The sequence below is a fragment of the Pinus tabuliformis genome, chromosome 4_2, assembly GCF_031772625.1.
Source record: "Pinus tabuliformis cultivar Carrire ecotype Pingquan chromosome 4_2, CPIR1, whole genome shotgun sequence".
NCBI classification, from domain to species: Eukaryota; Viridiplantae; Streptophyta; class Pinopsida; order Pinales; family Pinaceae; genus Pinus; species Pinus tabuliformis.
In genome coordinates, this window is record NC_142304.1 from 542,280,345 (window position 1) to 542,352,433 (window position 72,089).

Below are 72,089 nucleotides of genomic sequence, written 5' to 3' on the forward strand. Positions count from 1 at the left end.
GGTAGCGTTAACCCCAAAAATGGATGGTACGGAGGACTAATGGTGATATGACCGGTGAATGGAATAACCCAACCCGACTTAATCATGGTGATGGAGTGAAAGTGTCATGTTCAAGAGCGACCTGCTACCAGTGAAGTTATTCAAGTTTTCTTCGCTTTTTCCCCAGTCATTGCTGACCAATACCTCTTTATTTTTGTCAAGCTTGAGGAGGATAACATATGCTTGTTCTATAATTTTCCCTTCCGGCAAACCTGTCACTATCTTTTAACGAGCCTAGGAACAGTGAAACTCATTCTTGTCTGCATGGACAAGTTTGTCGCTATTGTTTTAATGAGTTTAACGACAAAGATAACTCAATACTTTTCAATTTTAGAGAGACTAAAAAGAGATAGAAAGGAAACTCAAGTAGTCCTTTTTCATAATCTAATCCCTTAAGTCTGAGAAAGTATAAAATAATACAAAAGGGATGACTTTTCGATAGTTTTAACGAGCCGAACAAGACAAACGCTCGATTGTTTTGTGTAATGATCCCTCAGGTCTAAAAAGATTAAAATATAGCAGAGGGATGGCACTTCCAATGACTTTAACGAGCTAGAGAGGCCAATTGCTCGACAATCTTTTCATATTTTACGAGTCAGATGAAAAGAGCTTAAAGGAGACTCATTTTTGAAGAACGAGTGATGTTTTTGGATAGCAACTGGTTCCAGGTAAGGTTTGGAACTTTTTCAATCACGGCAATGTAAAGAAGGTGGCTAATATAATCACTCGTCGCAGTTGTTCCTAAAAAGGGTAAACAATCAAATGGAGGCATATGATCGGCTAAAAGAGAGTGGAGGTGATGGTAAGAACATGACCAAGGTTTAAAAGCTAATAGCTAGGCAGTTGAAAAGACTATTTACCGAAGGTGGGTTCATTTTTAATGAGCTCGAACTCTGGGGAAACATATGCTCATTGCTAGGTTTATTTTTTAACAAGCTTGAACTTCGGGTAAACCAGCTCGTGCCAGTGGTATAACAAGGATGTCTCTCATTAGTAGGTTCATTTTTTAGGGAGATTGCCCCATGCGCAACTTTGCCTTGGAGCCTTTTGTATGAAAGCTAGAAATGACCAACCTATGAGGTTAAAGGGTTGAGAGCTCACAAACTAAGAAAATAAAAGGTGGCTTTTACCATACGGAATTTCTTACATTAGAAAGATTGTTCCATCTGCATAGCAAACAAAACACTTCCTTGGCTTTGTCCATCGAAATGGAGAAAGGTGAATGGCGTCAGTTCCAATCACATAACCTTTGACAAGGAAATGATATTTCTAGACTGATCCCATTTTCCTAAACAGACAGGGGGTCAGATTGGTCATATATCCTACGAGGAAACACATCTTATACCTGGGGTTTTCTTGTTGAAGCAGGCTAGGGCGCATGCCCCCTGGGTTTAGTCATAATGACCAAATCACTTGCGCTCATCAGGTGGACGGACTGGAGATTGATGAGACATTCCTTGTGTAAAAAGACCAGTTAGGAATGGCATTTGACTAGTAGCTGTGTTTGAACCAGGGAATGAAAGCTAGTAAACTAGGTGGACCACTCTGCCTTCATGCGAAAAACACATCACTCGAAAGAGTGAGGAAACAATAGCTCCCATGCTATAAATGTAGTCACGCCCAAGGAGTAGATTGTAATCTAGAGGCCCTTGGACTACCATCACGTTTAGATGAACAGTTTTCCTTCTCAAAGTTATAGGAAAATTTGGAAGGATCCCTAACGGTCGACTGGTTCCTTTGTTGAAGCCTAACAGATTTTGAATCTCAGGTAGAAGCGATGGCGAACCAAGTGCTTTCCAAGTAGTTGAGGAAAGGATACTCACAGAAGCCCCTTCATCTATGATAGTACCAACCATGATCATTTTGTAAGCTTGTACTATGATTCAGAATGGTACATTAGATGGTAGGCAGGGTCTCCCTAGTAGATTCCAATCAAAGGAAATGACTAGATTGCTTGGAGGAGGGACCGAATAAACAGCTAGATGAATCTCTGACAAACTTCCTTCTTGCGGTAAAGGAATGGGTAGATTGCCCCCATGTTCATCAGATTCTGTGTTAACGAAAAGAATTTGAATGGTGTCATTCTCATTCTCTTTGGTGACTATATCATCTGAAGGTGGACCTTCTGAAGACAAGATTGGGTCGACTGCCGTCTCGACCTGTTGACTTTGGTTCGGTGTGGACTCAGAGGGTTTATCTTCAATGATAGGTGCTTCGACTGACAACAAAGGTGTGTCAGTTGGATTTTCAACTAGCGATGGACTCGGCAAGAGTTTCTTGTATCTAGGAGGAAGTCGTTGTGATGAAGCAGGATGGTTATCCAAGACTCTTTTAGCCTCGTCCAAGAAGGGACAATGGTGGAGGGCATGATTTCCTTCACACAACCTACAAGGAAATCTAGATCTTCCTTTCTATCCATTGACTTCATTTTCACTAGTTAATGGTGTGCTTTCAACATGATTGTCAGAGGTTGAAGACACCGGATTGTGCAAGCGGGCATACCAGTCCCTCAAGATTCGTGGGATGAAGGGACAATCTCGATGATAGTGGTCTCCCTTGCAAATGACACATGGAGATTTAGGTTTGGAAGGTGTAGTGTGTGGATTTTCACCAAACAATGTATGGTTGCCCCCTTTCGCCTTCGGCTTCTTCTTCTTCTTCTCCTTCTCTTTCTTTTTCTTCTTAGTTACTTGGTTTTTAGTGTTACTAGTTTCACTAAGCAAAGAGGAAGAAGGAGAGGGAGAAACAAATGAAGTAGAAGGTGGGGGAGAAACTTCAGTATCATCTGGTTGTTGATTTGATTGCTAAGAATTTATGGTGTTTTGAATGATAGAGGTCGAGAAAAGCCATACTGGCAGGCCAATTGTGAGTCCTGGAAGGGACAACGTAGCCATGTGTGGAGCACCAACATCTCCCCAAGAGGAGAAAGGACTAGGATCTCCTCCAAGGGGAAATCCTTGATTGGTAGACTCCATTTTCTCAACCTAAGACCAGTGAGGGAACAATGATGTTATTCCGATTAAAATAAATTTTATGATGCTTTGACACAACTTGATTTTTCAATTTTTAAGAGTCGAGAAAAGGCTAAAGATGAATCTAGTTGCCTTCGATTTTTAATGAGCCTGAAGTGACAAGTGCTCAGATGGACCTTTTCTTTTAAGGAGTCTAAAAAGGAATGAAAGTTAGTTCTCTGGAAATCTAGAAAGAGGGATTACCAAACCAATCGCAAAACTACAAAATAATTTTTACGGTACGGTAGTCAATCTTCCCGAATGTTGTGTTCAGTGCATTGCGATCGATAGGGCGGCAGACACGGCTTTCTAAGGAGAAAGGATATAGCCTATTGTGGTCTCCCAATATATACTCGATGGTACGTGGGAGCACAAGTCCGTACTAGCACTTGTCATATCAAAGAAGAGGAATCACCCAACCTACGATGAAAATGATAGTTACCAAGCTTTACGATGCTAGAATACATCTCTAGCCTAGACTTCTAGATGTTGTGCGTTAGGTTCCAAAGTTTTTTTATGTCATTGAGGTTTATTTTATAGTTGATCTTTCTTAAGAAGTTTTCCTTTAAGGTTCACTGCATGATGTAGATATACAATTCCTAAATGTGCAATCTAAGATGATAAAAAATCGTTTACTTTCTTTCGGCAATGAAAATCCTAGCTACTAAGGAAAGAGAAATGAAATTCTTTCAACATAAACCAGAGAGCACACACTAGATGCACTTTTCCAAAATCAATTTCTGCATGCAATCTAAATGCAAATGCACATGCATGTATTTGTTTTTCAGTTTCCTTAATGTGAGAATGACAAAAAAGAAAACTAAGTACAGATTTGAACTATCTTCTTTCAAAGCGACAGTACTAACAATTTTCTCTTAAAAATATGAAAGGAAGACTGAGACAACACTTTGCGATTTTGAATTTAAAACTGCTTTTGACACTTGAAATACTAATAATTTCAAAATCAAGTACAATAGAAAAAGTGTAATTGACTATCTAAAAGAGGAAGACTTTACGACACTCTTTTATTTGACTGAAAACGACAGTTGCGACACTTTCGAATCAAAAGACGAAAGTTCGATTAAGCTACTATTTTCAAAGGAGAACTGTAAATGATGAAAAATATATAAAAAAACATTCACAATTCTTTATCAATGGTGGATGAAAAATGTAAAGGAAGAAGGTTTCAACAGTGATATACTGATCATAGACAACAAAACTACTGAACAAAACTGAAGACAATGAAGAAAAAACCAAAATCTAGAGGCAAAAACAGTCTTACTCAATCATAGCACCTATAACACAGGGAAACAGGGATGCATCTCACCTGCAACACATGGGAGGTGCGATGCATCCAAGTTTCCAATGAGAGACAGTGCGATGATCAAAGGGCAAGACTGAGCTTGGTTTTCACTCACAGTTTGTAGCTAAGTTCAGGGATTTAGGCTGAGCTAATGATAGACAGTAAACACAAAGTATAGGGGCCAATCTAATGAGGTTATTTGAGCTACCACCAGGGCACTTAGGATGTTTGCAAGTCAGATGTTCAGTTCATAAACCAACCCAGAGATTGACTGAAGCAGCATTGATCTACTTTGTAGTTACATAGAAAACGTAGTTTGAAGGCTAGCTGGCTTAACTTCAGGCTCCGTCTTTAGTTTATAAAGAAAACAACAGTAACAAAAAAAACAAACTATTCGTTCCCCAACGGAGTCGCCATTTTGTTATCAGGAAAACTAGAGTTTATTCAGAGCTACTAGTCCCACTAAGATGGGTAGCTATCTTAGAAACAAAAAAACTAAAGTTACTTGTGTTTTCCTTTATGAGAGATAGATGAGAGAGAAGCAGAGAGTACCAACCTCAGTCTTTCACTAGTCTCATTGCTTGTTTCCTCTCTCGCTTGATAGATCTTTCCCCACTCCTTTCTCACTTGTCCCGCTTCAAAGAACACCTGTAGAGTCAAGGCAGCAAAATACCATCAAATCATAGAGATCTATAACCATAAAAAATATAGGATCAGATGTATATTAACCATAAAAATTAATATACAAATACAAGATTCAGAGATATACAAATATATGGAGGAGAACTCAAATAGATTTATTGATAGAAGTAGTAGAAGAGAGGATTACAACCAAGTTGCCTAATCCAACATCATCCTCCCATCATGAAAGCCCTCCTCACATCATACAAAGCAAAATCACCCAACAATACAATGTCTTTAAATAGAAACCAACAACACTTCCTTACAAATTGCAAAATTCCAACCTCTGGATCTCTAGGATGAGGGATCCATATATAGATGTTTGCAGGAGAGTGAGTCAACTTCTGGGGTTTTGATTAGTGTCATTTCACTGATAGTTCTTGGTTCCACTTGGAGATTTCATGATCGTTTACTCATCCCTGAGCGAATTCAGAGAGGCAAGTGTCATATGAGCAGTTTCTAGAAGATTCTTTGAGTTTCCACCTAGCAAACAGCTTCTGCCATTTGTCTGTTCTTGCTCATCGCACCCTACAAAAGGGATTTTCAATATGCATCGCATCCTTTGTGTGTAGCAGGTGAGATGCATCGCACCCTTAGCATGGAGTAGTCTGTATGGTACAGTTTTGACCAGTTCTGAGCAGTTTTTCAGGGAGAACTTCTGGGAAATGATGTAATCGGTTGACCTTGATCCTTTAGGGTATGAAACAAAACTTTTAGGGGTTTGAGAGCCCTTGGTTTATGGACATATGTGATTGGGGTTGCAGTGCCCAAATATGTCTATAACACATAGTCCCCTTCATTCCTTTACTTTGTTAAACACAAACATATAATCAGTGACCACACAATGTTTCAAATTGGGATAGGGTAATGAAGATCATGAAATTTATATTTTTAGAGTATATTTTTTCATCTCTACTATTTCTCCGCTACCAGCAAGCTTGGATAGTACCCCTATGAATTTTCTTTCTTCACCTCTCTTCGCATGAAGCCTTTCTATTCTTTCACATTTATTTATTTAGTTTATATAGGATTGTGCATCAACAGTTATTTATTTCATGGGAGGAAGAGGGATCCCAAGTTATTGAGAGTAGGAGATGTTGCCCTTTAGGGAACCATATATAAGATCTCTGATATTGGTTTGCCCATTTAGATTTTCCCCATATTCTTCTCTACTTGATTGGATTAGCCTGAAAACAATGAAACATAAAAACCCAAGTGCAGGCATGAGGTTTCCAGAATAGACATGGAAATCATGGTTCTACACAAGGCTTTCTTAACACAAGGATCATATTTTACTTCAGAACACCATCGACCAAAAGATGTAACCAAGACAAGGAAGAAGGAGAGAGCTTTAACCAAATGTTGCAGTGTCACAAAGTCCTTTTCTATTTTTCCACATTCCCTTTTGAGCCAATAGAGCATCTTCATGTAATGTCTCATAAAATGAAATGAAAGAAAACAAAAAACAAGGAAAAAAAACCAGAAGAAATGACAGAAGGTGGCTAAACCAAAACATGATGTGAAATGAGAACCAGTAAACACAATACAAACCACAACAATGAATGCAGGATGAATGTACATGTAAAATAAAATGCAATTAGACCTACTCCTAACCTAACGAGCTACAAGGTCGAGTTCGTGTATAATGGAATTTACAATGTGGCCACCGTAATTGTTCCTGACCTGCAATCGCAAATATGTGATCAATTAAAAAAATATAAAATAATATGCAACATAAAAGATAATAATTTGAATATGTCACACAAAAAATTGAAGGTCTTTCCTCTTAGTAGAAAGGTAGGCCATATCCACCACTTCTAAGCATTTCATATTCCTACGTTTTCTATGAGAAGCATTATTCAACAAACCTCGAAAGCTTCCCACAAATGTGTCTCCATGTACACCGAACTCCTTCGAAACCGTGAGGAAATATCAAAACTTGTTATTTGTGATAGAGCTTGCCAAGTAAGATGGTTCCAACCATTCAGAGATTGGATCGTAAAATTCATGATAATCCACTTGAAAACCCAAAAATCTTTGAAAAGATGAATTTTCAATTAGAGGCATGGGATTATGATGAGAATATTGTGAGGAGAAATAGATTTGATCATATTCAGCAAGCTTGTCAAGGAAGTGAGGATTTGACATAACCATCGACGAGTGTGGAAGTGCCTCAACTGCTTGATAAATACCGGGATAGTGATTTGTTAAACCATAAAAATAAAAGGATGTAAAATGATTGTCATTGGATGCATTGATGGGAAAATAGTAAGTTGAATGACAGTCATTAGAAACATAATCACAATCAAATGGGTTGATTAAACCATCAAATTCCTTGTTTATAATTACCAAAGATAAATCAATTTGAAAAATTTCATGAATTCTTTGCATAATAAAATCATCTTCCTCGCGTAACGAGTGTAACAAACCACTTCCTTGTAATTGGTTACACACTTCATTAGCATCTTAATCGTCAAAAGAAGTAAAAGGACCACTAGTATAACAAACACATGAAACCAGTCAGGGTAAAACATGTGAAGAAGAATTTCATTCTTCAAATAATCAATGCATTTGCTGACAATGATGAGGATTTCAGGTGTTCTGAAGAAAAATATTAGCATGAGAATATTCACAAGAAGTATCATAAGTTGATTATTTTCAAAAGAGTGTAACAAGTATGAATCCTTTGGGAAAATATAATATTTAGAAAAATCAAATTCACAGTTCCATGATTCTATGAGAGATCCACATTCCAAACCTGAGTTTGATATAGGATATTTGAAAGAAGATGAATCATCTAAAGTAGAAACTTGAATTTGATCAGAAATCAAATCTTGAAAGTTTGAAAGATCATATCTGAAATTCAAAATATATTTCAAGAAATAATTTACATCGAATGAAACCATGCAAAAAGAAGAGTTTTGCGAAGAAAACTAGACCTAACTTAATTCAGTGATCTTACCGAAGTTACAAGATCTTGACATAATCATCAATGCAAGTTGAAGTGCCTCGACACTGGAAAGTCTCAAAACTTTTGACGATTGTAAAATTTCATTTTGAAGATTGAACCAGATTGTGCATGGTGTGAGGATAGATAATTTCATTGATTTCCATGAGACCACTATTAACTGAATGGTAGCCATCTCTGTCACTAATTTGATTAGATTTTTACAAATTCGACAACCAAATTACTCAAGTCGAAAAGTTGTTTTGATCAGAAAGATGGATATGTATGAATAAAAGAAATATCATGAGTAAGATGATTTGAAGAGTTGTCTTCATACAAAACAAGAGATTATATGAGGTGGAAAGGATACTCAATGACCTGATTATTTTCTCTTTCATCATGGACAACCTCGCTACCTTGTGTGAGTTTAGAAGTGAACTCATCCGATGAACAAATTGAAGAGCATGGAATAGCTTCATTGCTTGTAGATACATCACAAACAGTATAGTGCAAGGGATAGTGATATGAACGAGAAGTTTCAAAAAGAACATGTTCTTTGACAGGATCAAATTTTAAATTTAAATCTTCCAAATTGAAATCTTCATGAGAAACTAGAAGATCAACTAATGCACTTGGGAATTCTTCATCACTTACATCAATGAAGATATCACCATCAGAATGATTGTTTCCCAAGACTATGAGTTTAAACAAACTTATTTAATTTAATTCATTACCATGATTAACAAATTCAATATCAACCAAGTATGAGGAGACACCATCTTCACATAGAAGACTTTGAAGATGAGAATATAGATTGAAATAATCCCCACTTTTCTACTCCTCTACCTGTACAATTGACTACCTTTTACTATATTGCAATTTGAACCAACAACCTGAAAATCAAGAGAGAGTGAAGAATTAGTTGGGGGAGCAAGTTGATTAAGTGGATCATGGCACAAAGAGTCCTGGCATGTAGAGATAGAGGAAAACAGAAATCCAACTTACATTCAAGACTAAATTTATGAGTGCTAGTACCATCTTGAGGAATGAAAAGGTTAGCCTTCATCGCAGGCCCCATGAACCACTCCAGGATTTACTACATGGAATATGGATCATGAAAAGTAGAAGGAGGATATATTTCCCAACTTTATTATCATCATAAGGAGGGACCCTCATAGGAACTCGAAAAGGAGGAAAAGGAACAAAAGGGATATAAAGTTCTTCCCTTGAATTTAGAGGTGTCTCACGATTTACAAAAGTTGGGTAAAAAGAAACATCTAGTGGTTTGGATTCACCATGTAAAAGGATATGAACCAATCACTCAAAATTTTGTTTCAAGAAATACCAATCCATATCTTCTTCAGGAAATTCATAACAAAGGTGAAGGAATCAATTAGAGAAATCCTCCAATGATTAATCAAGCTCCATTATCAGATGGTTTATTCTTTTATAAACATCTTAGTAATCATACCTATCAAATGTTAAATCAAGCTCCTCGAAAATATTATTAAGATAATGAATGGAAGTAGGTGGTAGGGTGTGACACCATCAGCTAACTTGACCTTCAAGGGTGAGGTAGAAAACCATACAAGCCACATCTTCACAATCCATTTCGTAGTATTCACAGAAATTAAGAAAAAGTGGTGCTTGTTCGGTAATAGTTGCATCACCCTCACCATCAAACTTAAATTGAGAAAAGTCATGAAGAGATTCATTGGGGATTGAAAGCTCACTAGGGGATATGTTACAAAAATAACCTGGGAGTATGATTTTAGGATGAGACATTTATGGTAAGAGATTCAAAATAGACTCAATGGGCTTAGCTTTTTATTTGGACCTCCTTCTAGTGCCATTTTTTATAGTACTGGAAATCCGTCAACCAAGGGGTCTCCCCGATGTGAAGTCCCAATTAGACCTCACCTTGTTTCTAATAGGACCCCCATCCAGAGTATCGGCCTGACTACCATGTATTGTTATAGATTTTCCTTGGCTACAAATCTCTGCACAAGAGAGTAATATATAGGTATCTTCAGATTACTAAGTGAGTATGCCTTGTGAAATTTTCAGTTGTGGAAATTATTAAGGTCCTTCTAACGAAAGGGGAGAGCAAAGTGTGCCCTTTAAATACAAGTAATAATACTAATCTATAAAAGGCACACCAATACATACATAAGAATGAATTGTTGATCAACAAGTGAAATAGTTCACAAGGCAATAACGATTGTTAAAGAAAATACCCCACATATTCAACAAGATAAGTACCAAAGCCACCAAAATAGTTCAATTTCCTTAGTACAGATGAAAACCACATACATCATAAACATTCAAAGAACAATTTTGCAACATTCATGACATATTCATCAAAGTTTTTTGGATTAATGAGTTTCTAATTAAGTAAAATTTTCAAGATACAAAAAGACAACGAACACCACTGGCCCCAATAGTGGAGCATTAGAGCAGTCACTTTCTCCTCCAAGACAACTATCTTCCTCTCTAATTCCTGATAGGAGGATCCAAGGTCAAAAGTACTTTACATGAATAATGGGGGATTATATATAACAAATGGGGTGATCCTTCATCTCCCTTATGAATCTTGGACTACCCTCATTATTGTTTGACTTATCATGACTTTTCGACTTCCTACATGAGTCTTCAAATTTACATAGATGACTCTTGGACTTGCACTTCACATTACATTTTCTAATATATAATTACATAGTCCACAAATGATGTGGCACATGATGACTCATGATAGGACATGAGATGACACTAATGACATTGACTGCATGATGATGTGGTAGTGCCAAGTTATCCTTCCCGCTTCTTTTCTTTTAGTCTTCAATAAGAGATGTATCCAATGCTTCATATTCATGAGAGATATTCTTTGTTCCTCATATCTACCCTCCAAAGAGTTGTGAATCAAATGGAGTCTTCATGCAGTCCTGATGTTTGATCTTGAATTGTAATCCAGTGTTCCTTCGTCTTATTGCCTGATGATCATCTTATCTATTCATCTCCATATGTGTCTTATAGCATGTCCTCCTTCTCCATCTCCTCTTTCATCCTCTTTCCATAGCATGATAGAGTACCTACATGTGAAATCCACACATGAAAGGATGACATCAGTCTAATAAATCCTTTGTCTAAGATGGTGCATATTGATCCAATGACTGAGAGGAAATTGGGTGATAGGATGGAAAGGATGATCAATAACTTTTCAATTGTGTAGCTCAAGTAGTTATGGGTGAAGCTTGAGCCTTAATACTACACAATGCATCGTTTAGGTTGGATTGCGGAATAAACCTATGAAATTTGGGAGCTTAGTATGGTAGGCTAAGAGGATAGGCACTGGATCAGCCTATTGCAGAGTTCTAGAGACCATAGGAGCTTAGGTGACTACACAATTGTATATTTCAAGACCTCATGGCTGAGGCTTGAGCCTTGAGACTATGAAATGTCCATTTCAGGCCTAGATGGAGGACATGATTATGGAGTTTTGGAGGCCAAGGGCCGAGCTTGAGCATTTAGATTGCAAAATTCATAGTACTCAAAGGACATGAGTAAATTTTATTGCACAGTTGCACAATTTAGGAGCTCAATATTGAGGCTCGAGGATTGATACTACGCAATGCATAGTGCTGGCTTGGCTAGATAGAAAGATTGCATAGTTATAGGACTCAGGGGCTAGGCTTGATCACTAACGTTGAGAAATGCATAGTTCTAGGAGGCATAGATTTTGTATGACGTATTTCCAAGAGAAAAATTGTTGCTTGAGGGCTGGGACTTCTCAATGGAGAGTTTAGGAGGGTTCGATGAGGCTAGGTTTTCCGGTCAAGAAGTTTTACAAATGTGACTAAGTGTGGGATCTGTGCAACCGATGTGAATAGTGAAATACTTGATTGTGATCACACACTTAGAAAACTTGATGACACAACATAATCACCTACAACACAAAAGAAGCACACTTCCCTCAGTGCGACACCTTTGTGACAATTTACGACAAGTTTGACACCAAAGATACACTTTGCAACGACCTCAACAACACTTGTGAGACAGTACGTGAAACTTTGGAAATGAAGGAAAAACATGCCTACATGATAATAATAACTCATTATCACAAATATTTCCCCTTCAAACAAACCAAAACTCCACTTTACATGATAAGCAGAAATTTGCACACTAAGAGACGACACTTGTTTTATGAAATTAACAGTGTGAGAGACACTTGCGATATGTGAATGATGGTGAAAACAACACATGCCAATGTGAACATAACATGAAAGTGGCACTAATTAAAGGGAAATAAAGTGAAAGCAACAATATTAACATTAAAACAACCCTTGTTAAGGTGAAATTTCACAAAATCAAGTGTTGGAGGAACTCACCAAAATAGAAGATGATCGCAAACAAAGTGAGGGACTATCGATGTTAGTGCACACTAACCGACATTGATTGGATAGTGCATAGGCACAATCTTGATGGACCGTGCTATGGTTTTCCAATCTTACATAAAAGAATGCGCTTATGGACCTATTTCATACTAAGAATGTGTGAGAAAGTGACTTCGACACTTCTAATCCAATAATGGAGCTTAAAATCATCACATGACCATGTAACTGCAGAACGATCAATCACATGATCCACAGTAAGCTCCAAAATTTGAGTGTAGGCAAAATTTTGGAGGGTGTTTTTCACACCAACAACAACTTGATGTAATTTATTATGACTTGGGCACATATTATTATAACAGAATTTCTATTGTTACTATTAAAAAGTAAATAAACAAAAAATTAGTGAGTTAATAATCTTATTTACAACAAATATGCATAAGCTTTATAATGTTTGATAGTAATTGCACCATATCACTCCATTTGTGCAAAATCTTATTTTGAGGTTCTTGCAAGGTGGTTGATGTATATTACAAACATTCCCACCACTAAAGGGTTCTCTTTTTAAGAGTTATCTTGAAATAAAAATTCTTGCAGTAATCATTAGTAATACCTTACCCTAAATAGTTATTTATCATGATTATGTGTTCTCTTCTACCATATTCCCTCATATTGTAGCACACCCCCTCACCTCCCTAGACAAAACTAGGATGTAAGGAGATCATTTCTATGTGGACCCAACTTCCAAGGTATAGTTAAGGAAATGGGGTCTAATTTTTTTGTCATTTTTCAAATTCCTCAAAACAAAAAAATGAACAAAAACATTGTGTCTATCTCATCAGGACCTTCCTGGTGATATAAAATTTACCCCAAATCTAGTTTACAGATAAAAATTTATGGCCACTCAACATTTTTCCCCTCTATTCTTGGTCATGCCATGTGGTATCCATGTGGTGCTTATGTGGATACCTCACCACAACACAAGGGTCAACATTATTCCATCATGGCACATGTCACATTATTAATTCTTAGAGCCCAACCCTTATGATGAAAGGTTAGGTCGAGACTCTCTATGAAACCCAATCATGCATGCACTTATAACACCGACTCCCAGCCTCCAACCCTGTTAATCCCCCAACTACTAATTTCCTCATGTTGTAGCCTAGCCTAAATGGATCGAAACCTTGACTTTTCAAACCAGTTTGATCTATAACTAACTAGGGCATAACCCCTACTCGAAATAGACCCCGACTAGGGCTAACGCCAAACCTTGTTGACTTTCTAGCTCAACCCAAATTAAGCCTATTATGATATCTTTAGACTTAGTATTTTTCTAACCTTCTATACTTATAATTTCTTTATGAAATTTCTTCAAGCCCCTTTATGAGCCCCTCCCTCTTGTCCAATGCTGTTGGTGGCATTACAATTCAATGGATGATATGAAATGTGGACCCCCCCACCCCCCCATAGCATGTCACAGGGAGGGGGGATTTCCACATTCGCAGTTCCGGGTGTAATCGTACTCCTCCCACATTTACCCAATTTCACCGGCTTTCCCAAGGTAAACATGAGTTGAGGCTCACTATGATAAGTCTCAACCTCCTATATGACCTTAAGGAAATGGTGTTGACAACTGAAGACCTTACTAACTTCCCTTAGGTGCTAGAGGACCTCCAGGAGAAACCCAACTCCTCCAAGTGTCCAACCCCTAAGATAAATTTCTCTGTCACATAAATGGATCCTCAACCACTCCCTTACCAATGTATGCAAGCTAATATAGCCCTCCAGTCACTCCCATAGGCCAGTGTACCAATTCCTGTGGAGTTTTCCAATTAGTTCTATTCTAGCGACCCCAAATTAGGAGCCACCTATTTAGGGCTAGGACTTAGTCCTCTGCCCAGAACTCACTGAAATTTTCAGAAAGGATGCATGACATAGAAAAAATGCTTATAAAGAAAAACTTGAACTGGAACTTGACTTGACCTTCCCAAATTGGGACTGACATTCTGTTGGAGGGAATTGCTCCCCTAGGGCTTTTTGGGTTGAAACCCTAGCAGACTGAAAGTTGTCTATTCAAAGAAACTTGCATTCACATAGCCATTATGCTATTATAAGCAAATTCTATGATAAGGGTACGTACATTTGGTCCTACGTTTGAGAAGGCCCTTAGGGTCCAAGACCTTCTTGGAGTTCCCTTCTTCTCTTTTGTCCTGTAAAGCAACCAATTCAAAGAACACAACAGTATATGGACAAAAACTTATAAAGAAACTATCTTCATCTTATAAAGAAAGGTAGTTAGTTATGAAATCCAAACAACCATTTACATATGAATTCTAAACATGAATATCATTAACATAAAGAAGATTCATTTCGGGAACCAAGACATGTGTTTCTTTTATTATAGACAAATAAAGTACATAAAAAAGGAATATTTTCACCTGAGTCACCTTTAGAAGGCTCCAAGCAAAGCTTCCTTCCGGATCCGTTCCAACCTCAAGCCTCTAACAAACTCCTTCCATGACTGTCTCCATGATGTCATAAATGGTGGATGAACATCAACACAAAAGGAAACAAAGGTTTCCTGTACAAAATGGGGGAAGTGCAGAAGGCACAAGGGACTTCAGACCTGGTCAAGGGAAAAATCTCAGCATAATAACCTTTCTCTCTCTTCTCTCCTCCTTTGGCCTTCCCTTTGAGGTCTTTTTATACCTCTCCCAAAGTAGTTTTTTAGTTGGGAGTTGGTTGGGAACAGTTGGGCCATGGGCATTAACAGGTGATCAGCAGGTAAAACCGTGATCTCCGCCCGAAAATAAGGAATTTTATATTTTTTTAAGTGTTTTAATACTTACACGCGGGTTGGGTATACACAGACCCGTGTATACGCACATTTAACTCAGGGCAATGTCGCGTATAAGGGATAAAACACTGTTTTTTAAATTTTAGGACCAGGTCTGGAAGGAGGGGTTGCCCTAGGCCATGAGTACAGTATCACAAACCATAGGAGTGAGATTTGGAGCTATAACACATTCCATCAAAAACTTGGTAAACATGCAACCTACAGGTCATGAATGCAAATATAAACATAAGGAACTGAAAACGTATCTAAGGTTTAACAAGAAGGACCAGTTCCTTCTCACAATAGATGTCATAAAAACAGTTACGTCATGCATTCATTATTCATTCAGTTTCAAGTAAAACCATGATGGAATCCATGACTATGATCTGTCGTAAAAACATTCTTATAACCAACATATAACGAGATAAATGGAAATGATAGAACAACCATTAAAGCCAAATAATTACAAGTACATTTACTCATAAAAATAAGAGAAGCTGAGATCTTCTTAAACATAGGAAAAAGCCAATTAGGTCTGATACTTCTACATACCACTCAACCATAGATTGGTTGAACAAAATATTTCTTTCAACCAATCACCCCAATGCCATACTCCAAGCATGAATGTGGAATATCATGGGATAAACCAATCCATAAACAACCAAGGGAATCCAGATCTTAAACAACCTCCACCCTCACCATATCATGATCTCACCTAAACCAGCCCCAAGATCACGAAACCAAACTAAGCTTAGATGCCTCATAATTTCTTCTTCAATACCTTTAGGAATTTTCCCGTCTCCACCCTCAGGATTTACCATGTATCTCGCCATTACAAGTCAAGGGATTCCTAGGCCTTTGGGAATTTTCCCTTGACCACCTCACCTGTATTAAAAACCTTCTAGAAATCCAAATATAAAACTGATAAAAATCCCATCACACCATGGCTATCCGAAAATGGAAAGTCAAGGCTAAAATTGACTGTCAAACCTGGCAAAACCCATGCCAGTGACAGAAAAAGAACCAAATACAAACATGAACATACCATGCATATCAAACCATATAGTAAATCATACATGAAACCTATTACTTGGAAGTATTCTTGCTAAATCTACTTGATCCAACTTTTCCTTGCTTTATCCTTGCTTTCCTTTTATTTTCTTGTCCTTCCTTTGCTTTCTTTCTTTCCTTCTCCTCTTTGTTATCTTCTCCTCTCTGAGACTAATTCCAAGGTTGAACTGACAAAATGCTACCAACTGATGCTCTAAAGTATTTTTATTGATGATGCCTCTACTTTATTCAATTTTCCCTTATTTTCCTTCATTTTCCTCGTCACATGCAACTTCTGACCTTTCACCTCCCTTTTCTCCTAATTTCGTTTATTTTCATAAATAAAATGAAAATTAATACCACTTTCCTTTCCAAAGCCTTTTCCTTTTTCCTTGTCCAATTTCCCTTAGCCATTAACCACATCAAGTGATTCCCACTAAGATAATTTTCCCAACATTCATCTTAGAATAGTTGTCCCTTCATCGTGGTCTTATTTTTCCTTTATTAACTTTTATTACATGAAATTTTAACCTGGGGCTATTATACACCCCTCCCCCTTAGGAGGACACCGTCCTTGGTGTTCTATGACACCTACAACCAGAAAAATTGCTCAAAGAAAAACATACTGCCTATAGAGATTTATAACTGATTTCATTGCAACATTTACAATAAAATCCTACTCAAAAGAAAAACCATCATGACAGACATGACAATATAACAATTATACCACTTATTGGAGGTTTATGACATATCTCATTGAGGTATTTACAACATCAACCATACATAAATATGTAAAATATCTAAAACTCAATTCCCTCCACCAGAAAATAATGAAGGATACATATCCCACATCTAATCAGTCATCTCTCATGTAGCTTCATTGGGCCTAAAGTGCTTCCACTATACTTTAACTTTCTTTATTTCTTTGTTCCAGAGCATGAGTTGTTTCTGCTACAATATGCACTAAGGTTTTGGCTGGAATTATCCTTCTTGCTCCAACTGCAGTATAGAACAATAACATGATCAACATCCTTTACATATATTTTAAGTGATGAAACATGAAAAACATCATGGACTTTCACTCTCGGAGGCAGTACAAGTCTATAGGTCACTGGTCCAATCCTCTGAGGGATCTCAAAATTCCCACAACATCGTGGTGCCAACTTAGCACATGATCCAATCCTTAAGGAGATCTTTTTGGGCTTGATGTGCAAATACACATGCTCCCCAACCTAAAACACCTTAAATTCTATGTGCTTGTCTTCATAAATTTTCTTCCTTTCCTATGATGCCTTTAGATTCTTCTTGATAAGCTAAATTTCTTGTTTCATGTCTTCCAACATGTCTAGTCCAATAAGTACCCTATTCACTAGATCACTCTAGCTAATGGGAGTATTACAACTCTGCCCATACAATGCCTCAAATAGACTCATCCTTAGTGATTTCTGATAACCATTCTTTTAAGAAAACTCGACCAATGGAACATACTCCTCACATCTCCTCAACTGACACATGACATACATCTTCATCATATCCTCCAGAATCCTGTTGACCCTCTCTGCCTGTCCATCTGTATATGGATGATAAGTTGTACTAGAGGTCAACTTTGTCCCCAAACATGCAAACAACTCATTCCAAACCCTGGAAGTTAACTTGGCATCCCTAACTAACAAAATCTTCTTCAGAACACCACGCAATCTCATAATCTCCCTGATGAAGACCTGTGATACTTCACTAGCTGAATAAGTAGTCTTTAGTGAAATGAAGTGAGCTACCTTGCTCAACTTGTGGAACACAACCATGATAGAATCATGTTGCCTTTATTTCCTCGAGAGAATTGTAATGAAATCCATGGAAATGACCTCCCATTTCCATTCTGGAATCAAATTAAGATGAAGCAACCAACCTTGATGCTTACACTATGCCTTCACCTATTGATAGTCCATACATCTAACCATGAACTCTCCCACTTTATTCTTCATATTTTTCCAGTAGTATAACTTCTTCACTATTGTCAGCATCTTTTGATATCATGAGTGACCTGAATATCATTTGGCAAGAAACTCTGTCAACATAATATTCTTGATCTCACTATCATCCGACACATAGATCTTATCCCTAAATCTCACCAATCCATCTACCGTGAGATGATAGTACACATACTGATCACTTGTACCACACTTTAACCTATGCATAAGCACCCTCTACCCATCATCCTATTGTCTTGCCTATAAGATTTGATCTTCTAAATATGTCCCATATGATCTCAATACTGCAATATGGTTCAACTGCACTTTCCTCCTGAGAGCATATGTAACCCTATTCTCATTTCCCTTAATGTATCTAATCTCGAAGTCAAACACACTAAGGGTGTCCAACCGTATAGCTTGTCTAGCATTCAAATTCATTTGTTCAAACAAATATATCAACCCACTATGGTCACTAATCAATACAAATCTCCTGCCAAGAATATAATGTCTCCACATCTTCAAAACATGAATAATAGCTTCCAACTCAAGATCATGAATCACAAAGTTATACTCATGCTCATTTAGTTTCCTAGACTCATAACATACCATGCATCCCTCCTACATAAGGACTCCAACAAGTCCTCTATTGAAAGATGTGTGCACACCACAAGCTCTTGGTCTAGATCTGAAATATTAAGGACTGGAGAATTTGTCAACAACTTCTTCAACTGCTCAAAACTGGCTTCACATTCCTCTGTCCATTCAAACTTATTACCTATCCTCTTCAAGGATGTAATATGATATGTAATGCATGAGAAGTTCCTAATGGACCCCCTGTAGTAACATGCCAATCCCATGAAGGATCTAACCTCATCCACATATCTAGGAGTTTTCCACTCCATGATGGCCCTTATATTTTCTAGATCTATTGTTATATCCTCCTTGGATACAACATGTCCTAAGTAATGTACCTCTATCTAAAATAAACTACAGTTTCTAAGATTTGCATACAAGCGATGCTCTCTTAGAAATCTCAACATTATTGCTAAATGCTAAGCATGCTCTTCCTGGTTCTTAGAATAGATCAATATATCATTAGTGAACACAACAAAAAACTTGTCCAGATAAGGATGCAACACACTGTTCATCCAAAACATAAAATTAGTTGAACCATTAGTCAAACCAAATGGACTTACAACAAACTCATAATGCCCATACCTGGTCCTAAATGTAGTATTATATATTTCCCCTTCTTTAATGTGTAACTGATGGTATCCTGATCTCAAATAATATTTGAGAACACTAGTCCTCCCTTCAACTGATCAAACAATTCATTAACACTTGGAAATGGGTACCTATTCTTGATGGTCACATTTTTCAACTTCCTATAATTAATGAACAACCTAAGAGTACCATCCTTCTTCTTCACGAATAATATTGGCACACCCCAAGGCAATACACTTGGTCTAATGTATCCCTTATCAAGAATTTTCATCAGTTGCAACTTCAGTTCTACTAACTCTAGAGTGCTCATCCTATACTTCTCCTTTGATGATGGTGCTACCCATCATAACAACTCAATAGAAAATTCCACTTCCTTGTGAGGAGGAAACTTTGGAATATTTTCTAGAAAAACATTAGGAAGCTGCTTCAATACAGGGTACCTCTTGAATAGCTTTGCATGCTAAGCATCCTTACCCTTTCCACTAGAAATATGAATTGCAAACATCACACACCCTTTCCTGCAACTGCACTTAGCTAGCATAGTTATGACAATCCTCACTGATGTCAGCTTCTTATTTCCTTGCAAGATTATATTTTCCCCATTATCATGCAGACACTCAATAGCCTTGTCATGGCAATCTAATTTGGTCCTGTGAAGATACAACCAATCCAACCCAAAAGCATAATATATGATCCCAATGGCAGTACATTCAAATGTGTTATAGTAGGCATGACATTCAACTTAAATGCATGAGCTCTTACCCCATAATGAACTCTCTTCTTAGTAGCTGTAGCCAACTTCACCAATGAAGAATCTGCATGCACTTCTTTTCTCAAGCCACACTTATCCACCAGGTCATGATTAACATAACTATAATTTGATCTAAGGTCAATCAAAATAGAAATAACTTTATCACAAATATTACCGCCCATATTAGTAGGATTCCTAGTGATCCACCTTCTTGTTGTCCACAACTGGATAAATCCAAGGAATTCTATGACCAACATTCCCAACTGTTTGCAACTCCTGGTCATTATAGATCTAAGTCCTATTCACCTGGTACAATGGGAAATCCTTATTGCAATGACATTTTCTACATATCCAACACTAAAATGGCCCTCTACCATCACCTCTATCTTCTTGCTCTCCATGATGTGCCCCGTGTCCCTTCTCAACTCCATTGAAATTCCCATAAGGAACCACATTTTATTTCTCACCTGCATCCTGAGGTATTCCCCACTTCGGTAGCCACTTCCATTTAAATTTCTCATTTCCATTCAAGTTACATTTAGGATAAGCTTTTCACTTTGACTTCCAATAGAAATGTTTCAATTTATGGATGGATTCCCCTAGTGATCTAGGAATATCAAACTCAATCAAATTCCTATATGATACTGGAAACCCACTAATGAATCTTTGAATCTTAGCCTTCTCTTGCTTGAGATAAATCACATACCTCAACATCTCCAAGAACCTGCTAGTATACTCATCATCTATCATGGAACCCATATGTATCTCATAAAACTCTTTAGCTTTGTCATCATAGTAACTCTCTGATAAGTGTATATTTTTACTTGTAGACTCAATAGCTTATGCAATATTCTAAAAAATAAGACAAGAATCTACTCTACTCATCAGTGGAAACCCAAATTGATCGATGAAAACACTAAGCAGAAAAGGAAGAGTTTCAATCACACATAACACAATATGTTTCTGGGGATATAGGCTACACAAAACCCTGACTATCTATATTACACTAACCAGAAGATATGATAATAAAATACATTGCTTGTTCAACCTAAACAATTCATGTAAAAGTACAATGTATCTCTCTGCTTCACAAAATAGATCAAGCCAACACTTAGCCAATTTTTTTGCCAACCAAGACCCTACTTCCTTGAACAATTCCTGAGAGAATTAGCCCATAGTTAATTGGGAAAATCCCTCACCATAACTATGAAATCCATCATAAGCCTTCTACTCAATGCATGCACCATCTGTAAAATGTGGAAACTTATACAACTGATAGTACACTATCCTTGAACTCTAATCTCAACTAGGTCTTCCTCTAAACTGACATGTATGAATTATTTGTCAAAAAATCTTTAGTTAAATGGTGGAGAAGTGGAGCTTCACTGAAGTTTATCCCTACTACTAGACCTCCTACTATTTACTCCAATTGATTGAACTAGCTTAACTAACTTTAACTCAGTTAGACTAGGTTAATTAATTACAACTTAAAATAACTCAACTTGGACCCCTAAAATTTAGGAATCACTCTACATGACTCTTGATAGACTTCCAACTCAAATTTACTGAGCCAAGTAAATCAAATTAACTTAGTTAACTATTACAAGTTTCTATGAGAATAGAATTTCAATTTAATTCCAAATTTAATTCAAGGAAAAAATAAACTAGTATTTATTGTTGCTATTTTTAACACTCCCTCTCAACAAGAAAGGGATTATCTACTACCTCAATCCTGCCTCTATGAAACTAAAATTTTCATCTTGAAAAGCCCTTTGTCAAAATATTTGCATCTTGCTCCTTTGTGGGAATATGCTCCAACAACATGATTCTCCTCTACACACAATGTTGAAGATGATGACTCTGGATATTAATATGCTTGGAAAGATCATGAAAAATTGGATTCTCACAAAGCTTTACAAAAAATTGATTGTCACGGTAAATCAATTTTGGATCCATCTGTTTACCAAAAAAGCCAACATGAATCTTCCTCATCTAGATAGCTTCCCAAGTTGTTTGACTAGAACCCATTTACTTTGCTTCTGCTAAACTAAGTGCAACTAATCTCTACTTCCTATTGTACCAAGAAACAACTACTGACCCAATACAAAAGATGCTACTTGATGTTCTCTTCCTGTCGAATGGACTCTCCACCTAATATGCATCAGTGAATCCTTGAAGATTCACTCCCTCTATCCTTTGTACCAAATATCAAACTGAGTGGTGCATCTGAGGTATCTCAACACATGTTTAGCTACCTTCCAATACAGTTTGGTTGGCCTAACTATAGTTTGACTAAGTTTTTTAACTGCATAATACATTTCCAGACGTGTGTTCCCCAAATACATGAGTGAACCCACAAGTTGTATATAAATAGTAGCCTCCACTACTACATCAGAAGTAGCATCCTCCTTCCTCTAGTTACCACCTAGAGGAGTTTCCATGGGTTTAATACTCTCCATGTGGAACTTCTTCAGTATCACGTTGGTATACTTGCCCTGAGAGACAAACAATTCCTCATCTCCTTGCCATACTTCCATCCCTAGAAAGTAGTGCATGATCCCCAAGTCCTTCATTTTGAAATCTCTTACAAGATCCTCTTTGCAATACTTTATCATCTTATCATCACCTATCAAAATCAAATCATCGACATATAAAAAAATAATCAAAAAATTACCTTCACCCAAAATATGGTAAAGGTTCATATCTCCTTTAGTTTTGGTGAATCCCAACATGGTGAAAAGCATGGGGTGCTTGTTTCAGTCCATACAGCACTCGCTTGAGTCTGTACACATGTGAATCTCTATTAAAGGTCTCAAATCCTTCATGCTACTCAATATTCACCTCTTCCTCAATTATGCCATTAAGGAATGATATATTTACATCCATATGATGTATCTTCCATCCCATCTACACTCACAATGCTAGAATAGATCTAATTGATGAGTACCTTTCTATAGGAGAAAAATTCTCATCGTAATCAATCCCGTCCACTTGAGAGAAAACTTTAGCCATAAAATTAGCCTTGTGTTTCTCAACACTACCATCAACTTCTTCCTTTACCTTGTAAATCCATGTGGAACTCAGCAGTGACTTGTCTACTAGTCCTAGGACCATGGCATCAACCCAAACTGGTTGCTCCACTACTTCCTCAAAAGAGGATGGCTCAATCTCTACACTCCCGCTCATCAGAGATATGTAGCAAGTGTACCTCTCGGGTGACCTCCTCTGCCTACATGGTGTTGTGGGTGCTCCCACATTCTCTCTAGCATCATGCAGTAAAATGCCCACCCTTATGGTGCTCTTTCTCCCATCTATGGAAGACTCTGCATGATTCAGTGTTTCCAGTCCATGTTGTTCACCATGTGGCTACACCACATCATAAGGAGGTTCCTCCTTTGGAGCTAAAAGATCTTCATCCACATCTATCTTAAATTCCCTCTTAAGGGAACATCTCATGGCCTTCTCTTCATCTAATTTTACATCTCTATGAACCACTGTCATCTTGTTGGTTGGCAGGTATACCTGATAGTGTTGAGGTGTATCACTGTACCCCACAAATATGCCCAACTCTACTATTTTTTATAGCTTTTGCTGTGCATATTTGGTAACATGGAAGTAGATTGATGAGCCAAAGATCCTGAAGTGTGACACATTTAGTTTAATCCCTGAAAATTCCTCTTCCATTGTACTCATCCCAAGAATTTGATGAGGGATTTTATTATGCAAATAAACAACAGTGTTGCATGCTTCATCTCGCAAGTGTAATGGTAGGCCCTGATCATGCAACATCACCTGTGCCACGCCAAAAATACTCTTGTTCTTCCTTTTAGCCACCCCATTCTACTGTGGGTTATGAGGTGCTATCAACTCCCGTCAAATGCCTTCTAATGCACATAAGTTTTTGAACTCATTTGACACACACTTTCCACCCTTATCACTTTTGAGAGCTTGCTAATATATTTCTCGACAAGTGATTTAAATTCACAAAACTTTGTCAATGTTTGATATTTATCTTGCATGAAGAAAATCCAACAATTAGGAGAAAAATCATCAACCAATCTAACATAATACATGTGCTTGGTCGTGGATGTTGTCAAGAATGGTCCACACAAATCTGAGTGAACTTGATCAAGGATCACATGTGTTTGACTGACTTTGTCATGAATGGAATACTTTGTGTACTTCCCCAATGTACACCCTATCCATGTGTCTCTCTACTCTAGTGTACCCTTGGGAAGCCGTGTAGAAATTTTTTGCAATAACTTCAAAGCTCCATGATGCAAGTGACCCAATCTCCTATACCACAATTGTATTGGCTTTTCACCTTCTCTGCTTTAGTGTTCAAAGAAGCATAGTATTCTACCTCCAATTTGTAGAGGTTCTTAACTCAAACCCATATCCTCTTCACCTGACCTGTGGTTATGTGACGAATGAATTCCTTTCCCTTACTAAATATCACATCATAGCCTCTATCCTCCAACATGGAAATAGAAACCAAGTTCTTCTTTAAACTTGAAACATGCATAACATCTCACAAAGTGAGGGGAGAACCACACTCCCTCTAAAAGGTAATTGTATTGATCTCAATTGCGTTATACCTCCCATCATCACCCATCTTGATATGCGTCGGGAGATCCTTCTCCTCCACGTTACTCAAGAGATCTTTGTTATCAGTCATATGGAATGAATCTCGATTTTCCAGGTACCATTCACAACAAATCATCAATAACACCATACAAGTGATGAGGGTAAAATCTAGTTTGAACTATGAAGCAAGAGCTTCACTCGCCACTCCTCCTAAGGGCTTCTTACTGTCCTTCTTCTGTGGAAACTTTGTGGAAAAGTGTCCCATCTCGTGATAGTGAAAAACCCATATTTTTGAAATGTCCTTCTTTGTTAGGGTCCCACCCTAACCCCCTTATTTATGTAGTAGGATCGAGTCATAGTTATAGTTAAGTAAAGAGTCAATAAAGCCCATATTAATAATTGTAAGTGGTTAACCTGATGGGACCACAGTTAGCTGCAAATGGGCCATGGTATTAGATAGATGGTATTAATGATAACCATGGTATTGATCCATGGTATTACATGTATGAGTCATATATAAAGGATAGAGACTCCTTGGGAGGAGCATCGTGTCTTATTTTGTAATCGAGCTCTGCTCTATTGGAGGTTGCCCCCTCGAAGAGGCAAGTGAACATTGCTTTTTGAATAATAAAATACTTGCTCTTATTTCTCACTATTCTATGTTCTGGGTATATTTCTTTGCATGTTTCATATTATGGTAATCATCTTGCAGGTTAAGAGCATAACAAGTGGTATCAGAGTGCTTTCCAGGGTAGGTGGGATCTCCATGTCTTAGCAAATTTTTTTTGGCTAGAGACATGTTCCGGCGTCTTTAAACCATGGGATCTATCGTTGAGCGCATAAACCTACGGATTTGGGGAGGCATGCACGTAGTAAATATAAGAGGTGGTCACGCTTGTTGGACTCCCTTGTAACCCCTGTGGGTACCCCTTCGAGTAGTAGCGCATTAGACAGAACTGCGCACAAACTGTCTTCGAAGTACCCTCTGGGTATATCGGAAGCCCCCTAGCTCCTTTGAAACCTCGCCATAGATAAACCGTCGGTCGTCTTGCTGCTACAGTACACCGAGAATAGCACTTGGAGAGATTACTCGCCTGTATGATAGGGTAGTCAGGTTGCACGGCTAAGGGTATGGTTGATCCTCCTTAGTTAGAGCCCTGAAACATTGGGCCGAGTACTACTGTCAGACCCTTATGTATATTGCGATCTGTAGCACCTGACACTCCTCAAGACCATAGTTCCCTTTTCTCTCTTGGGATCGCCCATAATCTCTGCCAGATTAGATCTCGCAAGGGGGTTTGCAGTAGCAGTAGACATCAGTCCCGCAGTTCCGCGCTAGCAAACCAGCCTTTTCGATCTATTAGATCCATCAGATCCACAGCAGAAATCTCTTCACCGATAAGAGCTATCCGATCAACCATTCAGATCTCTCATATCCACCAGATCTGAGTAGTTGTGTGGGGTTCCTACACCGGGGCATGAATTTCGCAGGACTTTTGGCAGCATTGACATTTTGAGGATTCGGCTACTGCAGTATTCCTAAGCAAGGAGTAAAACACCGTTAGGAGTTTTCACAAAAAAAAAAAATCTGAGACCCCCTGGGGCGCTTATTGGTGATCTAGTCCATATGAATCAGGATGACGAGTTGAGCAAGGTGGTACCATTCAATTGTTAGTGAAAAAAATTCGGGTGGTCCCAAATTTCAAGTACATCGGATCAGTGCATGGTAGCAACTAGAGCTCAAGCTATGGCCAATGAGAAGATCGAAAAACTTGAATAATCCTTCCAAGCCATCCAAGCTCAGCTTGACAAACTATCTGACGTACTCTCTAAGGGCAAGGAGGAAGCCCACGAGGAGGTGTATATTCGCAATGGACACAGTGAGGGTGAGTCTAGCCACTCTCTTCACCTCTGGGGCACCCACCAACAATCCCTTCCACGACCTCCCAAGCTGGATATGCATAAATTTGATGGTTCTCACCCAGCCACATGGGTAGCACAAATGGAGCAGTATTTCAATCTGAATAACATCTTAGATAATTAGACTCAGCTTATGGTGGGGAGCATGTACTTGGACAATGAAAGATGGCAATGGTGGGAATGGCATCAACGTTGCAATGGAAGTTTTTTGACTTGGGCCACCTTCAAAAAAGCTCTTATAGAGCGCTTTGACCAGGAATCTACCTTTTTGGGTCATCTCACTAAGCTATGACTGACTGGCATAGTGGATGAATATGTTACAGCCTTTGAAGCCTTAGCTTTCCGCACTAGGGATCTCCGAGATGCTTCTACATAGAATGTTTTATCAGCGGTCTTAAAGAGGCCATACAAGCCCATGTCCGACTACACCACCCTCCCACATGGTCGGAGGCTTGCAAGGTAGCTCGTAACGTGGAACGTACATTAGTATCCCAGTCCATTCGCCCAAATTTCACTGCCAAGGGTCGCCCCCCAAAAGCTCACAACACAACTCAAACACTTAAGGTTCAAAAGGTGTCACCTACAAAAATGGCTGAAAGAAGAAAGCAGGGATTATGTTACTACTGTGATGAAAAATACTCCCCTGGTCATAAATGCAAGGAGCCAAAATTTTTTCAAATTGATGCCACTAATTACAGCTCATCAGAGGAAGCCCCACCACTTGAGGAACCAGAGGAGGTAGAAGAGGACAACTAGAAGGACAATGTCCCTGATGAACCAGTTATTTCGATGCATGCTTTGGTAGGGATTTCTTCACCTCAAACTCTCAAAATCAGAGGGTTTATTAGACATCGCCCAATAGTAGTCTTGATTGATAGTGGAAGTACACATAATTTCATCCATCAAAAAGTCGCAGAAGTAGTGCATTGCTTTGTACGAGCAATTTCTAACTTCCAAGTCCAAATTGTGGATGGGGGAACAATGAAATGTGAAGGCCGTTGTGAAAATGTCAAACTTCAAATGGGGGATTATCAGTTGAAGACCCACATGTTTTCCATACACATGGGAGGGTGAAACATTGTCCTCGGTGTTGAATGGATTCACACTCTTGGGCCAATCACAATGGATTTCCAGGAGTTATATATGAGCTTTAAGCAGAACAACTCTGCACATACCCTCCATGGACTCCAAGCGGGAGCTCCCTCTATCATCAGCTCACATAGGATGGAAAATTTTCTAAAAAATGGCCATCATGGAGTTATAGCTCAATTTAATGCCATCCAGGCCATCGAACCCAATTCTCTGTTGATTCATCCTGAGATGCAACAGATTTTAAATAACCATATGCTAGTCTTTGACAAGCCTCATGAGCTTCCACCCTCGAGAGGGGAACATGATCATAGCATCACCTTGGTTCCAGGGGCCCAACCACCAAATGTGCACCCATACAGATATCCGTTCACCCAAAAGAATGAAATAGAAAAAATAATCAAGGAACTTTTGGAAGCAAGTGTCATTCGTCCTAGCATTAGTCCTTATTCATCACTCGTGGTCATGGTGCTCAAGAAAGATGGGGAATGGCAGATGTGTCCAGACTTTAGGGCCCTCAATAATTTGACAGTTAAAAATAAATTTCCCATCCCAGTTGTTGATGATTTGCTGGATGAACTCAATGGGGCTCAATTCTTCACTAAGCTGGATCTTCGCTCAGGCTACCACCAAATTCGCATGAAGGAAGTCGACATTCTAAAGACTGCTTTCAGAACTCATGAAGGCCATTATGAGTTCCTGGTCATGCCATTCAGTCTTTGTAATGCCCAATCTACTTTTCAAATCCTTATGAACCACCTTCTCAAACCATATCTCAAGAAATTTGTCCTTGTCTTCTTTGATGACATCCTCATCTATAGCACTTGGGCCGCACATCTTCAGCATGTAGAGCTACTCTTGCAACTGCTTCGCAAGCATAATTTTTTTGTTAAGATGTCCAAATTTTCTTTTGGCATGGAAGAAGTTGAGTATTTGGGCCACATTGTGGGGCGTGAAGGTGTCAAGGTAGACCCCAAAAAGATCCAGGCAATGCAGGATTGGCCTCAACCTAAGACCTTGAAGAGCCTGAGAGGATTTTTGGGTCTCACAGGCTATTATCACAATTTTTTCCACAATTATGGTCGCATTGCGAAGCCCCTCACTCAACTCCTCAAGAAAAATTCATTCTTTTGGAATGATGATGCACAACAGGCATTTACAGCTCTAAAAAATGCCATGTGTTCCACTCCAGTCTTAGCACTACCTGATTTCACCAAATCTTTTGTCATTGAATGTGATGCTTCAGGTACAGGTATTTGGGTGGTCTTAATGTAGGAAGGTCGACCCTTGGCCTTCACAAGCCAACAACTAATTGGGAAGAATCTGGGAAAATCTACCTATGAGAAGGAAATGATGGCCATCTTACATGCAGTAGATAGCTGGCGACCTTACTTACTAGGGCGACATTTCCAAATCCGCACAGACCATCACAGTCTTAAATATTTTTTGGAGCAATGCCTATCCTCCCCACAACAAAATAAATGGCTCGCCAAAATGTTGGGATATGATTATGAGATCATTTACAAGAAAGGGTGCGAAAATAGTGTAGCAGATGCATTATCTCACCAATTTGAGGAGGAAAGTACCCTGCTCGCAATTTCCCTTCCCATTCCAGAATGGATTGAAGAGGCTCGCAGGGAATGGTTCCAACTCATTACTCAATTTCAGGTGGATCCAAATTCTACCAAGGGCTACTCGTGGCAAGATGAGATTCTTTACTACAAGGACATAGTCATAATATCACCAACATCCACCCTCAAAAGCCGCATTTTGGCAGAATTTCACTCATCCCCCATTACAGGACATTTAGGCTTTCAGAAGACATATGCTCCCACTAGAAGATCGTTTTTTTGGACAGGCATGAAAAAGGACATCCTTACTTTTGTAGTGGAATGTGATGTTTGTCAACGCCACAAAGGGGAGATAGTCAAAGCACTAGGCACATTCCAACCGTTGCCCATCCCAACATCTATATGGACGGAGGTTTCTATGGATTTCATTACAGGTCTTCCAAAGTCAGGAAACAAGTCAGTCATCATGGTGGTTGTGGACCGACTTTCTAAGCATGCTCATTTCTGTGCCCTACCCCACCCGTTTACACTGACTTTGGTTGCTCAATCTTTCACGGATCAGATCTTCAAATTGCATGGCATGCCCACTTCTATTGTGTCTGATCATGACCTGATCTTCACCAGTAATTTTTTGCAGGAACCCTTCAGGCTACAAGGCACCCAACTAAAACTTAGTACTTCCTATAATCCACAAATGAATGGTCAAACTGAAGCTGTCAATGAAGTCTGGAAACCTATCTTAGGTGTTTCACTTCAGAAAAGCAACATCTATGGGTACAATGGTTGCCTCTAGCTGAATGGTGGTATAACACCAACTATCATGGAACCACCAAAGTGACTCCCTATGAAGCAGTTTATGGTAAACTCCCTCCATCCCCTACTTCTTATATTAAGGGGTGCTCAAAGGTACAAGTAGTGGATCAACTCCTACAAAACCGCATGAAGTAACAGGTAGATCAACATCGCTTAGAGCACCAATTTCAAGAAGGGGATCAGGTATTTTTGAGGCTGCAACCATATAAGCAAACTTCACTCAAAGACAAGGGTTGTCATAAACTATCTAGAAAGTTCTACCGACCATATCAAGTACTTCAGCGCATTGGAGAAGTGGCCTACAAGCTAGCTTTGCCATCCACTGCAAAAATCCATCCAGTTTTCCATGTCTCATGCCTCAAGAAAGTGATTGGGAACAATTGCATAATTCAAACTAGTCTACCTAAATTGGATGAAGAAGGGTCAATCTGGCTCCAACCTGAACAGGTCCTAGACACACGAGAACAACACCTGCATGGCCGCATGATCAGGGAAGTCCTCGTCAAGTGGAAAGACACCTCTCTGGAAGATGCAACCTGGGAACCAGCCACTATTCTTCAGTAGTTTCCACAGCTTCAGCCTTGAGGACAAGGCTATTCTTAAGGGGGAGGGCATGTTAGGGTCCCACCCTAATCCCCTTATTTATGTAGTAGGATCGAGTCATAGTTATAGTTAAGTAAAGAGTCAATAAAGCCCATATTAATAATTGTAAGTGGTTAACCCGCAATTAATGACGGAACCACAGTTAGTTGCAAATGGGACATGGTATTAGATAGATGGTATTAATAAGAACCATGGTATTGATCCATGATATTGCATGTATGAGTCATATCTAAACGATAGAGATTCCCTGCAAGGAGCATCGTGTCTTATTTTGTAATCGATCTCTGATCTATTGGAGTTTGCCCCCTCGAAGAGGCAAATGAACATTGCTTTCTGAATAATAGAATACTTGCTCTTGTTTCTCACTATTCTATGTTCTGGGTATATTTCTTCGCATATTTGGTATTCTGGTATTCGTCTTGCAGGTTAAGAGCATAACATTCTTCTTGCTACCATGACAAGAATCTGATCTGGAATGGGATGACTTCCCATTACCTTTATTTTCCTTACCCACTAAGGCACAATTCTCCTCATCATCATGCTTTGATGAGGATCCATCTCTAGTGTTCCACTCAATCTCTTCATGTACCAAGTCGGAACATAATCACTCCCATTCTAATAACTTATCCCTCCCATTAACTGAGTCCTGGTAGCTCTGCCAGCTCTTGGGAGGTCCTACAAGTGCTAGGCTCACCAGATCATCTTAGACAATAATAATCCTAACACTTCCAAGCCCATCCTGACATTTGGTTGAACTTGGTCAAGTACTTCGAAATAGAGTCGCCCTTCTCCATCTTGATGTTTTTGAGTTTGTCCTTCAGTTCTAGCTTCCTATGGTCACTGCTATTTTGAAACGATTCTGTCAATGGATTCCACATTGCAAATGGATCTTCCTTATCATGGATATTCAAGAGAATATGATCTCGAGCTTGTTCTAGGCTAATCCTTCTCACCTTTTCCAAAAACTTTATCCATTCGACCATATATTTGTTGGCATTATGATGCATGTGTTGTACTTGATGGCAACCCACTTGTAGTAGAACAACTGACTTGTATATGGTAACTAGATGAATCTACAGAAGAGATATCAAATGTGACAGAATGCATGGCAGTTGTGTTTACAGATGTGACAAAATGTAGGGTAGTTCAAAGGAATCAGTTCAGAAGTGATGTACAATGGAAACTCTCTCAGATGACAGTTCATAGTGCACTAGTTTAACAACAAAGGATTACAGATTAGACTTCAAAGAATGAAGAAAGAGAGGTATATGCTAGTTCACTTTGTCCAAGGAGCATATAATGTATACACACACTTTCATAGGAGGAAAAGTGCATACATGTTGGAAAACTAGGCTTTTGGTTTAAGGTATTTGATCCAAGGTATTTTGGTCCAAGGTAATTGGTCTGAGGCACTTGGTCCAAGGTATTTACCCTAGGTATTGGGTGCAAGGTATTGGTCCTAAGTGGTTTTGGTCCAAGGTATTGAGAAAGGCCTAAGAGTATATACGGAGGAGAAGATCATTAGGCCAATGTGTGCAAGTATTGAATATCTTATGAAGTGTTAGATCATATATGCAGGTTATGACATTCTGATGCTTTGATAGATCTGATCTAAGGATGCACCTATGTGGTTGATGATGGTTGATGGATTGGGATCATAAAGTCTTAACTGTATTATCATTATGTGGTTTGATCATGGACAATCTAGATCTAAATACTGACGCATGTTTTATTCTGTAAATGAGATGATCTAGGAATGACTGAAGTCTGGAATGTCTGTGAAGTTTTAAGTTAGTATTTGCAGATATATACGTTGTTTCCCTTTGATAAAATCACGTATACACGTTTTTTCAACACATCAAAGTAGCGTATACCTTATGAACTATGATGTTTGAAATTATAGTTGATTTTGGTTGTTGATGTAGGGTTCTTGGTTTTTCTTTATGTTCTGGTGACTGCATTCTGGTGACAATATTCTGAATGTTCAGATTGATTAATTGTGATTTGCTTCAGTGATGATGGATGAGATCTAATGATAGATCAGGATCATAATGACTTATCGTTATGTGATCTAATGGGCTAGAGCTGATTTCTAACACATGTTTTACCCTTTATATGTAATGTTATGGGTATTTCTAAAGTCGGGAAGTGCATCAAAGTTATAAGTAAGTATTTATAGATCTACACATTGGTTCACTTTGATGAAGTTGCGTATACACACTGGTTCGGCTCTTCCAATTTGCATATACACTTTGATGCATGGTTTTGAGGTTACAACAGGTTTTGAATGTTGACGCAATGTTATGGGTTCAGATCTATGTATTGGTTATAGTGATCTATTTGTTCCAGTTGATTTATTGAAGTTGATTAAGTATGGATGAATGGTTGATTCAGTTGTGTCAGAGGTTGATTGAGTTTGGTTGATTCAGAGAATGATGATTGAGTTTCAGTGATTGGTTGATGCAGATGTAGTTAATGGTTGTATTGCAATGATGATTGACTCTAAGCTTCAATGTTGTTGATGGGTCCAGTATGAAAATTGGATGAAACGTGGCCTTCATGTGTATTGTTGTGTACTAGGAGCATCGAGTCTGAAAATTTATGAAACGTGGTCCCTGGAGGAAGAAAGAAGGTCGTAGCCTTCTGTAGGTTAGCGCCTACATACTAGTAAACATATCGACTAGTACAAGGGCTAGGGGGTTGTAGCTCCCTTCTAGTAGAAGCTGGAGAGCGAGAGAAGGTTGTAACCTTCTGCAAGTAGAAGCCTATGTACTGGTATGAGTCTGCACCAATACAATGTTGTAAGCAAATGTTCTTATTATTAAAAGAAGAAAGAGATGAGAGTAGCAGGTGGTTTTCACCCACATTGGGTTTCCACCTTAAATCTTGGTGTTCATGTGTGTTGCTTATGTGTGATGATTCATTCTGTTATTAACTCCACATTGTTACTGTTTAATGTTTAATAAAGTACTAATGCATAGATTAAATATCAACATATGATGAATTAACTGAATCATAAATTTACTAGATATACAACGATTGCCTTAAGAACAGTTGCGTGAACATGCAAGTTCCCTTCACTAAAGTAGCGTATATAAATCTGATTATGGAAATGAAAAACATGTTGATTTGCAAATATTGATTCACCCACCATCTTAGTATTATTTCCATCATTATTTAGTATCAGATGTTGGAGGCTTCGGAATATCATTATCTGTGAATTTCTTTATCCTGTTGTCTTCCAATACTACCTCCATCATGTCCTTCCATGCTATGTAATTCAAGTTTCCCTCCGAGGCATACTCAAGTCTCAAACCATCGAATGACATATTGTTGAAACTAAATTATGAACCTACAAATTCGATTTCACCTACACAACAAACTCAAATTCTCCTCTTCTATAATGTCTTCAGCTTTGATATCATGTATATTTTTACTTGTAGACTCGACAACTTATGTGATATGCTAAAACATAAGACAAGAATCTACTCTACTCGTTAGCAGAAACCAAAATTGATCGATGAAAACACTAAGAAAAAAAGGAAGAATTTCAATCACACATAACACAATATTTTTCTGGGGAGAGAAACATCTCAAAACCCCAACAATCTATATTGCATTAACAAAAATATCTGAGAAGAAAATACAATTCTTGTTCAACCAGAACAATTCCTACACAAGTACAATCTGTCTCTCTGCTTCACAAACCAACACTTAGCCAATTTTTCTGCCTACCAAGCCCCTACTTCCTTGCGCAATTCCATAGAGAATTAGCCCATATTCAATTGGGAAAATCCCTCACCATAACTGGACAATCCATCATATTCCTTCTACTAATTGCAGGAACCATATGTACAACTCGAAAAACTATAGAATTGATAGTACATTCTTCCTTAACTCTAATCTCAACTGGGTCTTCCGCTGAACTGAAATGCATGAGTTATTTATGAGTGAATCTTCAATTAACAGGTGGAGAAATGAAACTATATTGAAGCTGATCCCCACTACTAGACCTCCTACTAGTTCGTCCAATGTTGGCTTATATGGGCCTGACCCAGGTTCAGAGGTGATTTAGCCAAGAAAATATTAGTACTACTGTCCCTTTCAGCAACAGTCCGAAGAGTGCGGACTAATGTCTCACTTGAAGCAGTATGGGAGGGTGCTAGAATCAGGTTTCCACACCGTATGGATGTCTGATGAGCTTCTGGAGGTCTGCGGTCTGACCCGTCGCTACACGCACTTGCTATCCCTTTGCAACCTGTGGCGCTTCTTGTGCGCAGCCCTATTCAGGGTGCAACCTATATAATACCCAAGTTCCTTCCTATTTAATCTATTCTTACTCGATTACTTAACTTGTGTGTGTAAGATTAATGGTTATTACAGCATATTCAGCAACCATATCATTGCGCGCGATAAATAAACCAATATAAATGTAAAGAATGCAATGTACAACAAATACACAGAAATAAGAATCAACTTTCCTTTATTAATATTCAATCCTGATTAAAGACTCGACACCGCCCTGTGCACTCAGCTGCAGGGGTCCGTGCACTCAGCTGCGGACTCTACTGGGCCTCTGTGCACTCAACTGCAGAGTCCCTTCCTACTACTATGACCCAATACACCTAGAATCCTACTCTAAGCTTGAACTATTCATACTTTTCTCTCCCATTCCTTCGCTATCTTTACAACTTAGAGCCTTGCTCTATTTATACAATCCCATGGTCCGTAGACCATGGGTAGGCCAACATGACTTTACATTACATTACATTACTTTAGGGCAAACAACCCTATGACCTAACTTATACTTCGCGCTCCGCGCCTGCACTTCACAGTCTTACAAAACCTTTGACCAAAACTTGGGCTTTGAGCCCCAAAACGTGTTGTGGGGGATTCCATGCCTAACAGGCCCCCAACACAATCATCGTGACTTGCCCCAAGTCACTCTGCTAGTGCGGTGATCTTGGCATGAAGCCCCTCCAACTGGTCCCGTACTGCCCAAAGGTCTGCGATGCACTGTTCTGTGGTTTGTTGGACCTACTGCATGCATTCCTCCGATGCTTCCTTGTGAGGATCTGCTACCTATCTTAGCACATATATCTCCTGCATCTATATGAGCTTTCCCTTAATGTCAGTCGTAATGGTGAAGGCCTCATCAATCCAAAGCTGGACTTGCACTTTGAGAAGTGCCTCTTTCTATCTTGCAGCATCCACTTGCTCTTTCAGTGCCCTTGCTTGCTGCATCTTTGCCAGCCGTTGGGTGAGGACGACTGTCTGCGTAGTTCCCCTTACACTTTCATACTTCTCCTGTAGTTTGTGCACCTCTATTTCTAGGTGTTGTATGTTGGGGTCCTCTTGTAAGGATGTGAAGACGTCAAAAGCTTGGTCCAACATACCGATACATTCCTGCACTACCCATCCAATTTCTTCGAGTCCTATTTGAATCATGCTAACGCACTTTTATTTAAATTTCGGAGGAGTGGAAGGCTACACCTTCAGCTACAGCTCAGCAATATGGAGTTTTAGCTCTAGCTCTACTCACGTTGTTTCCTCGCACGCGCATTAGACTCCACTTTCCATACAGTGGATCTACATCTCTGTGGGTAGGTCTGCGGTGATGGACAATTCTAGAATGCACCAGCAGGATTCATCAACTATTTGCGTGATCTACTGATTCTGTGACACTAGCTCATCACACTGCACGATGAGCTGTTTGATGTTGATATTTTTCTCACTCAATATCTGGATCATGCAGCCCTCCCTAGTGTGGAGTTCTGCTGTGATGCCATCCTGTAGTTGATACAATGTGTTGCGCGGAAGGGCAGCAAAATTAAGGCCCATTCTCTTGATCCTACTTACCAGCTCTGTCATCCTCGTTCTTTGATGTTAGCGCTCCTTCCGGTAGCACTATGGTGTTGGCCATCTTTGCGTGCAGTACCTACTCCACTGCTAATGTACTTGTGGCACCATAGGCGGCTACTATTCCTTCCTATGGGAGCGACACCTGAAGTTCCTGTAGCTGCGCCCTTAAGGCCCCCAACACAATCTATTGCTCTGTCATGGCTTCCTAGAGCGCTTCCCTGGTGACGTCATCAACCATGTCACCAATGTCGTGGAGGTCACCTTCTGTTAGTGTAATCGATTTGATGTCTAGTTTGGATGCCTTGACCTTTTTTCATGGACCTAATCTCTCTGTGACGCGCAGCCATTTCAGCTGGGTTGACATTGTGCTCAGGTCCATGCCTTCTGCTATGTCCTCTACTCCCTGTCCTGTAGACAAGTTCTGGCCCCCTTCCTACTGCATCATGGTGGCCCCTGTTGCCTGCGCTGTTGCTACCTTTTCGGCGACCTTTGCCTGCTCTGCGGCTACTTTCGTTGCCTCATGGATAGCCCTTACTTCTGCAGCTACTTTCTTGTTGTGATTTTGCTGGGCCAACTAGGTGATACACAACTTGGTTGCATCCTTCTTCTTTTGTGTTGTTGTTCTATCCTTCTCTACCAGATACGAGACACACCACTCACGAGGCCATGATTCTAGCACTGAGAAGATTGCATCATCAATGGTGATGAAGGGGAGCTTGGTCCATGTTTGCACTGGATCCATATGCGCCTTGATATACACGTTATGTATGTCTGCCTTGAAGTTTGCAAAGCTCCGCAGAGTGTTGTACACTCTGGGGGATAGGCAGGGCCTCCTGTTGATCAACATTCAGACACTCGCATCCATGAGCACCCAAAAGATCTTTGTTTCACAGATCCGCGTGGCATCCTTAGTAGCCTAGAGCGATGCATACTTTGCAGCCTCTAGTAAGTCGTGTTCAATATTATGGAACTCACTATCCTCAGGCAGTTCCCTTGTTACTAGTAAAACAGACAAGAGCAACCACGTGTAGTGGAAGGTCTTGCCCAGCTCCTGGGCTTCCTTGCAGTTAGTTAGGAACTCCTCGTAGAGGAACTCGGCCCACTTGAATTGGACCCCCTCGGTGCATTGTTTTGCTAGCACAACTACCAGTGTTGGTACCTCATCTCCGCGGCGTTTTCGCATTACCTTCCCGGCTAGTAGTTGGGTGGCTACGCGCACTCCTTTATCTTTCATGTTGCTGATTACGTAACCCCTTTTTTTCTTTTCTAGTTTGTATTTCTTCTTCATGGCCTCTGTGAGCACAAAATCTCCACTTTTTTTGACTATCTCTGTAGGGTCCTTTCCCTTGCAAGGGAGCCGAGAAATCCTGTGGATAAGATCCGCCGTGATGGGAATAGGCTCCTCCAGCGATAAGCACCCATCATGCACCAAGCAAAGCAGCTGCTTGATGATGAAAATTGTGATAGGCACATAGTGAAAGTGTGGAATCCGTAGTAGCTGAAGTAGTCTGACCTTCTCCACACCATGCAATCATTTCTACAGCTCTAGTGTTGTAACTAACCCCTCCATGCTCTACTTCATGAGGTTCTCAGTCTCTAAATGTGGGAACTTCTCACTGTCTGTGAGGTCCCAATCTTCAAATTTCATTGTGGGCATGCGGCCCAAGTTCAAGCCCTCAAACACAATTCCATCATGGAGGAGCGGGGTTTGGAGTGCACTCTTAGCTACATCCAAATCCTTCGGTATCTTAGCTTTCCCTTTCCGCAGATGGATATACTCGGGCAATTTTGCTGTAGCACGCACTAGCTGGATGTCTTCCTCCATGTCTTAGGCTTCCTCTATCTCATTGACAAGAGCCTATAGGTCCTCCTCATCATCATCTGTCTCACTGGTGACAGCCTTTCCCTTGTCTTCCATTGAAAGTTTACTCTACCGCGGATTCCTCGGGGACATGCGAATTGGTCCGGCTGCCTGCTTCTCCTTCTCGGGCCTCGGCATCAGAGGCGATTTTGGGATTTCTAGTGTGGCCCCAGTGTCTTTGGGAACATCATGCACCATGGGGTTTTGCGCGACCTCATTGGTGGTTCCTTCTGCATAGCCCAAACCTCTCCTAGTAGTCAAATCTTATTTGAGATGTATGTGGTCGTTCTCGAACTTCGGGGCTCAAATCTTGCTCGGCGCTCAACACTCTGTGCTCTAATCAACTGCTCAAATCTCAAATGAACAAGCTTTTTCTTGTGGTTAGCCCTTGCAGTTTTATAGCACCTTCTGAATTCAAATTCAACTGTTCGCCCCAATTCTGATCCATCAATGCTTTCTTGGTGGCAGATTGCCCCAAATCTAGCCCTTAATTCATGTCTTAAATTCCCGCCGCCTACTCCTTTTTGCCTTAAATTGGACATCTCATCATGAACATTGGCATGAACGGTTACTTCCCAACCTACCCGCGTGGCAGCGTAGCTCCTTGTGCATGGGTGCGAACCTTGTTTCATGTTGATTCTACGCACACCTCCCTCATCGTGCACCTCCCAAACAGACTCTTTTTTAGTCTCGCGCTCTCTTTCAATTACTTAGAGCTATGAGACTATGCTCCCTATGACTAGTCAGGTGGTCGCACCACCGCTGCAAAACTTCAACTTGCCTTCTAGTATAGTCTGCGAAAACTCCTCAATTGCCTACACGACCACTGGCACCACATGTTCTATTGTATGTAGTACACTCCCCAGGTTACTACATTTGCTGAGGTGCGGTCGTAGTCATGGCAGCAGAATTATAAATTCTCAGTGACACTCTTCTAATGTAGTGGTATGATCATTTGTATCTTGCCTTGTCATCCTTGGTTTATTGACAAGACATGCCTGCATGATCTCATTTTCCAGCCTCTTGATCTCACCGTCCATCAAAATTCTTTTCTTCCTCAATCGTACCTGGTCCTTTTCGAGTTCGCGAAGTATAAGGTTCCCTCACCAGATGGATTCTTGAATCGTTATATGTTTGACCTCACGCAGATGTGTGATTTCTTCCTCTTGGCCATCACGCACTATCACCACTACAGGGCCTAGTACATGATGGTCTCCACTCCATTTTGCACCTTTGGAATCATCTCCACATTTAGGGTTTTGCACATGGTCCGGTAAGCCCATCGAACCGTTGGCATGCACAGGTCCCAATCATTTCATCTCACCTCGTGAACCTTGTTCAGTACTCCGCACACCCCATCGAAGGCTTCATCGTGGAGAATTGGTAGCACGCATCGCCTTTCCTGTTGCTGTGGTTGGTTCTGATTCTCTATTCTAGGGGTGGTGTGCACTTGTGCGGACTGTACAACATATCTTTGTACCCATCAGGAAAGGTGGGCATGCAAGTTGTTCCACCCCTGCTGATTGGCTTTTGTTCAGATCTGGGGTTGTCCAAAACGTAGGTGCATCATCCTCCTGCATCCGTGCCAGTCCTCAAAATTTCCTTGATGCGTACCCCACCATAGTGTAGGTGTTGCACATAGAGCCCACTTTAGCGCATCGAACCACTGTTGTTCTGGTACTGCACTTTCAAATTTTCTCAAAAATTCATCCACCACTGACAATCCATCATATGTCAGCAACTCCCTTGCCTTCGTTGTCACGCAACATAGTGACCTAACCATCATGTTGCAATTAAGCATTGTTACTTCGTGCAGCCAATTCTACCATTGCTCTATCTCTTCTTTGAATCCAAAGTTCAGAAGATTTCACGCTCCCATGAAATCTGCAGTCAGATTCACCCAATCTTTATCTCATGCAGTTATCTTGTAAATAAAATCGAGATTGTCATCACCATCATTATCGCACACCGGTTCAATGTATCGCACTCCCTCGGATGGATCTAGCGGTACTACCACGTTGTTGGGTGATAAAAGGTGCCTTTTAAAACTCCTAATCATCCTCACATTAATTATCAATCCGAGCAAGTCTTCTTATTTCAAGAGTGTACACTGTATGTGGCTGCTATTTAGTTCAGAGAGTAATGTTTCCTAAATTGCAGTATAGAACTTTAAATACAAGCATAAATGGATGCATCTAGTAAATTCCAATTTCAATTAAAGAAAAATCAATCCTCTAATGAAATCAAATCTTTCATCAGTTCAAGTAACATCAGCATCAGCTGAGAGTACAGTAATGATAACTCATGTCCCTTTAACTGATTTAATCTAAATTAAACTCACTCTTCAGTAAATAATCTAAATAGCAGTACCATCAATCTGAGAGTCTAACAATGATAGTTAATACTCTTTACAGTTGATTATATCAAGTGGAATATTTACCTAAGTAACTCAATCCAAAATGACAATACTGTAAATTATATAAAACAAGGATATTATGTCAACACTGGAAAATAATAAACAATGAAGGAGATAAAATCACAGAAAGCCAGAATACTATCAAATCATCACACTTGTGAGAATTGGAAATGTATGACACAAAGAAAGTAGTTGAATCCACCAGAGGCTGGGCCCTTAGCCACCAGCGAACATTGCTAAGTTACTTTAGATAACGTGAGGGAACAACAACTTCACTTATATATTAATCATCAAACTGAATGAGCATTACAATATATTCGTGTTCTTCTTGACAACGAGAGTCTGTAATTAAAATTACAATTTCAATAGTAATAGAGATTTTCCTTCCCTTTCCTTCTTACAAACATCTCCTTTTATAATAGGAAAGGGTAAAAGATAAATGATAAACGTGATCCCTCAGGATCTCTCGATCCTGAGGGATTCGCAACAGATTTCCAACTTCAGACATCCTTTCCTTTCTCATGCTGATTCTTCTGATTTGCTTTGGCCTTATCTGCAACTGCCGCGTTCCTTCCTTAGCTTGCCAATTTTTGTTGTTCCTTCATTAGGGAACAACATTTGTCCCTTTTGTTGTTTTCCTGCATAAAGAAGGGTAATAATTAGCTAAGTCGTAACTGCAGATAATTCCTTCATTTCTTACCATAATTCCTTAATAGATTGATGCATTAAGATATAGAAAAGATAAGAATAAAGGAAAAGGATGATGAGATTAATAGTAAATGCATACCTTTTCCGTGACTCAACATACTCCCCTGCTTACCCTGTTTCATGTCCTCATGAAAAGCAAGTAATTCGTATGCAGAGTAGTTAAAGAATAAGCTGGAGAAGGAATGTCATAAAGTGGTCTAAAACCATGATTCTTGGCCAAGAGCTCAAAGATGGGCCCTGTCTGTCCTTCAGGCAATTCATATATAGCCTGATAACCTTCAGCAGGATACCAAACGATAGGGCTACGGAACCGACAACCTAGCCAATAAGGACCTTCTCTCAAAATGAGATTGCTATAAGTGAAAAAATGTTCTGCAGCTAATTTACTTTTTTTATGATTAAATGGCTCTCTATTTTGTACATTACTAGTGGAGACTATCCACCTAAGCTTGGCTGCAGCCAAGGAGCTTTCCTGAATGGAGAGGAAGTATTATACTCCCTCTTGTATAATCTCTTTTTGAATAGACCCCAAAAGTTTGATTACTCCTTCCCTTTTCATCAGACTCTTGTGATTGGCCAGCATTTGCAAAGGGTGTTTGGGTTCACCTTTGACCCAAAGGTCCAGTCCATGCTCTTGCCTCTGGAATGCATTATGAGCCTTGAACCATTTCAGTTGATTGACAGCAAATGAGATAAAAGCTTGGAATTGCACATCCCCCACAAAAGGATTGGGGTTCTTTTCCACTTCTTCCTCTAATACAAAATTATGTAGGTAAAATTCACAAAGCAATCTTTGAACTTTTACCCCATGCTGTTTGCAACAGTTTATGAAATCCTCAATTGTTTTTAATTCTATCGGTTTTCCAACCCTGACGGCTTTGATTTTCAACTGCAAGTATCTTTCTAGCAAAAATAAGGCATAATTATTGGCAGGAGATCTGCATGCCAAGACATCAGTGTATAATGAGCAGATAGTGTCTGTTTGACTCATGACCTTCTCTAATATGAGCTTCATTTTCTCAATTTTCTCTTCTTCCTTTCGGTATTTGTCGAAGGTCTCACTTTCTGATGTATTCATGTCTTTGTAATTCTTGGTATTTTTGTTGGTAGACAGTTTCTAGCTCAAGTCGTTCGACGGCAAGCTGAGCCTATGCTAAATCTTCTTGAAGAGTCAATATACTGGGGTCGTTGCTCATCATAATATCTTTGGCTTGAATGGTTGTCAGCATACTCCTTCTATGAGAAGGAATTCCTATTATCTGTGTTCCTTTATTATGGGAGGTCCATGCCTCCATCTGGGTAGCCATGCTGTAGGAGGGTACCACCTCCGTCTAAATAGCTAAGTCATAAGAGGGTATAGCCTCTGTCTGGGTAGCTACTTCTGCAAGAATTGCATGTTGTTCCTTAACAAGTTGAGTGAGTGTGGGCTCAATTTGAGTCCCTGTAGCTTTTGTTTCATATAATTTAGTTTGAACTACTGCGTTTATTATTTCCGGGGTTTTGTCTGGAACCTTCCCCACTGATAATTTTCTTATCTTTCATCTGAGCCTTTTTACCATTTTCCGCAGCCTCTGCTGTTCCTTCCTAAGCTTTTTAATTTTTTCTCTATTCTTTTCAGGAGGAGCAACAGTTATTTTAATCATCTCTGCTCCTAATGAGCCTAGTTCCTCATCTTGGCTTTGTTCTGAAAGAAGCGTGTCCCCAGATTGGTAGTCATCTTCCTGGTTTATTTCTATTTCTTATATTGGCCTATATTCTCCGTATTTAGGCCTGCCTGGCTGCGTTCTCCTAGAGGCATATCACCAGGATGGTTCACCTCTTCTTGAGTGGCCTTTGCCCTTGCTTCCGCTTCGCAGCTTACATTTTCTGATATAATTCTATCATGGCCAGAGTTCTCTAAAGATTGGGTTGCTCCAATGTTAAAATTGAGCGGGCTTTCAAGCTATATGAAATCATCCATATTGGCCAGAATTTGGGCCAATTCGATATCATGCAGTAAATCACCTAGGGGACTTGTATTTGATGTTAAGGGGAGTTTTGATTCATTTCCTTCCTTATCTCCAGAATTCCCTGATTCTTCCTCATGGTCCAATTCAGGATTATCCTAGCCTTCTATTTGCAAGTGCCATTCACTTCCTAGGCTAGACAATTCTATGGGTTGGCTGATACTGCCCTTGGGGTTTTCGGCCACTCCTAAGTTTGTCCTTAGCCTAGTGGAATGTCTGCACTTTTGGGGAATGTTTGTTGTAAGGGTAGTCCTCTTCCTTTTCAGAACAGGGTTAGGCGCAGGCAGAGCTAAACCCCCTTCAATAGCAAATATTAATTCCTCCCAACTTGATTGCTGCTGGGCGAGGTTGTAACTCACTATCAGCCTAATCAAACGGTGGTGGCTTACGACGGTTTCTATGTTTTGGGATTTTTTTATCCTTTTAGCAGTGTCATGCAATAGAAAATTCAGATATGCAGGTAAATTCACAAAACACTTTTGTTTCAGGACTGCTAAGAGTATAAGTTCAAGCGACCTTACCACATCTTTTCACCTGTCACATGTGATGTGATTCTAGATGAATCTGGTTAGTTCACCCCACGGTTCTCCAATGGATGATGGTCAAACTCCTTTGCCTTTGATGATCAACTCATGTCTTTTGTCCTTAAAGACTACAATAATATCTTGCAACTTCAATCTTTTATTAGCCCATACGGGTCCTTCTACTGGTAATCCGGACACTTCAGCTATCATAGCATCTGACACTGTGATTTGCCTGCCTCTTATCATGGATTGTCCGTTCTGTAAATTTTATAGGAATTCAATAGCAATTGCTTCATTGGGTTGCTGAAATCATGTGAAGTATGTTATCCATCCAGCTCGGGCTAGAATTTCTCTGGGTGCATCAAAAACAGCTAATATTAGCGGCTCCCTGTGCACTATTCTTCCTCCCATACTACCTGAATTCTACAAACAGTTAGTGTAGTAGAGATATCACAGCAATAGATAGAGCCAAGTGATGGAACAACAATTTGTTATAATGGTTATATCGGATGATACTTTACAGGCATAAATACCGTTATCTAGGACTTGCTATTATACCACATATTCCGTAATCATGGAATTTTGTATTGACCTGCAAAATCGAATAAAGAACTGACACGCATACATAAGTACACTGGAGGTTGCTCCTCACCCACCTTTGAAATAATAGGGTGCCTTTGATTGAATGAGCGAAGAAATAACATGCTCGCAGCGAAGTATAGGGGTGATAAAAGTGGCTAGGTATGCATATTAATGAAAGGATCCTAAAAGATATCAGAGTGCTGAAATCAATGCATATAACGAGAATTATCAATAAGTGAGGAGATGTCATGAGGTGATTCGAAAAGGAAAAAGGACAACTGACGCAGGAAAAGTACTTTGTTGTCATCATTCCACTTAAAGCTACTATGATTGATTTTTAAAATATATTGCATGCATAAAAGTTCAAAAATAGATTAGGAACATAATATCTCTATAGTAAAGGTAAAAAATAAGAAAAGGGAATTATAATAACTATTAATGTTGAAAATATGACTTCAATACCATCAGCAAAGCTTCTGTTGCCCGCAGGCATTTATAGCCTCGACAGAGTTGCTTTTTCACCCTTTGGAACCATGATCCTCTATGTATAATTGGGGAAGTGCATTATGATATCAGAGTAGAGACCAATGTGCTGGCTTGGTAACCAGATGAACACATTTCCATTCACTGGGAAGGAGCGAAAGGTGGGTAGGCTATCTCGTAATGAGACCTCCTGTTCCAAGGAATTTTTTTCTTGATGCATCCATTGGATCATATCCCTAGTGTGGTGGCCATAGTGGGAATGCCACTTCTCTTCTTCCTTATGATCATGGTAGGTTGGCTCATGACGAGATCCCCTATCCTCCATCTGTAAAAATCATAGAATTGTTCGTAAACATATGGTTTTTTTTAATGGCACTTCCTATTTATATATAGAGGGTGGCTCAACACTCCTTAGGAGTAGGGATGGCAGAAGAAGTCTGAACATATTAATAGAAAAAAAGTATGCCCTTAACCTTATTTGATGATAATGAACAAAGAGAATTATAGGGGTTAGGGGAGAACTAGCATGGTACAAATAATCAATCAATTCAATTTATAGTGAAAATAAGGACAGTGAAATGATATAGATGGTTGTGTCCTTTCTTTTTTGATCAATACAAAGCAATCTTAATAAAGATGATAATATTCAATTTTCTTGTTCCAATAAACTTCAGATTTGTATCGGTACATATATATTTGTACACTTGTGCCCTATAGAGGATCATAAAGAATGGGCAAAGGAAAGAAATGATATTCACAAAGTGCTATTTCCTAAAGGAAACAACAAAAGAAAACCTCACACAAAAAGTGTTGTTCCTTAAAGGGAACAGCAAGGAAAAACACACAAAACAGGTGTTGTTCCTTAGAGGGAACAACAAAGAAAATACATACGAAAATTTTTGTTCCTTAGAGGGAACAATAGTTGTTCCCTGTAGGGAAAAGCAAGGGAAATACACGCCAAAAGTTTGTTGTTCCCTATGGGGAACAACGAAGAAAATACACACAAAAATTGTTGTTCCTTACAGGGAACAGTAGCTATTCCTTAGAGGGAGCAACAGTTGTTCCTTAGAGGGAACAATGGTTGTTCCTCAGAGGGGACAACATTTGTTCCTTAAGGGGAACAATAGCTGTTCCTTGTAAGGAACAGCAAGAAAAAGAAAAAATTGGACGCAAAATTGCTGTTCCTTAGAGGGAACAACAGCTGTTCCTTAGAGGGAACGACAACTGTTCCTTAGATGGAACAACAGGAAAAAAAATACACACAAAATTGTTGTTCCTTAGAGGGAACAACGGCTATTCCTTAGAGGGAACATCATTTGTTCCTTAAAGGGAACAACAAGAAGAAAAAAAATAATTAATTGCACTCAAAATTGTTGTTCCTTAGAGGGAACAACGACTGTTCCTTAGAGGGAACAACAGTTGTTCCTTAGAGGGAACAACAAAGGAAAAATATAAAAAAAAAGAACTTATATACAATTTATACAAAAAAATTCAATCAAAATAAAAGGAAAATTTATGTACAAATTTAAAAAACAAATAGATTCTTCACTGGACCGATGTTGTGGACGGGTTGCCCTCCTTAGCAAGAATTTGTATAGTGGAATCTTCCCGTAACTATTGGAAAAAGGACTCCCTGGTAAGCGGTTTGTGATAGAGTCATACTCGATGTCCATTCGCTTTAAAAGAGTAGCTAGACCCATCAATGGTGGCTAATGTGAGGGTGCCATTATCATGCACCTCTTGTATCTCATAGGGGCCTAACCATCTAGCCTGGATTTTTCCCGGGAAATCCCAGAACCTAGAATCATACAGAAGTGCTCAATCAGCTTCGTGGAAGATCTTCTTCTTGATAAGGGAATCATGTTATTTCACTCTTTCTTGTTGGATCAGTGTAGTATGTTGAAGAGCTAATAGCTGGATTTCGTCCAATTCATTTATTTGATGTAGCCTATTAATTTGTGCTTCATTTAAGTCCAAGCCTACCTCCTGAGCTATCCTCAATGTCTGAATTTCAAATTCGATTGGGAATATAGGTTCTTTGCCAAACACAAGCTGGTATGGGGAATATCCTGTGGCATTTCTCCATGTTGTGCGGTATGCCTACAGGACTTTTGGTAATTGGGTAGCCCAGTCACGTCTATGTGATGCAACTGTTTTTGTGAGTATTGCCTCAATTACTTTATTGGTACTTTCTACTTGGCCATTTGCCTACGGGTGGTATGGAGTTGTGATTCTGTGCATGATATGATGATTTTTTAATGTTGCAGCAATCTTATGGCATATAAATTGTGGCCCTCCATCCGTGATTATTTCTCTAGGCAATCCATATTGCACAAATAGTTGGAAAATAAAGTGAATTACTAAGTCCTCCATTGCCCTTGGTAATGCATCTGCCTCCACCCATCTAGTCATATATTCTGTTGCGGCCAGTATGTATGTCTTTTGATTAGATGATGGGTTTATTGGACCAATGAAATCTAATGCCCATCACTCAAAAGGTTCAATGACTAACTACGGATGCAGGGGAATCTCATCAGACTGCCCAAGGCGTCCCATTCTTTGGCAACTATCACATGCCTGGACAAACTTCTTGGCATCTTTAAAAATGGTGGGCCAATAATAGCCCATCTGTAAGAATTTGTGACCAGTCCTGCGGTCTGCAAAATGTCCACTGCAAGGCCCATCATGGCAAGCTTTCAAGATGTCGAAGACTTCGTCTTCCCTGACACATCTTCGAATGTGCATATCGACCCCTGTATGAAATAAATATCCTCTAATCCAGGAGAACCAAGTGCTACGTTGTACAATTTGTTTTCATTCATTGGGTGTCAGGTGCTTGGATAATTTTCCCACTACTAGGTAGTTTGCGACATCCACGTACCACGGTGTTTTCACGATTACAACAAATAAATGTTTATTAGGGAGCTGGTCTTCTACTGCTACCGAGTAGTCTATCTTTGGCATATGTAAAAGGAAATCTACTACTGGATTTTCTTTTCTTGGTCGATATTTGATTGTTATGTCGAATTCCTACAAAAGGATCAACCATCTTGTCACTCTTCCATTTATAACAAGTTTATTAGCTATATATTTAATAGAAGAGTGATCAGTATACAAAACCACAAGGTATCCTCTTATATAATGTCTGAATTTATTAATAGCATAGATTACAACCAAAAATTCTTTTTCAGTCATAGTATAATTTAATTCAGTAGGAGATGGATTTTTGTTGATGTAGTATATTGCATATGGATTCTTATCGTTCTCCTGGCCGAGAACTGCTCCAATGGCCATATCTGAAGCGTCAGATGAAATCTGGAATGGAAAATCCCAGTTTGGGCCCTGTAATACTGGGGCTGTTGATACAAGCCATTTTAAATCTTCAAAAGCAATGTCACATTTTTTAGTCCAAATGAAATCGATATTTCCTGTTAATGCATATAATGGTGCAACAATTTGATAGAAATTCTTTATAAATCTTCTATAATATCCACAAAATCCCAAGAAACTGCATACCTTAGTTTGCGTGGAGGGGGTAGGTATTAAAATAATTCTCTGAATTTTTGGTGGATCTACCTAAATTCCAGCTGCTGAGATGTAGTGACCCAAGATGAGGCCCTCAGTCATCATCATGTGGCATTTTTCATGGCTTTGAACAGAGCTTGGTAGCAATGCATCTTTGTAGAACTTTCTCTAATGTTTGTAATGCCGACTCGAAGTCATCTCCATAATGTGTAAATTCATCCATGTACACCTCGAGTACTTTGTTTATCAAATCTGAAAAAATGCTGAGTATAGCCCTCTGGAATGTGGTAGGTGCATTGTACAACCCAAAAGGTAAGACCCTGTAAGTAAATGTCCCCCAAGGGTAGGTAAAGGTAGTCTTATCCTAGTCTTCAGGGGCAATTTGAATTTGATTGTAGCCGTTGAAGCCATCTAGGAAAGAAAATAATTTTTTTCCTGCCAATGTGTCCAAGACTTGGTCAATGAATGGAAGGGGAAAATGGTCTTTTTGGGTTGCTTTATTAAGCTCTCTATAGTCAACACATATATGCCACTTTCCATTCTTTTTAGGCACCACTACTAATGGAGAGACCCATTTGCTATCAGATATAGGATAGATGAAATTTACATCTAATAGTTTTTGTAGTTCAACTTTAACAATATCTTTAAGGTGAGGGTTTAACCTCTGTTGAGGTTGTCGAATGGGCCTAGCATCTTTCTCTGTATAGATGTGGTGCATGCATAATTGGGGATCAATCCCTTTCATGTATGGGTAATCCCATGCGAAAGCCTCTTTATATTTTCTCAGAAGTTGAACAAGCTTCTACTCCTGGTCAGCAGTAAGGTTTTTGTTGATATTTAAGGTTTTCCCTGGCTCAATTTCTATGGTTTTACTATTATAAATAGAAGTTGTTGGTATTGACTGGTCATTAATATCTTTTAAGGGATCTTCTTCTATTTCGTTATCCAGGGCTGCTTCGATCATGTGACATTTTGGATGGGATATGGCATCTGGTTGGTTAATGTAAGTGTTAATGATGTCATATTCTATTTGATCCTTGAATTTGAGAGCATCTTCTATAGTTAGTGGTGATCTAATATTTTCAATTAGATATGATACTGGTTGCTTTCTAGTTTTTATTATTGTTAAACTTGGCTGAGCTGGAGGATATAAGGCTAAACTATTCACAATGCTTCCTCTCACTATAGCCATGCTGCTATTTCTGGGAAAATTGGTATTTCTAAGAAATGCTAACCCTCTAGGCTTGGCAGCTAACCTAGAAACAACAGTTAAAACAATTCACTATTTTTCCTATGAATGACAGATAAGACAAAGATTATAAAGAGCCAACCTATAACTTCCACTTGATTCCTCACTTGATCTCTCTCTCCTTTGGCCGATCTCGTTACTCCTCCCCGTACTTAACACGCTTGGAGAGTACTTGCGCAATTACAGAAACATAAACCCGTCAAAGCATAATGATCCATAATTCATAAACATCACAAAATCGAAAGTATGATAAACATATGATTGCATTGAAATATTACACAATCATAGGGGAAAAATCTTGAAACAATTTATCAATAGAAAGGAAGATTACAACCCATAAGTCTGATCCAGTGACATCCTCCCATCTTCAAACCTTCTTCACCTCATGAGCAGCAAGAAATTCCGACATTACAACAATACTTTGCCTCAATACTAAAACCATCAACACTTCCTTCAGAAATATTCAGCCTCAAGATCTCTTGGATGAGGGATCCATTTATATATGAGTGAAGAAGGTTAAGTCATCATGATGATGATGAATGCCTTTCTATCGTTAGGAATTGGTTCCATGAAAGAGGGGAATATGTGGATGTTTCCTAGTTCCTTTAGTCATCCTTGGGCGAACTCAGAGGGTCAGGTGGCACAAGAGAAGCTTCTAGAGGTTTCCATGAGTAACTAATTCTTCAAACTCCCCCAGAATTTTGTCTAAGCTTGACCATCGCACACTAAAGAAGGCCAAACTGGGATGCATAGCACCTGAAAGGTGTGGCACCTGCTATGTATAGCACCCTAACATAGGACTTTCTGCAATGATCCCTTTTAGGCTCTTTTTGGATGAATTTTATGATGAAACTTTTGGTGAATGAGGCATTCATAGGACTAAGTTTCTTTAGGGCATAAAAAACTATATTAGGGGTTGATGAACCCTAATATCATCAACATGTGAGTTGGCATTGATGTGCCCAAATATGTCTGTAACAGTTTCCCCCTAAAGCATGAGGTCGTAAATTTCTATGTTGGGTGAAATGCTTTATCATGAGAATCAGAAGTTTCAAACTAGAAGGTGACCTACATCAATACAATACATAATGATAATATGATTTTCTCATGAATTAGCTGAGGGATACATTCCCATGCTCAGCTTATAAACTTTCATTACATGTACATAGATCATATAGTCGTCTACAAATATAGACTTGTGATTCTACAGATATAGATTTGTGATCCATGATTAGGATGACCATCTATGTAAAGCCTTTGTACATTTGATGCTTTAGTACTCCCAAATATATCGCAGCCCGGATGGATGAAACTAGATCTGGGGTCTTCAAACTCATTCAATCTTCACTCAATGTACAAGTCAAACCATGTGAAAAGATGTTCTGAGGTCAAACATGGAGAGACATCATCTGATTACTAACCAATGATGTAAGCTGTTAACAAATGCGAGAGGGATCACCAATAATGATGATGATCCTCAAGATACTACAGTACATTTCATGTGGTGTTGATAAATTATTCGATGTCGAACACCATGTAAAATGTTTCGTTCAAAGGCCATTGATGTCAACCTATCGCCAGAAGAGAGAAACTTGCCATTGATGTATGCAAGCTTCAAAGCACTGAAAGGGTGTTTCTAAGTCAACTTCTTGGATGATGAGCTGATGTCGACAAGAAGTGACTCATCATAGGAGGGCCTTGATGTATCCCACATCTATGACATGAAACAAAGTAAATGATTTTGGAGATGAAAACGAACTGACGACACAAGGTTCAGGAATGGCGGTCATGAAAATGAAGGTTTGTAGTATTGCAATGGATGAGACTTTAACTGGATGACTTCTCTTGAACATATCGGTGACACTGAGATGAATTGGTAGTGTTGACCCAAAACAAGAGTGATGGATGGTGTGATAGACCAACGGTATGATAACCATCAAATGGAATGTCCCAACCTAGCTTAATCATGGAGATGAAGTGAAAGTGTCATGTTCAAGAGTGACTTGCTACCATAATTTTTCAATATTTTTCCCATTTTCTCCGATCATTGCTTACTAGTACCTCTTTATTTTTTATCAAGCTTGAGGAGGATAACATATGCTTGTTCTGTAATTCGCCCTTCAAACAAACCCATTGCTATTTGATGTTTTAACAAGTCTAGCGATGGTGAAACTCGGTCTTGTCTAGATGGACAAGTTTGTCGCTATTATTTTAATGAGTTTAATGACAAGGATAACTCGGTCCTTTTCATATTTAGAGAGTTTGAAAAGAGACGAAAAGAAAACTCCATAAGCTCTTTTTCGTAAATTAATCCCTTAGGTTCAAAAAGGGATAAAATAAAACAAGAGAGATGTTGTTTCCAATACTTTAACGAGCTGGAAAGGGCAAGCACTCGACTATATTTTCTTATTTAAAGAGCCTAAAAAGAGTTTAAAGATGACTCTATTTTGAGGAACGAGTGGTGTCTAGGGTAGCAACTAGTTCCGGTGATGTTGGAACTTCTCAAAACATGTTGATTTATGTGAAGAGGTTGGCTAATAAGACCACTCATTGCAACTATTCCTCAAAAAGGGTAAAAAAAACAAGTGAAAGTGTATGATTAGCCAAAGGGATGGTGGTGATGGGATGAACATAACCAAGGCTAAAAAGGCTAACAGAATGGCAATCTCAAGGGTTAAAAATTGAAAATGGGTTCATTTTTAGAAAAGTTTGAACCATGGAGAACTATGCTTGGCTTCAGTTTCATTTTTACACAAGCTTAAAATGAAAAACTATGCTTGAATTGGTTTACATGCCATTAGCATGATGAAAAGGAGAGTCTCTGATAACCAGATGGAAGTTGTTGTGTGAAGCAGGACGGTTATCCAACACCTTTCATTTTTAGACAAGTTTGAACCATGGGGAACTATTCTTGGCTTTAGTTTCATTTTTACACAAGCTTAAAACGAAAAACTATGCTTGAATTGGTTTACATGCCCTCAGCATGATGAAAAAGAGAGTCTTCGGTAACTAGATGGAAGTTGTTGTGGTGAAGCAAGACGATTATCCAACACCTTTTTGGCTTTGTCTAGATAGACAAAGGTGAATGGGGTGATTCCCTTCACATAACCTTACAGGGAAACTTAACTTTACCACTAGGTGCATGCCCCCCAAGCTTCATTACATTCACCTAAGTAGACTACTCGTGGCTATCAGGTGGATGGAATGAAGGTTTTTTTACGAGATCAAGTGAAAGAATCGACTGGGATTTTACAAGATCTAATCAAAGACTCAACTTGGAACTTTGCTCCAGGGGTCCTTGTTTCATTTTTTAATGAGCTTGACACAAGACGAGGAACTATGTTCATATCCCTTGTTTCATTTTTTAATGAGGTTAACACAAGAGAAGGAATTGTCCTCATAAGAGTTGTTTCATTTTTTAATGAGGTTGACACAGTAAAAGAACTATCCTCATAGACCCTTGTTTCATTTTTTATCGAGGTTGACACAAGACCATGAACTATCCTTGGGGTTGTTTCATTTTTTTAACGAGGTTGACACAGTAAAAGAACCATCCTTGAATTCAACCACAACTCATAAGAGGTCATGAAAGAGAGATCTGGTTCCAATGCCCCTAGTACATGATGTACAACATCACTGTATTGATTGTTAGTTGATGTAGGTATGGAACAAGTTGCCACATAATTAACCCGTGGTGGGGATGATACCCTTGGTATAAATGGATCATTTAGGGAAGATGATTGGCTGGAAGCCATATTTGGACTAGGAAATGAAAGCTGGTCAACGGTGACAATTTTGCCTTTATGCAGAAAGCAAATCACTCGCAAGAGTGTTGAAACAATGACTCCCATGTCATAGACATAGTCGTGCCCAAGAAGTAAATTGTAATCTAGAGGGCTCGAGATTACCATCACATTCAGATAAATGATTTTTCCTCCCAAAGTGATAGGTAGCTATGGAAGGATCCCTAATGGTCTACTGGTTCCTCTGTTAAAACCCAACAGATTCTATGTAATAGACACAAGCGGTGGCGAACCAAGTGCTTTCCAAGCAGACGAGGAAAGGATACTCACTGATGCACCTTCATCTATAATAGTGCCAGATACAATCATATTACAAACTTGTACTATGATTTGGAAAGGCACATAAGAAGGAAGGCGGAAACCTGCCAGTTGATTCCAATCAAAGGAAGTGACTAGACTACTTGGAGGGGGTACCATAGAAGCGGGAGAATTAACCCCTTGAGTCACGAGAACTGGAGGATTTTCCTCTTGTCTTGATGGAACAGGCAGATTGCCCCCAAGCTCATTAGAATCTGAAGAAACAAAAAGAACTTGAATGGTATCATTTTCACTCTCTTCAGGAAAGGTAAAATTTACTGAAGGTGAAATCGGGTCAACTGTTACCTCGACCTGTTGATTTGGGTTGGGTATAGACTCAGAGGATTCACTTTCAAAGAGAGTGGGTTTGACTGATAGTTGATTTGAGTCAATCAATTCATAAACTAGTGAAGGATTTAGAGATGGTTTCCTGTAACCAGATGGAAGTCACTGCAGTGAGGTAGGACGGTTATCCAACACTCTTTTGGCTTCATCCACATAGGGACAAAGGTGAATGAGGTGATTCCCTTCACATAACCTACATGGAAACTTGACTTTTCCCTTCTTTCCATGAACTTTACTATCACTAGTTGATGGTATGTCACCAACATGATCTCTAGAGGTTGATGATATAGGATGTTGTGAAGGAGAAGACCATTCTTCTAAGATCTGAGGAATATCAAGACAATTTCGAAGAAGATGGTATCACGCACAAAGTTTGCATGGATATCGAACTTTGTGAGGGTTAATGGATGGTTTCTCATTAGAATCTATAGATACATATGATATTATTGTGGGTGTTGTTTTGGGCTAGCTAGAGGATAGGAAACCTTATGCTATTTATTAAATAAGCAAGAATTTGACTTCGGCTAAGCTTAAGTACATAATGACTGAGAAGAAATTCTTAGCAGTAATGCATGCCATCAATAAGTTTTGACATTATATTACCGGGTATCAAGTATTTCTATACACTGACCACTCTGCTATTTGTTTTTTAATGAATAAGCCAATTACCAATGGTAGAATTACATGCCGGTTATTGTTGTTACATGAATTTGATAGCACAATTGTAGATGAATTTGGAAAAGATAATGTAGTAGCTAATTTTATTTCTATGTTAACTATTGATGACAATTGCATTTCCATTGAGGATTTTTTCCCTGATGAGTATATATTTTCTATTTCTACTTACTCACCATGGTATGCAGATATAGGCAATTATCTTGCTATAGGGAAGTTTCCACAATACATTTCCTCCAAGGAATATAGAAATATCACACAACAAATTGCTACATATACCTAGATAGATGGGAATATCTATTACACTGGATCATATTTTCAGATCAGACGTTATGTTAGGGAAGATGAGATATTTGACCTCCTTAAGGCTTGTCATGAGGAACCGTATGGAGGGTACTTCGTAGACAAGCAAACATGACAAAAATTCCTTTCGATAGGACATTATTGGGCAACAATATTCCAGGATGCCAAGAAGTTTGTGAAAGGATGTGATAGTTGCCAAAGGATGGGCCAAATTTTGCAATGAGATGAGATGTTTTTACAGCCTCAAATTGTCTTAGAACCATTTGAGAAACGGGCCTTGGATTTTGTGGGACCAATTAATCCTTTATCTAGATAGAAATCCTACATCTTGGTCTGCACTGACTATGTCACAAAATAGGTTGACGAAAAAGCACTAACCAGAGCCATGGAACACACTATTTCAAACTTCCTGTTTGAAGACATATTTGTCTATTTTGGTATACCCAGGGAGATAGTGAAAGATGGAGGGCTCCACTTTACATCCCATATGATCGAAAATTTGGTTGAAAAATATAAAGTCCATCACAGAATCGCGACACCTTATCACCCACAAGAAAACGGCCAAGTGAAAAGCACCAACAAGGCCATTGAGGGGATTCTTACCAAGACTGTGACTAGTCACCAAAGGAATTGGGTTGATAAACTTCTAGAAGTGTTATGGGAATATAGAAATACATGGAGGAATACTATGTGATTATCACCATATGAACTTGTGTATGGTAAAAGTCCCTTATTCCATATTGAGTTCGAAACCAAGACATTGAGAACATCATTCCAGGTGAATTTGGATCTAGCTACAACATAAAAGCAAAGGTTTAACCAGCTTAGTGAATTGGAGGTCAAATGATTGGCTTCTATCCAGGAAATAGAGATTATCGAGTAGTAGAGAGCTAAGTGGCATGAAAGTTTGATTAAGAAGAAGAAGTCTCAGAAACGATATTGTGCTCTCTCATATGATTCAAGATTCAAGCACTTCAAGGGTAACCTCTACACCAGATGGATAGGTCCCTATGAGGTAGATACAGTCCTTGATAATGACACTATGAATATTTTTACCATTGAAAGTTTGAGCATAGCATTGCTTCCAAAAGGGCACCATCTTTGGTTATATCATAAACCTATTTCAAGGCATTCATTTGTTAACATTGTCACAAATTCGGACCTTCAAATTACATGAGCAGGGGAAAATCCACCTGTGATACCAATATTCTAATTTTTCAATAAGTGTAACAAATGAAAACCAACCTCTATTGGTGACTGTTACACCTAATTAAAAAAACAAACAAAAATAAGAAAATAAATAATGAATATAAACTGGCTGTGAAAACCTCTTTTGGGCGAACATAGAAAATTTCTACAACAGTTGAAAATCACTTTATGGTCGCTGTTACACACTCTGAAACAAAATTTGTTATTTCAGGCATATCTTACAATAATGATGTTACATGACTATTTTAGGTGCTTTGCTTTTATCTTTTGTGGAAATCAGTAATACATAACAGTCATCTTGGCTGTTACATCTGTAACAAATGATGACTTCTATAGAGAAACCAAGTAAATTATCTATTGTGATACATAGCATTCATCACCATGATTTGGGATAAATTGCCTTGACCTCTAAATTAATTTCGTGCACTTCGTCACCAATTTCTTCTATCCACATCACACTAGGTATGTCATGAAATGGTAATATCACTATCCTATTTTGTTTAGTAATTATGAAAATCTAATGTGATATCCTTTTGTCGGGGGGGGGACAAATTACATGATGACATGACCTTTGGATGACCTGCGAAAATTTAAACTAAAACCAAACCATGATGATCTCGTAATCATTATCATTTAGTGATTGACCATGACGAAAAGGGAATTGTACCTCAGACTAGACCTTCCATAACTTAGCATTAATAATCAAACATTATTGCACAATAGGAATCCTAATTTGAAATTCCTACCTTCGTCACCCTACCATTTACCCACTACTGAAGCATTGCATCCTCATTTAGAGCTCTCAGAAAGAAGTGGAGGAGAACAATTTATAGAGCCAGAACAACTGAGCATTGTGTCAACCAATTTGTAATATCTCAAGGAGGAGAGGAGAGGAGAACAACATTAAAAAATGTATTAATGGGTGGGGCAACAATTCCACATGAACCAGGATAAATAGAGGAATTGGAAAAATTCCCCAAAGCAGGTCAAGCTTTTAAGGACGCAGGTTGGTTTGAGTTTTTCCAAAGGCTGGAAGGATCACACGGGGAAATTTCTACAAAATTTGCTAAGAGTTTAAAGAGGAATCAAACAGAGGTCAGGGGATTGAAGATGGAATTTATAGAGGAGGAAATTTCTCGTGTGACAACATTACCAACATAGGGAAAAAGGTGGTTTAACATAAAACTTAATGACCCATCTTTGAAGGAGGATTTTTTCTAAGGTGAGGAATGACTGGTGAATAAAGGAAGAGGAATTGATAGGTCATCGCTTCCCCAGCCATGGGATGATGTCACCCTTTACCTCATCAAGTATATCATCTATGAGGGAAGGGTAGAAATTGTATTCAATTACCACTTCTCATTGTTAAATCATCTCTAACATCAATAAATTATAAGCCTCCCATACATTCTACTGGAGAATGTTAGGCACATGTCTATGGCTGTGAAGACAGCTATGCATATAGAGACTTGCATCACAAACCATGGCCTCATCAAGTTAATTGTGTTAGACACCCTAAGTCACTAGGGCAAGTTCTCGGAGGAATTTATGAGAAGGAAGGCTAGGACTACCAACAAGAAGAAAATTGGGATGTCTAGGGATGCTCAGGCGGAAACCAAGGAGCAACCCTAACCCTCGAAAGTAAGGGCTGGAAAGAGACCAATTGAAAAGACAATTGGTGATAAGCGACCGAAGTAGAGAGTAAGGGTTAGTGGGCACCTAGAGTCCCCATCCATATCTAAGAAGAACAAGGAGGCAGTGAGGCAGGAAGATGAATTGTAGGCTCCACTAGAGGAAACTTCCTCACTAGGAAAGAACGGGACCCAATCCTTGCTACTTAAAATCAAAAGTTTAGAAAGAGAAAGTGAAAACCTAAGGAAGAAGTCAGCAGAGGAAAAGGTAGAGGCAAGGTCCCTAGGGTAAGATATTTTGGTTGAGGTTGTAGATAGGACTGAGGAGGAAAATGTTCCTCGTTCCGTATGCAAGACATGTACTAAAGAGCTAGTGGTGGCGGGGTATAGAGTCTATGAAGTGGGCATTGTTTTGAGGGAAACAAAAACTAAGTCCTGGGAAGATGATGCACAAAAAACTGTTGAAAATGATGTTGTTACACAATAGCTAGCAACTGAGATGAGGCATAACAAAAAGATTAATTTGGTAGCTGATATGCATGAACCCTTGGTTGACACTGTTGTTACACAAGAACCAACAATGGAAACAAAAGCTAACTTAGGGGAAAAATAACAAGTCGATATACATTAAACTGTGCTTGACACTGCTGCTACACAAGGACCAACACTAGAAGTAGAAGCTAAAAAAGGGAAAAATGATATATAAGAACCTATGAATGACACTTTTGTTACACAATAACCAAGAGTGGAAAAATAAGCTAACCAGGGAGAAAAAAAGTTGTTACACAAGAACCAATAGCAGAAATGGAGCAGTTTCACCCTCAGGAGGTTGTTACACCTTCAATTGTTAGTGCATGTGGGAGAACACTGGGTCTTGGTGAAGGATGGTGTTCTAAAAGAAAGTTGTTGATACTAGAGTTACAAAAATGGAAGCAGTAGACGCTCTCTCTACAAGATGGAATGATCTCACTCAAGGAACATAAGAAGGTGATGGATTCACTCAGGGAGAAATTGTTAAAGGAACAATGGGGGAGAGAATTGGAAGAATAGAGACATAAGGAAGCTATGAAGAAGAAAGATGAAGAACTGCAGTTGTTATAGCGGCATGTTCTAGATCTAACAAATGATAAGACGACACTTTGTGAGCATGCCTTGAACCTACTAAGATGTAGGAGGCCTTCCCAATCATATACAATGTTCTTATGGGAACGTTATTATTTGTTTCGGTTAAAAGCAGTGATTGAAAACAAACCTTATTTGAGTTCTTCTACCCGTACCTTTCTTGAAATGTTTCGTGGTTGCGATTTTGATGAACAGAGATACTTTGTGAGCTATGTTTGCATAACTAATGTGTGAATATGTCAGTACAAATATGGTGGCAAGTGTTTTCTCTTATATTGGGGATTTGTAGTTGCGAGCCTTCCTTTCTTTTTTGAGGAATCAAATGAAATGGCATCTAGCCATGAAGTTACCTCAGACCAACAAATAAATGGTAGAATTATGGATTAGGGAAGAACTAGGAATGGTTTATAAATTGAGATGCGAGTTCAAGTTGTTCCTGAGTTCCATGGGAACCAGGGAAAAATCAACCAGTTATAGGAAAATGATTGTGGGGATTTGCCTCAATCTGCATGCCAAATGAAAATTTGAGCACTAAAAGGGTGCCTTAAGTGCACTCAGGCCTATAGTGTTGGATTACAAGAAGGAGATCCTTTTTAGTTCAGGAATTTTGTGGTTGTTGTTACAAAAGTACCAAAATATGCCCGCGTTGTGTAAACATTGGGAGCTTTCTAGATCAGACTTAGATTCAAATATCCTCTTATTTGGTTATCAGTGGAAGAATACTAGTAGGATTACCGCTTTTGTGACTATGAAGAAGTATCCTAGCCACGACAGCTGATGGCTACTCAGGGGTATAGGTCTCCTTGTGAAGACACTATTGGTGCCTACAATTTTACGAACATGCATCAAAGGTATAACAGGATAATCTAAGCATTTTCATGAGGACACAAAATTGCTTCAGTTGGGGGGATATGTTGGTTGTAGTTTTATACCTATCTTCAATAATTTTTTACCCTATTTCCCTCTAGGCCAACAAAACTTTAAATGTTAATCGCCTTTATCTTATTATAAATAGTCTATTTTTCCATCATTTTATTTTGCCATTTTTGTTGAATAAAATGATGTAATATTCCCTTTTATGGCCAACTGGGGTAAGCATTGGAGAAGGATTTTGCATCCTATCCTCTTTTTCAAGTGTTTCTTGCAATAATAGTCATGTTGACCGGTATAAGAACAGGATGGAACATATTGTTGTTACACTCTGTGTGTTGTTACATGTGTTGCTATTACACCACATGTTGTTACAGGTTATCGTTGTTACACCTCGAATTGTGGTTACCCAGTGATCGTTGTTAAATCCCAACTACCATTTGACTGCAAGATGTTGTTACATCCCAACTGTCATTTGACCGCAAGATGTTGTTACGTCGTAGCTAGAAAAGTTGTGGGTACTATTCCACGCAACAACTATTGGAAGTTATGAACTGTTTATTTAGAAAGTGATAGATGCAAGTGGTTGTGATCTTAACCAATTTATTTGAATACCATTTTTCTTTATGAAGTGGCTGTAACGATTTCTATTTTATGATCAACATGAGAATCGTGAGATTCTCGTGACTGAACTATTCCTGATTTTAGGCATGTAATCACTATCAGAGAAACTTAATCTCTCATGTATGGAGGATCACATAGAGAGAATTGTTATTTCGACATTGTAACTTTTAATTGTTTTTAATATCAAAGACATTGTTGTGACACTGTTGTTGTTTCTAAGTTGATTATTTAACTAATCTTGTGTTCATTCCTCTGCCCTGCTAGGGGGAAAGGGCCCTCCTCTTTAGCAGGGATTTCAGTGGTAGAGTAATTGTATATTATTGTTTCTCTCTTTTACTGTTTGTATGGTTTCCCGTTGTCACTGTATAATTTGTAGAATATATCTGCTTCAGTTCTAGAGTTATGTTATGGTGTTACACCATTTTCATCCATAGTATAGTAGTTGAACAACTAGTGTAGTTATCATTATAGTGTGTGGCGTGTCTTTGCTTCGGTAACCGTGAAGTGTGATTTCATTTCTGTAGAGTGTTTTAATTTTTGCATGAATGATTTAATTTTTGCAATTGATTCAACGATATTCTTTACTATTTTCTATTTTCATTCTTGTCTATAGTGTATCAACACAGATAGTGCAAACTCCATTTAAATAACATGCCTACCCTCGGTTGACAATTAAATGGTTGTAGCCTTGGTCAATTAGGATTGATTAAAACAACACTACAACTTTCACAAATTGAGCATTAGTGAATGACATTACAAACATCAATAGTGATGACTATAAAAGATAAAAATTAGATGTCAATAGTATAAATTCGGAAAAAATGATTCCAACGTAATAATAATTTGCCGATAAAAATTTCATGACAGATGAAAACAAACCTATAATACAATTAATGAACTTCCTCATTAAAAATTATCTTGATAAATAAAGTGGAGCCATAGAAAGAATGGTTACAATAATAGAGTAAACGGCATGAATCATATCATGAAGGATTGCAAAGGTCAAGTAACCGACAATTGCAATAGGATCACTATATAAAATACTTGTTTAAAAACCCAATGAAATAGGAGTAAGTTGTAAGTTGTCATGATAATTTGAGATGGAAAGGAGACTAGTCTTGAAAAATGGTGAAGCAAATGGCATATATGAGACTTGTTTGTTGAAAGTGACATGATAATAGTATCTAGGTTATTCCAAGACATCAATAACCACAGAAGCAAATTGAAACAATGTTGTTGATAACTAAAAAGATATCAACTTTACATCAAATTTAGTAGGTATATGGAGAGCAAGATAATGATCAATTTAAAAAATATAGAAATTCTCATTACCAATAAAATATAGAAAAGGAATGTTAACGACTTTTGAATCTCATGTGCCTGATAGACGTTGGGGGCAAATTAAACATGGTGTGAGTTACAGACTCATCACACTGAATCATGGAATGATTCGCTAAGTGGTTGCTTTATAACTGCCCCACAATCTAAAAGACTAAGTTTGATCAAATCAAAATGGCAGGAACCTTTTTTATTAATATAAATGAATGATGGTTCAATAAGATGACAAGGAAGAGGTGCAAGGTCCCTTCATCAATTTAGTCAAACTATAGAAAATTCTGCATAATAAGAACAACTGATACAATCGTAAATTACATAGGAAACTCTAATGATTTTTCTCTTTAAATGTTTTCGTAAATATCATAAGTTGGAAAAGAGATAGGAAACTAGCCCAAGATATGCATAACTAAGTTCACCTAGACAAATGATACAACAATATAGTTTCCTTGAACATCATAAAAAGGGAAGTAATCCTAAAGTTTACTCATGCATGACTAATACACATGTAACATTTGCAATTAAAGAAATAAATTAGAGCATAGTAATGCTACTCGGTATCAAAATACTCTAGTTTCCATTTACCATAAAGATAAGAACATTAAATGGGTTCTGAAATATTATTATCTTTATGTAAGTAGTGGTAATGGATTTGATACTTTCATGGATAGGAATGACAATAGATCCACACGACAAGATTTTCATCGATTGGCACAGTTAATTATGTAATTAAAAGAACTTAATTCTATGGTTGATAAGCTTACTAAGATAATGTTAACTCTTATTCAGTGCAGGTTGTTAAGCCTTATTGGGTTGTTATGCACGCTGATGACTTATGTTGGGTATATGTGTAACAACTAATAGTGTTTCTAATGGTGATTGAAATAATTAATATCTATATATATATATATATATATATATATATATATATATATATATATATATTATTTAAATCACCATTACAAACACTATTAGTTCAATCTGTGTCTATGTTTGTGTGTTTTTAAATAATGATTGATGGATGGTAATGACCATAATGATTGTGAATGTAGGTCAAACTAGATAGAGTAATCTTTGTTGAACCTCTGCACATTCTCGATCGAAGAAAAATATGTCATAGAAGGAAGAATTTACACATGTTACATTAGTTTCAAAATGCTACATGGGAATATGACAATACATATTTTATGTGTGAGGCATATTCCAGCTTCTTTTTAATGCCAGGAAATGTCAAGGAGATTGTTTCACCCGGGGGGGACATGTAATACTCCACAGTAGAAACTAAATATTTAATTTACTTTTACTACCATGACCTCATGAGAGTATGGGATTAATGGAAATCCTAATGATAAAATTAAAATGTTTTAAAGTTACTTTAATTTCATAAATATGTTCCAAGGAAATTACGTGAAAAAATTTACTAAGTGAAATTTCACTTACCAGATAGTTAGAGGGAAATTTCTCCCATCCATGGAGATAAATAATCTCAGGTTGGAAAGTAAGTTAAGAGGGAATGAGAGAAAGTCTGAGGAAACCGAAAGGGAGAGAGAAAGAAACTAGTCCCTTCAAAAGAACGTTATTAAGGGAAGACAAGAGACTGTTAGTAAGGGATTCTTGAGCTAGTTGGAGTGAGTGGAATCCCTATGTGAGAATTGTTGGGTCTGTATGTATTTGGCATGGAATTGTACAATCTTGATTCCTTTGGGCAAACCCAGTTAGGTCACTGGAAACAACTATTATGGAAATGAAACTCGCATGGGGAACAACTGGTAAAGATTACCATTCTTATTGGCAGTGAGCAGTGAACATCATTCCCTATAAAATTCATGGAAAGCCATAACTAGAACAAATAATTATTTTAATTTTTTTATTTTTGGAACATGAAATCATTTTTTCTAGTTGCAGAATTATAGTTCATTTGCATAGTCTTTTTATAAATTATAACATTGAGGAAATGGCGTAATTTTCCTGTAAGGAATTTGTTTTGTGAGACAAGGACTATGTAAAAGAATATGTACTTGAGAGATTGTGTGAATAGTTGATTTTTATTATATAAAATTGTACTATGTTAAATTATAGAGATGATTTATTGTGGAATTGATTAGTTTCAAATTAATAGACCAAATTCAAACATATAAAACATTAATCATTCCTATACATATAACTATGCATTGCAGATGGATGAATAGTAGGTCCCAAAGATAGACTAGGTCTTTCTTACCCACTAAACACTAGCAATACAATTAATAGTGGTATGTATATATTTATGTATATATATATAAATATCTGTGTGTGTGTGTGTGTGTGTGTGTATATCTGTGTATATATATATCTATATATATGTATATATTGATGAATATGTATATGTATATATCTATATATATATATATATATATATATATATATATATATAGATATATATATATATATATATATATATATATATATAGATATATATATATATATATGTATGTATGTATGTATGTATGTATGTATGTATGTATGTATGTATGTATGTATTAAATAAGCCCCAAATTTCTAAGATACATAAATTGCTCGCATAACAGCTTCTTAATTCAAGAAAGATCATAGATGAGTGTATCATCATGGATTGAGTCAGTGTGAAAAACTGAAATACATGAAACTTTTAACAGTTATAAACCCTAGGAATTAGGGATAAAGATCTCAAATAAAATGACTATTATATACAACACAAGGTATTGTAATCATTGGAATATATGAATTTTCGTAACGGAAGAAGACATACTTCACTTTTTCTACTGAGTACATCTCATTAAAATTAGAAGTGGAAACCATCCCTACGAGGGAATACAAGGCATAGTTGTCTCACATCTAAATACAAAAGATGATACTAAACAATGAAAGTTTTTTTTGTCGCAATGTCGAAAAGGGAAAGTTAAATTTCATAGAACCCTAAGTGAACAACTACTAAAGAGACAAAGAAATCATTGAATGTCATAGAAATTCTTGGGGAAACCTTGGTGGTAGGTAACAAGTGGTAAGGACCTAGATTTTTCTAGAAGTTGAAATTCCAGTAAATGGAGAATGTAATGTCTTAAATTGACTAAGTGGAGTAAGGAAAATAACTTGTACCCATTCTGTAACTTAATTAGTAAACATAAAAATTATTGGGTAGACAAAACAACAAATTTGGGTAAAAATAGAAAACTAATTACCTTAATAACTTCCCAATCGTGCTTGCAGAAGCCACACTAGAATTGGAGTTGAAAATATCAATTCACATATATCATTAGAGGACATGCAACATAATTCATAAAATAATGTTGTAAATAAAAGCAGTCATGTTCACCATATCAACAAAATGTTAAACCCTAATACTGGCACTGTCAACAAGGAATTCCAAAGTTTATATGTTTACCGACCTTGGAGGATGGAAATAAAATAGAGAATATCTAGGACCTAGCAAGAATAATAGTTTAAAAACCAATAGGGTTGAACCTAGGAAAATTCCCAAAGAACCACTGATCACTAAAAATCCTATAACAAGAAAAAATCAAATTGTAATAAGGAAGCTTTAAATTATGTATTTCAAACATTTCCTGGAAAATTCTACTATTATCAATACCATTCCAAGCCCATAGACATATAGGGAAGGTAAATACCAAGATATTAATTATTGAAGGAAAAGAATACAAACCAAAATAAGGGTTAAGAGAATATGATCCTCATACTTCAAAGTTACAAGGGAAGACTAACTTACCCTCAAATCGATAATAGAGGAAAGAAAACTCCAAGATATATTCATAATATAGAGTTTATCATCCAATACACAAGGGTAACACACCGAACGAGGTGAAAGGATATTCCCTACCATTACAATGAAGATATAAGTGATGCTTAACAAAAGTGAAAGTAGTGATATGATGCTCAAGAGAGACAGGGATTTACATATTACCTTACCATCCTACAAATGGTAAGTGAGGAATGGGGGTAAAATTATGTAAGTTGGCACCATAGTTGCAGAACCAACCTCTTCTTGATCAGAGGAAAATTGGGGCTGGTTACACGATAGATAGAAGGGTAGTTACTAAAACTTCCAAATTTCCTCTCCACCATAGGATTGAAATTCTAACATTGCAACCATTGATTTAGACACAAATTCTAATGGAGCAGGTGCAGGGTATAGACACAAATTCCATTGAACCTTAGTTTGCTTCTATTAAGGGTATGAAGGAGTAAGAATTATTATTTTTTACACAAATTGTGGTTAATGACACACACACGCACACACACACACACACACACACACACACATGAATGAGTTACTAAGGGTAAGTTATTAATATTAAAAGAATTGGTTGGTTGATGTTACATATACGCATTTCCATTTTTCTCGTACTTGTTATAGTGCTAAAGAACACATAAATAATTGTGTGTAGTAATTCTAGATAAGTGTATTTATATACATCTTCTTCCTATAATTCTTGTGTGTAGTTTTTTTTATGCAAACACTTATTGGCCTTATGATACAGGTGTTTTCCTTGATGGCAACTCACAGAGATGACAGTTCATAGTGCAAGAGGTTAACACCAAGGGATTAGAGATCAAACTCCAAAGATTGAAGAAAGAGAGGTATACGCTGGTTCACTTTGTCAAAGTGGAATATACACGCAGGCAGACATAACAAAAAGATTGTATACGTATACACGGACTCCCACAGGAGGAAAAGAGCGTACATGTTGGAAAACCAAGGATTTGGTTCGAGGTATTTGGTCCAAGGTATTTGGTCAAAGGTATTGACGCTAGGTATGTGGTCCAAGGTATTGGTCCTAAGTTATTTTGGTCCAAGGTATTGAGAAAGGCCTAAAACTATATAAGGAGGAGAAGATCATTAAGCCAAGTGTGCAAGTATTGAATATCTTATGAAGTGTCAGATCAAATATGCAGGTTATGGGTTTCTTATGCTTTGCTTGATCTAAACTAAGGATGCACCTATGTGGTTGATGATGAATGATGGATCGGGATCATAATACCTAAAATGAATTATCATTATGGGGTTCAATCATAGATAGTATAGATCTCAATACTGATGCATTTTTTATTTTGTAAATGTTATGATCTGGGTATGGCTGAAGTCTAGAATAGCTATGAAGTTTTTAAGTTATTATTTGCAGATCTCTACGCTCGTTCGCTTTGATAAAAGCATGTATACATGCAGGTTCAGCACATAGAAGTAGCGTATATAGTATGAAAAATGATGTTTGAAGTTGGAGTTGGTTCTGGTTGTTGATGCAAAGTTCTGGGTTCTGCGTTGTGTTCTAGTGACAGTGTTCTGAATGTTCAGATTGATTGATTGTGATTTGCTTTAGTGATGATGGGTTTTAAGTGATTCATTGTTTCAGTTATATCAGAGATTGATGATTGGGTTTCAGTGATTGGTTGATGCTGATGTATTTCATGGTTGTATTGCAGTGGTGATTGATTTTGAGCTTCAATGTTAGTAATGGGTCCAGTGTGAAAATATGATGAAATGAGGCCTTCATATGTATTGTTGTGTCCCAGGAGTATCCAGTTTGAAAATTTATAAAATGTGGTCCTTGGAGGAAGAGAGAAGGTCGTAACCTTATGTAGACTGGCACCTATGTACTTGTAAACATATTGGCCAGTACAAGAGCGAGGTGGTTGGAGCTCCCTTCCAGTAGCAACGGGAAAATGATTGAAGGTTGGAGGCTTCTGTAGGCTGGTGCCTACGTACTAGTAAATGGATCAGCTAGTACAATAGCGAGGGGGCAAGAGATCCTTTCTAGTAGTAGCTGGAAAACAAGTGAAGCATGGAGCATTCTATAGGCTAGCGCCTACATACTAGTAAATAGATCGACTAGTATAAGAGCTAGTGTGTTGTAGCTCCCTTCTAGTAGAAGTTGGAGAATGAGAGAAGGTTGTAGCCTTCTGTAGTTGTGTGCCTACATACTGGTATGAGTCTACACCAATACAAGATTGTAAACAGGTGTTTCTTATATTGAAAGTAGACAACAACATGTGGTTTTTATCCCGCATTGGGTTTCCACCTTAAATCTTGGTGTTCATGTGTGTTGCTTATGTGTGATGGTTTATTCTATTCTTACTGCACATGGTTACTATTTATATGGTTAATGAAGCACCGATGCACTAATTAAAGACCAACATATGATGAATTAACTGAATCATAAGTTTGTTGGATATACGCTGGTTGTTTTATAGACAGTTCTCTGTACATGCATGTTACATTCATTGAAGTAGCGTATGTAAAATTGAGTATGAAAAGAAAAATTTATTGATTTGACTAATATTGATTCACTCTCCGTGCCCTCTCAGTATTATTTCCAACAATTGGGATCAGAGTTGGTGCTTTTGTAGAAGCTTGATCGCTTGAAGGAGATCTGTAGAAACAATTGGAAAGAAGCTGAAGAAGAAAGTGCCTCAGAAGAAGAAGACATCGCAAAAGGAATAGTAAGAGTAGGAGAGACAATTGGTCGTTAGGTGGAAGCAAGTATTTAGATTCAGAATCACCTCAGATTAAAGATGAACAAGCAAATGAAGTATCAGGTACCAATTTTTGGTCTTCTACTGATACTTTTCTCTGTTCATGCAATATTAAAGATATTGGAAGTGATCGTGAAAGAACCATAGAGGCAGAAGTTAAAAGACTCACAGATAAAATCAGAGATCAACATGATCTATCTAACAAAAGTATTGCGCCTTCAAAGAAGAAGTTACCAGATTAAAAGCTCAGCTAGAGGAAGGAAACAAAGTAAGAAAGCAGTACAAGGAAAAGGAAGATCAATGTCAAAAGTTGCAGGATGAAGTGACATTCATTAAGAAATGAAGTAAATGAAAAGAGTACAACAATCAAGAGACTTAAAGATAGATCCAGTTACTATGAAAGTCTTGAAGCTAAGATCCACTCTCTAAAAGAAGATCTTGAAAATAAGCAGAATGAAGAACTACCTCAAGCGGATGAAGAACAAAAAAATGAGATTCTCAAAATAAGGAAACAAGTGGAAGAAGGAAGAAAGACTGAAGAAATCTTGAAGAAGCAATATCTAAAAAGGAAGAGCAATATCAGGTTGAGGTAAATATCTTAAAAGGTAAATTATAAGAAAAAGATAAGTTGTTACGATTTCGAGACAATACTAAGATTTTGGATAGTATTCTTAGTAGTCAAAGGTCTCCTACCATCAAAACTGGTCTTGGTTTTCATGAATCTGTTGAAGGTGAATCTATCTCACAAGATGAGGTAAGGAACTCCAATGAAAAATATGAAATTCTCAACAAGGAGATAAAAGGTCAACCCCATCAACAACTAAGGAAATAAATTCTTCAAAGAAAATATTTTACTCCTAACTGTGGAAGTGATAGTTGGTTATTTCCTTCGATGAATAATGTTGAATTTTTTATATGTCATAATTTTGGACATGTTATAGCTAGATGCAGAAGTAGAATGGTTCAAGACCATCACATAGAAATATCATCAGTTTCCAGGTACTTTAAGGGATATTGTTTTGCTTGCAATATGTTTCATCACAAAGCTATTGATTGTGATAGAAGGAAGATGAAACATGTAAGATGCTATGTGTGTAACAAGTTTGGACATAAAGCAAAGGAATGCACGAGAAAAGTTCGGCCACCATACCAAAAGGAGCAAACATCATCACAATCCAAGAAGAATGATGTATTGTTAGAAAGATGTGGCATAGCTCAGTTTACATACATAACAGACCCATGGGAAGCTGAAAGTGCAAAACTTTAGTATTCCAATTCTTATATGCATATATTATGAAGAGAAGTCGCATATATATGCAAGTTAGAAGCTGCATAGTCATGTATATGGTTTGTTGAATAAAAAGCAGTGGGACAGACTATGGAAAAGGGGTCTTCTATGGTTCAGACAATTATCAATTGTCTATTTTGTTCTGATTGACGATGGTTACAGGCTACTGACGATATGAGGAAGTGTTTTTGGCCCTCCTAAGTTGATGAATAACTAGTTTATGAAGATGCTTTGATGATTCTGACTAACAAATGGAATGATCAAATCTGATAGTAAACAGTTGGCACGGATTCAGGGGGAGACTATATTTCTAATAATGCATTGTTGGCATTATCATAGAAGACCTTGGTACATGAAGATAATTATATTGCTTCATCTTGTTGGGTTGTGTTATATTCTTTCCACGACTAGCCCACGTAGTTAACCGGGGAGTTAGAGGTGGGACGGAGCCCCCCATTCGTTGCACCGATTGCGTAGCGGGGGGCTCACGGTGGGTTTGAGGGGTGCAGGTAACCCCACTCTATGGGGTCCAGGGTAGCACCCCGAAAAGCTTTGGTTTTGGAACCTTTCTTAGGTTGGGTGGAGCCACCTATGGTTTTGTGCATTATTTTTGCACATGTTTTTGGACGCGATGGTTTTCGGTCCATGGTTTTGGACGCGATGGTTTTCAGTCCATGGTATTGGATGCTTCAACATGTATAAATATGTATTATAACATTGAAAGGAACATAATGAAAAATCAAGTTGGTATTCCCAGTTTTGGGCTCCAGGGGGAAATCTCTGTGTATATGTCTTTTATGTGTTATGCTCTCGCATTGTTTATTTTCTGTCTTTTAGAATTCGTATGCAGATAATTTCTGTACGGGGTTAAAACCTGCATTTGGTATCAGAGTTGTTTTGGCTTCAAGGGTATGCCTTTATTGCTGAGGGGTTTCGCTCGGGCCTTTGGTAGACCTTGTTCAGTGGGAGATATATGAGATCGATTCTGGTGGTGAAAGAAGATGGCGAGCAGTGGAAGGATAGAGATCGAGAAATTTAATGGTTAGAGTCTTGAGTTGTGGAAACTCAAGATGGAGGATCTGTTGGTGGATAAAGACCAATGAATCATGGTAGATCTAGGTACTAAACCAGCGGGAGTGTCTGATGAAGAATGGAAGAAGTTGGATCAGAAGGCAAAGAGAAAAATAAGATTGTGTGTCTCAGATTCAGTATTGCTGAATGTATCAGGGGAAGCTATGCTAAAGGCTTTGTGGGACAAGTTAGGGACTTTGTACCAATCTAAGTCTCTGGTGAATAAAATGTTCCTACGTAAAAAGCTATAAAACTTGAGGATGAAAGATGGAAACTCAGTGATAGAGCATCTAAATGCATTTAATATTGTGGTAAGTCAGTTAGCATCTGTTGATATTAAAATTTAGATGAAGATAAGTGCATCAATTTGTTGTGTTATCAACCAGATTCATGGGATACTCTGGTTATTGTAATAAGTAGCAATGCAACTGCCTTGCAGTTTGATGAAATAGTCTCATCCTTGCTAACGGAGGAGATGAGATGGAAAAATATGGAGAGCCAGAATAGTGATGCCTTGTTTGTACAAGGAAGGTCCCAGAATAGAAAGAAAAATAAGTCATCAAGTGGGAGATCTAAATCTAGAGGGAGATCTAAATCTCCAGGAAAACCTGTAAAGGTGGTGTGCTGGAAATGTGGAAAGGAATGGCACTACAAAAGGGACTGTAAATCTAAAGCTCTTGATAAAGGAAAGGGATCTGATGATGCTCCTCCTGCAGAGGCAAAAACCACCTCAGTTGAAGGTGGGGATGTGTACTTGGCTTCTTCAAGTACACATGTAGATCATGAGGCATGGTTGATTGACTCAGGTGCATCCTTTCACTCCACTCCTGTTGTTGGGAAAAGTATCCAATACGGAATGACCCTATCCCACTCTAAGGGTGATAGTACCTCAGCAACAATCAAAGCAAAGCTATTCAAGATTACTTCTTTATGAGATGTAAGAGAGGGGAGAAAGAGATCCACTAACCGATGTCTTCCGCTAATGATTGATCCAATCTTCTCTCTTTGCTGCT